Source organism: Nicotiana attenuata, unplaced genomic scaffold (assembly GCF_001879085.1).
Source record: "Nicotiana attenuata strain UT unplaced genomic scaffold, NIATTr2, whole genome shotgun sequence".
NCBI lineage: Eukaryota > Viridiplantae > Streptophyta > Magnoliopsida > Solanales > Solanaceae > Nicotiana > Nicotiana attenuata.
The window spans coordinates 95,285-167,373 of NW_017672780.1; the positions used below are offsets into that span (position 1 = coordinate 95,285).

The 72,089-nt window shown below is 39.1% G+C and overlaps 1 protein-coding gene and 1 pseudogene across 1 annotated transcript; both read left to right on the forward strand.

Moving 5' to 3' along the window:
* Positions 1-9,745: 9,745 nt before the first annotated feature.
* LOC109214481 lies at positions 9,746-32,944 on the forward strand (annotated as a pseudogene).
* Positions 32,945-34,705: 1,761 nt separating this feature from the next.
* LOC109214482 (pentatricopeptide repeat-containing protein At1g22960, mitochondrial-like) lies at positions 34,706-39,450 on the forward strand. The gene is given in 8 exon segments (XM_019378400.1): positions 34,706-34,727; positions 34,814-35,610; positions 35,612-36,968; positions 37,059-37,114; positions 37,450-37,500; positions 37,716-37,787; positions 38,792-38,918; positions 39,066-39,450. Coding segments are annotated over 3 exon segments (2,064 nt in total). The 3' UTR covers positions 36,857-36,968; positions 37,059-37,114; positions 37,450-37,500; positions 37,716-37,787; positions 38,792-38,918; positions 39,066-39,450.
* The last annotated feature ends 32,639 nt before the right edge of the window (positions 39,451-72,089 follow it).

Genomic DNA, 72,089 nt, shown 5'->3' on the forward strand with positions numbered 1-72,089 from the left:
ATATATACATACAAGCCCTAAGAGCCTTCACCACCCCTCCCGTCACGACCCGCCGGGTCGTCGTCCGGTCCGTTGCCGTCTCCAGACTGATATGCCTTGGAAATCCACAAGCTGGAGTCCAAACGGTTGACGTCCTCAGAATTACAGCCCTCCCTACCAGGAGAGTCGGAGCCATAACCGGCCGCTTCACGGGCAACACGGGTCAAGTGCCGTTGCCTTTCAACTTCCGCCTCGGAAGCTCGACCTGCCGCCAAAAACTCCTCAAAAATGACCAACCTGGCGTCATGATACACCCACATCTCGTGCGCCTCACGATGCACGGCATCCTGTGGGGCAGTTCGCCTGAGAACCTCAACTTCGGCCGTCCTAGCATCAAGCTCAGCTGTAAGGGCCGTGACCTGGCCCCGCAGTTCCGCAGCCTCCGCCGCCACCCCACGGCTTATCTCCAAGTCCTCCTCTTTTGACTGAAGGAGGGTTTCCAGCTCGATATTTCGAGCCAAAGCAGCCATCAGCTGCTCATCAATCTCCTTCAGCTCAGCCGTTCTCTTCTTCAAAAGAGCCTCTGATTCCTCAAGGCCCTCACGGAACGTCCGGAACTGGGGGTCCTGCTTAAGCACGTCTGCCAACGCCTGATGCTTGGCACGAACCTCTTTATACTTCTTCGCCATTTTTGTGAAGGTGGCCGCCTTCTTTTGATCACGCCACCTCCTCTCCACCTCCAAGATGAGGGTCTGAAAAGAAGAGAAGAAACGCGTCAGTACGTACCACAGTCGTTTTTTACGACAACAAAAAAAAACTGAAAGCTACCTGCAAAGCTGAGCCGGCTACCCGCCTCGACAGATCCCTGTTGCTTACACTTCTCAGCGTCTCGTGCTCCGCAGCCGCACACAACAAGGTCATATCCGCTGCGGCCTGCTCGCTGTCTTCTAACAAATTATATCCACCAGGGATCACGATACGGCGAGTAGACCTGCCCTCCCTCATCTCCACGCGGGCCGAGCTGCCCGGTGCTTCTCCAAGAGCGGCTTCAGAGCCCGTCCTCTCAATCTCCACGGCCGCTCCACTAACAGCGGAAGACGACCCGCCTCTTGAGGCACGGACCGAACGGGCGGCGGCAGCTGTTCTCTGAGGGGCCATCCTCCCAGAACGAATGGCCTCGGCCATGAAAGTTGGCCTCGGCTCTTGGCGGGGCTCACTAGGCCTCGCGCCTTCGGTTGCAATTCCTTTGCCAGTAATCAGTCGCCGCCTCTTTCTCTCCGGCGGCTCCTCTCCTTCGGAAGCCGCCTCCGCTGGAGCGACTTCAGATACCGGCACAGGAACGGTCTCAGGTGCCGCTATTAGTACGGCCTCAGGTATCTCCACGGAAGCAGCCTCAGGCACCGCCTCCGATGCAGCTACCGATGTAGCCCCTTGCTGAGGAGTCGAAAGGGGGCTATCTCTAGGCGAGCCGCCCACGAATATGTCTCCCCCATCGGAGTCGGACTCTACCATAGACGGGCCAGCGTCGGTTTTCTTCTTCTTCGTCTTTGTAGAAACACCCCGACCTGCCAAACAAAAGCACATCGGGTAAAAAAAAGTCTCCAAGCTAAAACAAAACGAAAAGAAACAGGGAAGGTTGTTACCAGTTGGGCCGTACAATCTGCGGAACTCAGCCCAAGTACGGCATCTCTCCGCATGCGGTATCAACCCCGCCACCCACGACCTAATGTCGTCAACGGGACGGGGTGAGCGAGCCACCACTACAAAAGAAAAGAAAGTCAAAGAGTGATTGGTCAGTCAAAACAAGGCGTCGCAAAATTACATGCAGAAATACTCACATCCTGCATTCCACATATCTGGAAACCCTTCGGGATTGGACACCAGATGGCTCGTCCTAGCGTAAAAGAATTTACGCCAGAACTCGCGGTTAGCTTTGTCGTCAGCCCTCATCACAAAGCTCTTCTTACCACGGCTCCTCAATTGAAGCATGGTACCCCTCATGTAACTGGGGCTGAACATCTGCAGCAGGTGGTGAACGGAAACGGCGGTCCCGGCCTCACTCGCAAGCGTGGTAAGGATTCGACACACCTTCAGGGCGTAAGGTGTGAGCTGAGCCGGGCATACATGATAGAAGCGACAAAGCTCTTCCGCCAGGGGGTTAAGCGGAAAGCTATATCCGATCCTAAGAGCGTACTCATAGAATGTGCAGAACCCGGGCCTATGCACATTGGCATAGTCCGTCCCGGCCGGAGCCATTTCAACATGGCCAGGAATGTTGTATCTAGTTCTAATGGCGTCCAGGTGAGACTGAAGCAACTCGCTATGCTCCCAGGGATAAGAGGGGCATGGCGTATTGAAATCTTTCCGGACACTCAAATCCTTCGGTAAAACATTATTTACCGTTAAAGGAACAAGGGTCTTCTCCACTTCTTCCCCTTCACCATCGGAAGGGGGCGGAACCCTAGAAGAAGCGTCGTCTTTAGTCCTTTTGCTTTCTTGACGGCGTTTCACCACGATACGATTTATAAGAATGAAGTGTTAGTAATGAGAGATACGATCCTCAGAAATGGTATTTCTCTGAAAGCGATACAACTCTTGCAAGAAAAAAGATGAAGAAATAAAGGGAAACTCTCTGAAGGTTCGAAAGATGAATCTCTTTGAACCACTCCTCCATTTATAGGAATGAGGCACACGGAAATCGAAGAGGCACAATTCTGAAACTGGCACGGGAAGCCAAAACGTCACGTCATGTTCTGAACAGTCTCGGGAACCAAAATAATGATGACGCATGTGGCTGGTGACGTCACCTTAAAAAAGGGGGTCGCATGTCAACGGCCCAGTAAATATTATCCACGCTCACGCTCTTCGAAAGAGGCGCCTATGGGCGCGGCCAAATTTCCGTAAAAAGCAAATCGTGCATGTCCGTCCATTGAAGACGATCATCGAGTACGTCTCTAACGAACGGAGGGACTAACTGTATAGGGTTAAATTTAGCTCATAACGCCCCCACGCCAAATGGGCACGTCCCTTATAATAAGGGCGACCCGAGTGAGGGCACGACTCAAGTTGGCGAAGAAGAAGTGACGTCGTTTAGTGCCTGACCTTTTTACTGAGTAGAAGCCACCAACTTTTGTACCTTTTTGATTATTTCGAGGGAGGTCTCCTACTATATAAAGGAGACCTCCACATTGTAATAGCGGGAGGATGATTCTCGCATAATACAATTTCTCTCTCTATCTCTCTCTTATCTCTTTCTTGATTTTCCAACCATTGCTTCCCTCTTAAGCTAAGTCTATTTCTCTATGCACTTACAGATCTACAAACATCCTTGAAGCAATAATCATCTCTTGGGCTTATTATATTTTATTACGATTTACCCCTATATATTTTCGATTGTTTTTAAGCTTATAAAATACGAATATCATTTTTGAGCTAAACAACTATATGAAATATGATAGGATCATAATCTAAAGTTCATATAATATAGATACTAACTCGTAGCTGCCATGAGAAGAACAGTGAAAACAAAACACATCTTTAACAATGCCATAATGAGGACAATACAGCTTTAAGCTCTGGGAAAGTTTTCCAATGGTATTGAGATTGTGTAATTTATAGACCTCGTATATACTTATTATATTCATATAAGTATTTTTCTTTGCACATGATTTGCATCGTGTTAATAAATGAACCTTACACCTCATGTTTAATTAATCTGCAATTTAGATACAAGTTTATAAGAAGTTAAATAGAAGTGCATGTGACTTGTCATAAAAGTGCATGTGCTTCTAATTATTTGCTACAATAAAAAAAAAGGAAATTTTCGTTTCTATACCACATAGGAAACTATATTACCAAATATGTTCATAGTTTGCATATTACCCTTCATGTTAATAGTATTTCTACAAAATATAGACAATTCATTAAATAAGGAATCATTGTAGCTGTAGGCTTCCTTATTTAGGCGCACTAAAATTGGGGGATTAAATATTCTTCCAGATCTTCCACAACGCAAATCACGCACATTAATCTTCTTCGTCAGTTTCCTTTCAAATTTAGCGTCTCTGCTTTTTCGATACACTGTGTTTCAAACTTTTTTCTGATTTCACAAATCAAAAACGACTAAATCTTCTATTATTCTTCTACATCAAACGCAATTATGTCCAAATTTCAATAATACAAAGCAAAGGAAAAGAGATCGGCAAGGTTAATTATACATGCATAAGCTTAGTTACTAAATAAGTAAATGGAGGAGTGGAAAAGCTGATATTCATAAATTTGTAGTTATTGTTAGAAGGTGAAAGAGCTAAGTCTTCAAAGCACATTTTAAAGACTGATATTAATCGTGGGAGCTGAAAGTTAGTCTAAATTTAATAGATCACAATAAATGACATTAACTTTAGAAACATATTGGTCAATCTTTTTAAATCAAAACAATCTGTTCACATTGTACGTTTAATATATGTACTATAGAATTTATTATATATTGAAATGTAAATTTAAATTTTAGTAAATTTGATCGGCATTTTCATATTTCAACTTTAGACTTAGTAGTCCTATTTAATTAATTAGATTTTAATTTAATGTAAAGGTAAAATTGTAATCCAACTTTGAAGGTAGGAGCTTCCCACTTTTAGTATAATATGATGATATGATATGATTCTTCTATTTTCCAAATGTTTCCTGTTGGCCAAAGTAAACATACGTGTCCACACAAGCATTTGTTGAGTTGAATATTCCTGATTATTTAATCCGAATTTAGCATTTAGTTTCAAAGGTACACCGAACTATCGTCGCATTAAACTTGTGAGTCATCCGATGGAACTCTCGAAAATAGTGATAGAGTGTAGATTTAGGGGCACTACAAGTGCAACAGAGAACTAGTTTACATCTTTATGCATAGTAGATCTACGATGGAAGCTATCTTTAATGTGGCAGGATACGTGTCGGATCCTTCAAAAGTAGTGCATTTTTTAAGGATCCGACACGAGTGCGGCTACATTTTGGAGAGTCCGTGCAACATAAACTCTAGTTGTGGATGGACTAGCTCGATGTTCTAGGAGAACCATATGAAAGATGAATGGTGTGAAAGATGGAAATGTTGCACACTGAAATAAAATAAGGTTGTTGAAATATACAAGTGCTACCAGAGTGTTATGTGATAGAATGATACCTATAAAAGTGAATCAAGTTCTATGTAACCGTTATAAGACCAGAAATGTTATATCGGAGTGACTGTTGGGTTCTAAAGTCCATATCTACAAGGTGTGTCTCGTAAATACGCTAATACTAAGATGGATATAAAGTTATACAAGATTAAAAATGACCGCGTTATGTAGAAAGAAAAAATCTATATAGGCAATAACGATTAGGTGAAATTGTAGTTGCATTTCTTCCTCTATCTAAGGTGAGTGTTCTCTCTCTAGTGATTGATATAGGTGATTCCTGGAAATGGCCACCCAACATAGAGAGCCTTCAACCTTACCTAGGAGGGGAAGAACAGATACGTCATCATAAATGAATGCATAAATCATTAAACGAGTGTTGACCACATGTTTATATATAATCTATAGTGAACTGGTATTTCTTTGGTTTATTTAATTGGCAAGTTGAGCACTTTAATTTGTGCATTGTGGATGTTTTATACCTTTCCTGTTTTCTCATAACGCCTCGCGCTTTAAAAGTATTTATTTGCTTGTTGAGAACAGAGGCACTGACATCCATCCACATTGTTTTTGGGTAACAGATATCAGGACAATTATTTTCCATGTGTTCTGCCTGAAACGCAGCAGTAAATGGTCAAATGCAAGTCTTCAGATCACAGAACATCACATCTGCCTAAGCCTTGGTAGAAAGAGTAATTCAATATGTGTTGCGGTGGGAGGTAGCAGGGACAAAGTAAAATAGACGAGGTGCGCGCAAGTTGGCCCGGATACCATTTTTATTAAAGAAGAATGAGGAAAAGAAAAAAAAGAACTCGCAAAGAGCAATATATTTGAGAGTTGAGACTGTGATAAGGGTATCCATGTGGGATTCACTACAAGAATGTGTGCAAAATCTTGAATGGTGGAGGTTGATAAGTTCATTCTTCTACTCAAACTGCATCACCATTTGATCTGCTATTCACTTAAAGGTACAGCCTTATCACCATTTGCAGACATTGATGTATTGCAAAGCAAAATTTGAATCTCAACATAATTCTTGACATTTGCAGCTTTGGCAATTTGGTTGGAGAAAGGCTGCAAGTGTTCTAATGAGAAAGGATGCTTTCATGACATTTGCAGCTTTGGCAATTTGGTTGGAGAAAGGCTGCAAGTGTGCTAATGAGAAAGGATGCATGTTTTTGAAGTTCTTCAAAGTAGAACTTTCTTATACCCCATGGAATTAGTCGAGGTGCGGCCAAGCTGGTCCAGGTAGGGGTAAAGTCTGCGTATACACTATCCTTCCCAGACCCCACATGTGGAATTACACTGGGTTTGTTGTTATTGTTGTTGTTGTTGCGCGCAAGTTGGTCCAGACACCACCATTATTCCTTAACAACCATAAAGATAAGGTAATTTTAACGGACTCTAATTAATTACTTATTCTACTTATAATTTTAATGAACTCTAATTACAATTTATAATAGATATTACATAATTTAAGTTATAGCTAAAACCATAAAAAAGTATTGAATTGAGGAGGAAATTGAAAATTCAAGGGTAAAAAAGGTATTGTGTACGATAAAGGGGAGAGAATGATTATTGTTCAAAGTTGAGGGGGGAGTTTAATTTTTAACGCAAAGATGGGGAAGGTAATTGATTTTCACCCGTATGTGTTTGTTAACTTCTTGTAATTGCGTTTGTTTGTACAGTATTACTTACTCAAAAGAGCTGAAGCTGATTTTCACCCCTCCCCTTGCCTTAAAGAAAAAGTAGTTTTTCTTCCATGTTGTTTATATATATTGTTCAGAGGTGAGTCTTGGCATAACTGGTAAAGTTGTTGCCATGTGACCAGGAGGTCACAGGTTCAAGCCGTGGAAACAGCTTCTTGCAGAAATGCAGGGTAAGGTTGCGTACAATAGATCCTTGTGGTTTGGCCCTTCCCTGGTCCCCGCATATAGCGGGAGCTTAGTGCACCAGGCTACCCTTTGTTGTCTATATTGCTCATTAAAAGTAGATGCACTTTCTTTTAGTTGATTTAGTGTCAGTGAGACTTGTAAATATTTTCCATTATTGAGCAAATAAACATTCGATGAATTAAAATGCATTGTTTTTAATTGCATGAATTACCTTTATTTTATAACTGCAAAATGTTCTCAAAGGCAATAAGTTTAAATAGAGGAGTTAACAAGGTAAATATTAATCTTTAACTATGTCCCAAGTCAAGCCAAATACACCAATTTAGTTTTACTGAATCTTAAGGTCATTACTTGTGAAATACACTTGACAAGGATGCAACATATTCATTATGGGTATCTTTACAGAAATAGCCGGCCGGTCGAATTTATTGTTTACTCTTTTTAGCTAATTTACAGAATATGTATACATATGAATTACATATCAACTGATTATTTTTTTATTTTGAGTAAACGGCTATTTAGATTAATTCTTCTATCTCTTTCTCTCTTACGGCCAAAGCTTGGCATCCAAATAAATGGCTATTCTTTTCTTGTTTTGTGTGAACTACATTGTTCAAATTCTAAGTTAACAAATGGAAGAATATTTAGGAAATTGGAGCAAAGACAGAATTATTTAACTAGGGAAATCAGACCATTTAGGACTAAAATACAGAATGAATATTATAAAACTAAACAATATATTCCACTGGTTATTTCAGTTCTATGAACGATAATCACATAATAATGTACGTCAAGTCAGAGACTAACCGTCAAATACTGCGCAGCCTTTTATTTTTGGGGTTAGGGAGTAAGAAGAAATGAAAATAAAACATTTTCTTCTTTGGATTTTGGAATATAAATTAAATACATATATATTTGTTAAAATGAGTCCTCGTAGATTAGGATAATGTATTTATCCTTCACGTCTTAACATATCATAATTTTTTATTTTTTTTATTTTTTTGTGAATTTGATTACTTTATAATCATAACTTTAATCTTTAAATGTAAAATTATCTTATTGAGAAAATAAAAAGAATACAATTTCCAAGATTTTCAATAATTCAAATAAATTTAATGTGATGTTTTCTTATTGCTTATAAATTTTCTTTTATTATCTGAATTGGAGGAAAATTTCTGTTTTCAAAATTATTGAGATAAGAATTCAACTAAGTATTTTGGTTGGCTTGCCCGACAGCGGTGTCCGGCGCCATCACGACCCTTAGTGGATTTTGGGTCGTGATAGCTTATTTGTGCTAAGCCTAAATGATATACTCCAAATACTTGTCTTTCTCTTGTAAATCAAGGTTTAAATTAGTTCATTTCCTTTTGAAAACATCTTTCTAAGGTTAGACATATAAACAAGCATCAAATTTGCTATAAGTTGATGAACTGTGATCAGTATTTTGCTAATAGATATCAAGTTATCCTTCACTTTTAGTAGAATACGCTGTCAAATGACAAATTTAAAGACATCTTGAGTCTTTGTGCGATTCTGATCCAACTTTGAACCATCTAGTGAGATTTCTGTAAGTCTACACCGATTCTTGAATTACCTAATTTTTACATTACATTCTGTATCAAACATCTAATTTTCTTTTTCTAATGAAAATTCATTGTATGGTAATCTCCACTAGGTTTGCTGCTGTGTGCCATATAGATACAAAGTCTGGATTTTTGTCAGTTGATAACTTTAAAACATCCCTCTCAAGTATTCAACGGCAACCCAAGTTGGAAGCCTTGAAAGGTATGTCATTATGTATTCTGCGTCGACTAGTTTCATCAGGAAATTACAAGTGGTCATTCAAAAATAGCCCAGTTTTAAAAGTAATTGAAATTTAGCCACTTTTCATGTAAAGGTAAATCTGAACTAAAACACTGTTCAAAATTCGAAAAAATACTCCAGTATAATATACTGGAGTTCCAGTATATTTTATTGGAGTTCCAGTATAATATACTAGAATTCCAGTATAATATACCGAATGATCTCCAAGAAGAGAGGGTGGTAGCCACTTTATGGGGCTGCATACAACGAAGAATGGAGAGAATGAACCTAGAGAAAGGAAGTAATCCCCAAGTGAAGATGAAATTCAATGATGATGTCCTTAGGATAAAATATAAAAAAGGAGCTTCGTGTACATAATGAAATTTTGAAACAAGTCTGTGAAAAGGCTGAGAAATAAAATACGAAGAGGGGCACCTAGACCGAGTAGGGGTTCGAATCTTGCCAACATAATATACTGGAGTTTGGAGCACCGGTGCTCCAGTCTCCAGTATATTATACTGGAGCCAGCAAAGTATACCGGTCCAGCATAATATGCTGGAAGTTCATACACATGTGCACCAGACTTCAGTATATTATGCTGGACCGGTCTATGTTGCAGCAAAATAGTGGCTACTTTTCATTGACTTGGTAAATACTGGCTATTTTTGAATGACTTGTCCGAAAACTTGCTAGACCGTGCTATTTTTACAGTTAAATGGGAGCGACCAAATAGACGCCCCGTGCAATTTTTACTTTTTCTTCACAAAAGGCCCAGGCCCAGTCCAGTCCAGTCCAAGGGACAACTCTGCCACAACTTCCTTCACACTCAGTGCCCTCATTCCCGCCAAGTTTACTTCTCCACAAGTTTCTCTCCCAAATTCTCTTTGTAATAATTCCATCAAAATGGGTGTTGAAAATCCAGCAGAGCAAGCTCAGGTTCTACTCAGAACCAGACTCTGCAATCCCAATTTCATCTTCACACTTTTCTCTGATTCCCCAGACAGCAATTACAGGTACATAAAGTTCCCTTTTTTATTCTCATTTTTTTCAAGATTTTTTCCACTATAAATTGGAAAAAAAATAATCATTTTTGTTAATAATCAAAATGGCCAAAGTAGTTTTTAAAGAACTTATTCAATACCCTTTGTATGTAATTGCGTTTAAGTCCTCTTTCTTTCAGCATATTGAAGTATATAATGACAAGTTCTGTAAAAGCTCCCATTTTTATTTTTAATTTTTCTTGATTTTTCTCTCCAAATTCAATAATTGTTTCATTTTTTTGGTTTTCCAAGATTTTATTGAAGACCCCATTTGTAATTGTTTATAGCTCTTATTTCTTTCAGCAAATTAAAGCATATAATGTCAAGTTCAGTAACTGAAGCATGTAACAACTCAGTTCTTCTTCTTGGCCCTCGTGGTTGTGGAAAAGTTCCGGTCAGTAGACATTTTAATTCTTTTGGATGACCTTTTGTACAAAGTGTAGTTTTTGTGCTGTGAAATTTGATAAAAATGTAAACTTGCTTTGATATTAAATTTTCTTGATTATTATTTATGTAAGATTTTGGAGCTGGTTATCAAGGATTTGTGGCAAGAATATCCTGATATGATGTGTGTGGTATTGATTTAGCTTAATTAATTATCTTTATTATATCTTCAATTTTTTGGTTTTGCATTCTTTTATAAAAAATTGGCAGTGACATACTTCTATAGGATATTAAATGTCACTAGACTTATGGCTTTATTGACAGTAATTGCTATTCTGATTACCGATTAAACTGAATGGACTCTTGCACAGCGATGATTATTGTGCTTTAAATGTATGAATACAATTCCGTATTTTAGCTTCTTCTTTTTTGTAAAGGCTGGATTTCTTGGCACTATAAGCCGTATAACAAATTTAAATGGGAAACATGATCAGTGAGATTCATATAGTTGACCCCGACTTGTTTGGGACTGAGGAGTGTAGTAGTAGTAGTTGTTGTATAACAAGGAGTCTTGTTTATGGTGTTGTGTTACGAAGCACAAGCTTGAACAAGAGAAATGGAGGAAGGAACTTGACGATCTATGGCATCTTGAGAAGTGGCCTATGATACAGTACGAAAAGAGTACGTTGAGGTTACGAAGTCACTTAGCTATGTACTATACAAAGGGAAAAGCATCGGTACAGAGTAACGTTGGCTATGGATATAGACTAGGCTATGAGGAACATAGTCAACAACTATGGACTGAGGTTACACTAAGGAACAATAGAAAAAGGCCCTAAAGAAAGAGGCTTAAGTCATTAATGGAAATCCGATTACACTTTTCTTTTTATAGGTGGAATGATGGTCCAACTTAGAGGATAGAACTGTAACTAAGAAAGAAAATGTAGTTCTTCATCCACTGAGCTGATTAGAATATACAAGGCTATTAATGGAAAAATTGGATGTTAATCTTAAGTGATGATGTTTGGGCAAATGCAGCTATAGCTAATCTAACTCTCCATTGACTCGCAGGAGATTGCAAGGCAATTATGTATGGAGCATCACTTGATGTTCTCAAAAATGGTGATGTGTCCATTCAGGTTATGATATCCATTTTACATTTTAAACAGCGACATCAATCAGTCGTCGTGTTTTCCTTAACAGGCATCATTTGACGATAACTCCCAGTTTGTACTATCCATGTTAAGGTGAGTCTATATGGCCTGTAATTTTCTTCTTTGCTTTAACGCCGAAAAGAATAGGCTCTTTTCAAAGTGCCTGAGAATGTTGAAATTAGATTCTTTTCCTTTTGATAACAAATGTGTAAATTTGATAATCTTCAAACAAAACGTGTACTCATTTTTCTCCCTGCCTGGTGGATGTGCTCATTCTACTGTAATTTTTTATCAGGGAGTGCGGGTTGGCACATAAAACTAATATCTTTGTGTTGGATGAGTTTGACCTTTTTACACAGGTAAAGTTCTCATATAGTGAAAAAAGATATATGAGAAAATATGTCAAGTTTTCAGGATTGGATGTCTCTACAATTTGCAGGGTAAACAACGATTACTCTATAGCTTGCTAGATGCAATGCAGTCTGTCACAACCCAAAATTCACTAAGGGTCGTGATGGCGCCTGACACCACTGTAAGGCAAGCCAACCAAATACTTAATTAAATCCTTGTTTTAATACTCTTGAAATCTATGATTTTTCCTTCAAATTTACCATTTTAAAAAGATAATCGTCTCAAATCAAATTAAATAATAAGCAGTTGATACAAAATACTTTATAACCATCCAAGAACCCGGTGTCACAAGTGCATGAGCATTTTCTAAGAAATTAAATAAAGTACAACAGCTGTCCGGAACACAAATTTGACAGAAAGTAAATAAAATTTTGAGAGAGACTACACTAGATGCGGGTCGCCTCGAGGAAATACAGCTCGCTTAGTCTCCGGGTCGCCCGTGCTGCTACGCCCAATAGGCCAGTAGAAGTACCTGTACCTGTGCAACAAAATGCACAGCAAGTGCAATATGAGTACGAAAATAATGTACTCAGTAAGTATCCCGCCTAATCTCGAAGAAGTAGAGACGAGATGACAACTTTGACACTTACTAAAGGTCCAGTAATAATATTATCAATGCGATGACTCACGGATTCATTAAGAACAACAATAAAATTCAAATGAGTCACTAAACAGGTGAAAGTTCCTTTTTATTTAAGATCTCCGGATTCATAATCCATTAATTAACAATTATCTCAAGTCGGGGAATGCAAATATTAGTATCAACAAATATCACGGCAAGCAATACAAGCATGCGCAACTCATGCCGAGGTCGTACGACCCGATCCAACAATATTTAAAATGTGCACTGCCGAGGGTCGAGCGGCCCGAACCATAGATGCATCTATTACCCCGCTCGCGAATCATACATGCGGCGCGGTCAAATTAATATACACAATCACCCTGCTCGCGTACCATACATGCGACGCATATACACATAGAAACACATGCTCAACAGCAAATTAAGAATTTTACGGGGAATATTTATCCCATTAGAAGCCAATTCTCTTTTAATGATTTAAGGAACAAGTTTAATCCTCTTAGAAATTTACTTACCAATTCGATAGGATTTAAGAAATTCAAGTGTCAATAAGATTGCAATTTTTCCAAGTATAGCATGCTTTTTGGCTCCTAGACTACCCGAACATACACATATTAGTGACTACGCACGGACTCTCGTCACCTCGTGTGTACGTAGCCCCCACAAATAGGAGCACGTAACCAATTATTTCACCTATGGGGACAATTCCCTCTCACAAGGTTAGAAAGGAGACTCACCTCGCTTCGAAGATCCATAACCCACATTCCACGCCCTTCCGAAGACTTGAATCGATGTTAAATACTCCCAAAACTAGCCAATGATTATGCAAATTCATTAATATACGATAAACTACTCATATTAATCCAATTTAAAACAATTCCTAACCCCGATCGAAAGGTTAACAAAAATGCCCTCGGGCCCACGTGCCCGGATTCCGAATTTTTTTGAAGACTAAGCTTACCCATGACTCCATGAACTCAAATATATGATTCTCTCTTAATTCCATACCCAAAATCGCGGTCAAATTCCAAGAATATCAATTTTCTAGGTTTTCTCTCAAACCCCAAGTTTTCTACAAATTTCCATGTCCAAATCCGTATATAATCATGTATTTAACTCAAAACTAACATAAATTACTTGCCTCATGCTTGGTGGTGAAAATGTCACCTCAAAGTTGCTCCAAATTGGCTCCAATGGAAGAAAATGGGGTTGAAATGAACCCAACCCCCGATTTAAAAGAACCTCACTGCCTCCAGCATTTCCGCATCTGCGGTCCCGCATCTGCGAGAAATGGGCCGTATCTGCGAAAATGGGCCAAAGAGCTGGGACCGCATCTGCGGTCTCCAGGCCGCATCTGTGGAGCCGTTTCTGCGGCTTCGGAGCCGCATCTACGGTTCCTGGCCTGGCCTGTCCTAGGCCGCTTCTGCGATGTGAGGACCGCATCTGCGGTCTCGCACCCGCGGTCTACCAACCGTAGGTGCGGTTGTGACAGAAGCAGCAGCTTCAGCACTTCTCAAATTCCATTTTCGATCCGTTAACCACCCGGAATCCACCCGAGGCCCCCAGGACCCCAACCAATCACACCAACCAGTCTCAAAACACATTACGGACTTGCTCGAGGCCTCAAATCATATCAAGCAACGCTAAAATCACGAATCGACCTCCAATCCAAGCTTTATGAACTTTAGAATTTCAAACTTCTACTTCCGATGTTTAAACCTATCAAATCACGTCCGATTGACTTCAAATTTTGCGCACAAGTCCTATTCGATATTATGGACCTACTCCAACTTTCGGAATCGGATTCCGATCCCGATATCAAAAAGTCCACTTTCGGTCAAACTTCTCAAATCTTCAAATTTCTATCTTTAGCCAAATGGCTGCAAAATGCTCCACGGACATCCGAATTCACTTCCGATCGCGCTCCCAACTCCAGAATCACCATACGGAGCTACTCCCAGACTTGTTATCCCAAACGGACATTGATAACACTGAAATGCACTTCAACACAAACTTATGAAATTTCTTCTAAAATGCTAACTTCCACAATAGGCACCAAAATGCTCCCGGGTCACCCAAAACCCGATCCGGGCATACGCCCAAGTCCGAAATCATCATACGAACCTGCTGGAACCCTCAGATCCCGATTCTTAGGTAGTTTTCTCTGAAATCCAATCCTAGTCAATTCCCTGAACTTAAAGCTTCCGAAATGAGAATTTCCCCTCCAAGCCAACTCCGAACTTCCCGAAATTTAATTCTGACCATGTGTACAAGTCATAATGCCTGAATTGAAGTTGTTCATGGCCTCGAACTGCTGAACGGTGCGCTAGAGCTCAAAACGACCGGTAGGGTCGTTACATCCTCTCCTACTTATACATATGTTCGTCCTCGAACGTGCTAGGAACTGTGCTGGGGTTGTCTGGAATCGCTGCTTAATACCTCGTGCACCTACCCGCGCTACCACAACTCAGTTGGGCACATCAGCTCGATCAAATCTAAAGATAACCTATTTCATTTAGGCAAATAAGCCTTGGAGCCAGTTTCAACATCCGAAATTCTCTGCCAGGCCTGCTTTTAACATATGAACTCCGTATCAATCACCACACGCTGTACCAGAACATGACTCCACACCCTTGCTGAATTCACACCATGAACCCCATCATTCACCGGACCATAATAACACTCTCCGATCATAATAGTCGATATTTCCCGAATCTGATGCTCACAATGCACCCCATGACATATATAAGTCCTGTTCCAACTCTCGCAATGCTGCCACGATGGAAGGGACGTGTAGAAATTCATAACCAAGTGACGAATCAACGATTCATAGGTTCTATATTCCTGTCAAGAACCATCACCTCTTTCTGAACCAAATAATGGTCTTTGCTCCTTAATATACTTCATATAATCCGATCGCACTGATCCTAGATCCAGTAACCTTATCTTACCCTGTACAAACTGCTCAGGCAACAAGTCACCCCTGACATGACCAAAAGTCTCATATGATGCCACAACGCGCCAATAGGCTACCAACTCGAACGCGATATATAAGGAAAATGAACTCTGGAAGAGACTACTCAAATCACGCAACTAATATGAACTTTCCTCAGAAAATGGAGAAACAAAACACATAGAATAGAATATAAGGGACTGTAATTATCATCTCACTGTTGCGGCGTGCAACCCGATCCGCACATAAAAATCACATAAGGAGATACACATCGAGCTGAATTGCTCATTACAACAAGATACCGAATATCGGTCACAAGCACATTAAGTGCATAATACCATCCCTGAGGGGGCATATAGTGCCATAAGCTACAAACTCGAGCACAACTGAGGTGTGATATACGATCTGAATCTCAAGAGTCATTTTGCTCATACAACATCATCTCTACGCGGAACTTCAACACATAAGCAATTTTCCAAGCCGTCTCACAAATCACAGGGCATAATATATCATTACTTGAAATAACTGAAGACGAAATAACACTCTGACTGCTCTTTCCCAAGGAGCGCCTTACTGAAATGAACACGTCTGGCCTGATATAGAGCCCATATTCACATTTAAATCCCTCCACAGACCTCAAGCTGGTTCTGATCACACTGAACTAGGCTAATAATCTTTTCTGGGTCCATAACAACCCCTTTTTCCCATAACTCACGAGAACAACCATCATAACCGGAGTAATCCTCCACAGTCTACAACCCAATAAATCGAGTGCCCTCCAGGCATCCATTCTCGAATTAGCGATATTACCACAATCTTCCTACTTGGTTTAACTCTTCAACCAATCAAGTGACTATATGCCATACTTATACAACCTTCCCGTGGAACACGCTCCCACGACCTCCCGTAACAGATAACAAGTCTGCATATCCATACCACCGGCCGCACTAATGTTGAAAAGCGATCAAGAATCCATCACCAGGATGCAAAGCCTCTTTCACAAAACACCGGTCTCGGGTGGCACTGAAGACAATGCCAGCTTACTCCAAACATTCAAATCCCTTTCATGCTCATCCGAACTTGTGACATCCATGCCAACATCGAATTGCAATCTTGATCCTCACTTCAATTTCCATGCCCCTCACTGCACCCAGCACGCCAATATACGATAGAACACGATCTTCATCATAACTTCGGAACCACTAATAGTTTAACACTTCATAATATAAAAACCTTTCACTTAATTCACTTCAGGAGAACCATTGCGACACATAGGTGACTTCTTATAACCGTAGAATACGCCAAATCTCTAAGTAGTGGTCTTAAGCCACCATAGCCCTTCCGGGACCCGCCTACACATGACGGTCCATAACAGTAGAATACTTCTGAATAGAATCAATTACGGCGGCCGACAAACCTCACATGTACCGCCACAAATCACTTGCATAACTTGATCGTGCTGAATGAACCGATCGCTGCCACCAATATGCCAATTCAACTATGGCTAATCAATCTACCTTCTTCCAATTTATCCTTGATTGCCTTAGAAATAATATTAACTCCATTCAACACATAGCATACTCCATCCGCACTCATCTCGAGTGACCTTGACTCGCAAGACCATGCTGTCTTACATACCACGAACCATTTCATGCCTCCCAATTGCTACCCTGCAGGTCAAAACATCATAGAGTCTTTTGGGAACCTCCTCATAAGCTGCTACAAGGCTTGATTCTTAACTGTATCTATAGGCTCAAAGCCATTAGGCACCACACTTACCCCTTTTTGAATCCACTAGGACCTTTGTTGAGAGCCACCCGCTTTGGCTTGGCCCGGAATATAATCAACTCCATAAATCTTCTAGCACATGAATACCCTCTCGACGAAGCACCCGGCAGAATACTTCCCTTGAAATTCACATCTATAAAAGGCATAAATCCTGAATCCTTCCCCAAGTCTGAACATGGGCCAGTAAGGCCAACCATAGCACACCTTAAACCATTCCTTTGCTCAATCATCGCTTATGTCCTTTCCGTAGCTGAACTGACCCATCAATATGATAATAACCAGAAACCTCGTGAGTAGTTAACCGTGCAACCCTAATCATAGGCGGTGGGACTCTCCCACTTAGCTCGAAGCCATTATTACACAACTCTGGACTCCACCAGGATCCTTCATTTCTCATTGACATAACCTTGTGCAATCAACCGACAAAATTCTCGGAATCTTTCTGAAAAACCCCGTTTTTATACTCTGAATCATCAACCACGTTCACACGACCGATCTCCTTGCTGTATATCTAATAGAACCCTTTAAAAACTTTACCAACCATGCGACCGCCGTCCTGCTCACTGGAGACATCCCGCCTGTGGGATCTACGTGCCGACGTCTTCCAACACTGCTACACGGGGTGCAAACACCACAACATTAATGACCCATCCTGAGTCCAAGCTCACTCTCTAGCTGCACGAGTCCATTCACCCCTCATGGACATCAATTAAGTGCGGGGAAACATCCTTCCCATTCAAAGTTAGGTTGTATCCTTCTCCATTTCTAGTAGCTCCTTTCCGTTATAGCGGATCTCCTGCCGCGTAATAGCCCACACTTCAATTAAATCCGTAGTCTCAAATCATCGATCACAAAAATTCCCAAATCACCCCAAACTCTCCCACTTTGGCGAAACTTATCTCTTTAGTCGACTACTCGACCTTTGCTTCTTATTCCTGGCCTTCTACAGATTTTAACTACCGCCTGACGCTCCCCACATGTCCTTCCTCATCCTTTGCTGCTCAGTTGTTGCCTTAAATAAAATCTATCTTCGTGGCACTTGAACCCACAATTGCTGCTAACTTTAAACCTTTCCGAAGGTCATCTTCCTCTAACCGTCGACATTAAGAACACCGATTCAATCCTGCACTACCGCACCCCACGATATTTAACAGTCGCATCTTCAATACTACTTCACAATCTCTTACCCCAAAGGCGAATCGTAGAAGATCATAACACCGGCGAACTTAGTACGTCAATTAGGACAATGACACCTCGTCATAGAAGAAAACTCCACCACGCTCGCAATTACCAAGTCTCACTACTCCACCAGCCCACATCTGACCATTCTAAGTTCGATTTCCTTTCCTCTGCCGGGAATAAAATACCGAATTTCTAGATCATGCACTGAGTAACCCTCCTTTCAAGTCATTCACTGCCCCGACACATAGGCAAACATCCTACCATCATATCAATACTGCAGAACAATCATTTATAGCATCATGGCAGCTTGTGCCTAGCCTCAGAGCCTTCAGAAGTACCGCTACTGAGCTGAAACGACAGAATATCCTTCCACAAGGCGACGATAATAGCTCAGACAACTATGTAGGGAGAAACATCCCGCACAACCTCGTTAGTACCATTACAATTCTTCCATTCTCGATTTATAACAATCGGTTCGTGTCGCGTAGGATTGAGTAGAAAGGAAACAGGGGCACAAGCCTCTAGGAATCAAATCGCACGATGAGGAATCAAGAAGGGAAGTACTCCTAACAGTCCTGCAGCCTCCCAAAGATAAGTACAGACGTCTCCGTACCGATCCGTGAGACTCTACTAGACTTGCTCATGACTCGTTAGACCCTAGGAACCTAGTGCTCTGATACCATGTTGTCACAACCCAAAATCCACTAAGGGTCGTGATGGCGCCGGACACCACTGTCAGGCAAGCCAACCAAATACTTAAATAAATCCTTGTTTTAATACTTTTGAAATCAATGATTTTTCCTTCAAATTTACCATTTTAAAAAGATAATCGTCTCAAATCAAATTAAATAATAAACAGTTGATACAAAATACTTTATAACCATTCCAGAACCCGGTGTCACAAGTGCATGAGCAATTTCTAAGAAATTAAATAAAGTACAACAGCTGTCCGGAACACAAATTAGACAGAAAGTAAATAAAACTCTGAGAGAGACTACACTAGCTGCGGGTCGCCTCGAGGAAATAAAGCTCGCTTAGTCTCCGGGTCGCCCGTGCTGCTACGCCCAATAGGCCAGTAGAAGTACCTGTACCTGTGCAACAAAATGCACAGCAAGTGCAGTATGAGTATGAAAACAACGTGTACTCAGTAAGTATCCCGCCTAATCTCGAAGAAGTAGAGATGAGATAGCAACTTCGACACTTACTAAGGCCCGGTAATAATATTATCAATGCGATGACTCACGGATTCATTAAGAACAACAGTAAAATTCAAATGAGTCACTAAACAGGTGAAAGTTCCTTTTTATTTAAAATCTCCGGATTCATAATTCATTAATTAACAATTATCTCAAGTCGGGGAAAGCAGATATTTGTATCAACAAATATCACAGCAAGCAATACAAGCATGCGCAAATCATGCCGAGGTCGTACGACCCGATCCAACAATATTTAAAATGTGCACTACCGAGGGTCGAGCGGCCCGAACCATAGATGCATCTATTACCCCGCTCGCGAATCATACGTGCGACGCGGTCAAATTTAAATACACAATCACCCTGCTCGCATACCATACAAGCGACACAGGTACACATAGAAACATATGCTCAACAACAAATTAAGAATTTTACGGGGAATATTTAAGGAACAAGTTTAATCCTCGTAGAAATTTACTTACCAATTCGATAGGATTTAAGAAATTCAACTGTCAATAAGATTGCAACTATTCCAAGTATAACATGATTTTTGGGTCCTAGACTACCCGGACTTACACATATTAGTGATTACGCACGTACTCTCGTCACCTCGTGCGTACGTAGCCCCCACAAATAGGAGCACATAACCAATTATTTCACCTATGGGGACAATTCCCTCTCACAAGGTTAGAAAGGAGACTCACCTCGCTCCGAAGATCCATAACCGGCATTCCACACCCTTCCGAAGAATTGAATCGATGTTAAATACTCCTTAAACTAGCCAATGATTATGCAAATTCATTAATATACGATAAACTACTCATATTAATCCAGTTTATAACAATTCCTACCCCCAATCGGAAGGTTGAAAAAAATGCCCTCAGGCCCACGTGCCCGGATTCCGAATTTTTTTGAAGATTAAGCTTACCCATGACTCCATGAACTTAAATATACGATTTTCTCTTAATTCCATACCCAAAATCGCGGTCAAATTCCAAGAATATCAATTTTCTAGGTTTTCCCTCAAACCCCAAGTTTTCTACAAATTTCCATGTCCAAATCCGTATATAATCATGTATTTAACTCAAAACTAACATAAATTACTTGCCTCATGCTTGGTGGTGAAAATGGCACCTCAAAGTTGCTCCAAATCGGCTCCAATGGAAGAAAATGGGGTTGAAATGTACCCAACCCCTGATTTAAAAGAACCTCACTGCCTCCAGCATTTCCGCATCTGCGGTCAGGGGACCGCATCTGAGAGAAATGGGCCGCATCTGCGAAAATGGGCCAAAGAGCTGGGACCGCATCTGCGGTCTCCAGGCCGCATTTGCGGTTCCTGGCTTGGCCTGCCCTGGGCCGCTTCTGCGATGTGAGGACCGCATCTGCGGTCTCGCACCTGCTGTCCACCAACCGCAGGTGCGGTTATGACAGAAGCAGCAGCTTCAACACTTCTCAAATTCTATTTTCGATCCGTTAACCACCCGGAGTCCACCCGAGGCCCCCGAGACCCCAACCAATCACACCAACCAGTCCCAAAACACATTACGGACTTGCTCGAGGCCTCAAATCATATCACGCAACGCTAAAACCACGAATTAACCTCCATTCCAAGCTTTATGAACTTTAGAATTTCAAACTTCTACTTCCGATGTTTAAACCTATCAAATCACGTCCGATTGACTTCAAATTTTGCGCATAAGTCATATTTGACATTACGGACCTACTCCAACTTTCGAAATCGGATTCCTACCCCGATATCAAAAAGTCCACTTCCGGTCAAACTTCTCAAAACCTTCAAATTTCTATCTTTAGCCAAATGGCTCCAAAATGCTTCACGGACATCCGAATTCACTTCCAATCGCGCTCCCAACTCCAGAATCACCATACAGAGCTACTCCCAAACTTGGAATCCCAAACAGACATCGATAACACTGAAATGCACTTCAACCCAAACTTATGAAATTTCTCCTAAAATGCTAACTTCTGCAATAGGCGCCAAGATGCTCCCGGGTCACCAAAACCCGATTCGGGCATACACCCAAGTCCGAAATCATCATACGAACCTGCTGGAACCCTCAGATCCCGATTCCGAGGTCGTTTTCTCTGAAATCCAATGCTAGTCAATTCCCTCTACTTAAAGCTTCCGAAATGAGAATTTCCCCTCCAAGCCAACTCCGAACTTCCCGAAATTTAATTCCGACAATGCGTACAAGTCATAATGCCTGAATTGAAGCTGTTCATGGCCACGAACTGCTGAACGGCGTGCTAGGGCTCAAAACGACCGGTCGGGTCGTTACACAGTCTGTAACGTCACAAGATGTTGTGATTGGTGTGAGTTGCAGAATGTATGTTCCTTAGTTTTATCATTATTATTTTTGTCGCACGTTCTATATATGTATCATACATTCCTCAGCACCATTAAGTCCAGATGTTTTTGGTATTTTGGGACTTGAAAATCAAATAAGCATGCTTGTTTTCTTTTTTCCCTAATTTTTTTGAAATTATTGAGTATCTCGTTTTGAGTTGCTTATGAACAAAATCAACTTTGGGAGATTCCCTAATTTCTGAAATAGTTGCCTCGTCATTAATGCAAATTTGAGTCATTTACGACATACAGCTAGCCCATTAAGAGTGGTGAAACTTGTGTTGTGCAGGATGCCGATGAATTCTTAGAGAAGAGATTAAGGTCTCATTTCTCACATAGAAAGCTGTTGTTTCTACCCCCTTCGCAGGAAGACTTGCAAAAGTAACTTCTCGTTGCATACCTTGTTTTCTGATTTTTTGCCTGCAAGAAATTTTATCAATACTGACAATCTGTATATCAGAATTTTGTAGCACGCTTTACTACTGCCAACAGAGTTAGAAACTTCCTCCTCAATATGTTGCTGCTCATAACACAAAGCTTCTTGTATCCTTTTGACTCGTAACACTTTTCGTTGTCAAGGAATGAATTAAACATAAATGATACCAGAAGACCAGGAGAGAGAGATGTAAGTAGAGTGAGGCTCAGAAATGCTCAGCTAAGTATAGGGTATACTTTTGTGACAGTAGTAATCGCTCATTTGTGCTAAGCCCTCATGAGATACTCCAAATACTTGTCTTTCTCTTGTAAATCGAGGTTTAAATTAGTTCATTTCCTTTTGAAAACATCTTTCGAAGGTTAGACATATAAACAAGCATCAAATTTGCTATAAGTTGACGAACTGTGATCAATATTTTGCTAATAGATATCAAGTTATCCTTAACTTTTTAGTAGAATATGTTGACAGATGACAAATTCAAAGACATCGTTGAGTCTTTATGCGATGATCCAACTTTGAACCATCTAGTGAGATTTTTGTAAGTCTACACCTATTCTTGAATTACCTAATTTTTGCATTACATTCTGTATCAAACATCTAATTTTCTTTTTACAATGAAAACTCATTGTATGGTAATCTCCACTAGGTTTGCTGCTGTGTTCCATATGGATACAAAGTCTGGATTTTTGTCAGTTGATAACTTTAAACATCACTCTCTAGTATTCAACGGCAACCCAAGTTGGATGCCTTGAAAGGTATGTCATTATGTATTCTGCGTCGACTAGTTTCATCAGGAAATTACAAGTGGTCGTTCAAAAATAGCCCAGTTTTAAAAGTAATAGAAATTTAGCCACTTTTCATGTAAAGATAAATCTGAACGAAAATACTGTTCAAAATTCGAAAAAATACTCCAGTATAATATACCGGTCCAGCATAATATACTGGAGTTTGGAGCACCGGTGCTCCAGTCTCCTGTATATTATACTGGAGCCAGCAAACGTCCAGCATAATATGCTGAAAGTTCATACACAGGTGCACCGAACTCTAGTATATTATGCTGGACCGGTCTCTGTTGCAGCAAAATAGTTGCTATCTTTCATTGACTTGGTAAATGCTGGCTATTTTTGAATGACTTGTCCGAAAACTTGCTAGACCGTGCTATTTTTACAGTTAAATGGGAGCGACCAAATAGACGTCCCGTGCAATTTTTACTTTTTCTTCACAAAAGTCCCAGGCCCAGTCTAGTCAAAGGGACAACTCTGCCACCACTTCCTTCACACTCAGTGCCCTCATTCCCGCCAAGTTTACTTCTCCACAACTTTCTCTCCCAAATTCTCTTTGTAATAATTCCATCAAAATGGGTGTTGAAAATCCAGCAGAGCAAGCTCAGGTTCTGTTCAGAACCAGACTCTGCAATTCTAATTTCATCTTCACACTTTTCTCTGATTCCCCAGACAGCAATTACAGGTACAAAAAGTTTGCTTTTTTATTCTCATCGTTTTCAAGATTTTCCCCACTATAAATTGGAAAAAAATAATCATTTTTGTTAATAATCAAAATGGCCAAAGTAGTTTTTAAAGAACTTATTCAATTCCCTTTGTGTGTAATTGCGTTTAACTCCTCTTTCTTTCAGCAAATTGAAGTATATAATGACAAGTTCTGTAAAAGCTCCCATTGTTATTTTTAATTTTTCTTGATTTTTCTCTCCAAATTGAATAATTGTTTCATTTTTTTGGTTTTCCAAGATTTTATTGAAGACCCCATTTGTAATTATTTATAGCTCTTATTTCTTTCAGCAAATTAAAGTATATAATATCAAGTTCAGTAACTGAAGCATGTAACAACTCAGTTCTTCTTCTTGGCCCTCGTGGTTGTGGTCCGGTCAGTAGACATTTTAATTCTTTTGGTTGATCTTTTGTACAAAATAGAGTTTTTGTGCTGTGAAATTTGATAAAAATGTAACTTGCTTTGATACTAAATTTTCTTGATTATTATTTATGTCAGATTTTGGAGCTGGTTATCATGGATTTGCTGAAAGAATATCCTGATATGATCTGTGTGGTATTGATTTAGCTTAATTATTTATCTTTATTATATCTTCAATTTTTTGATTTTGCATTCTTTTGTGAAAAATTAGTAGTGACATACTTCTATAGGAAATTAAATGCCACTAGACTTATGGCTTTATTGACAGTAATTGCTATTCTGATTACAGATTAAACTGAATGGACTCTTGCACAACGATGATAATTGTGCTTTAAAGGTATGATCACAATTCCGTATTTTAGCTTTTTTTTTTTGTAAAGGTTGGATTTCTTGGCACTATAAGTCGTAGAGCAAATTTAAATGGGAAACATGATCAGTGAGGATTCATATAGTTGACCCCGACTTGTTTGGGACTGAGGAGTGTATTAGTAGTAATTGTTGTATAACAAAGAGTCTTGTTTATGGTGTGTCGACGCCCCCTTTTCCTCGCAAAATCGGGTTTACGATATTTGGGAAGACAACTCTATTCCCGTTTGGGAATTGGGTTTTTTTTTCGGATTTGAAGAGTCGCCACCCAATGATTAAGTGCATTAGGACACTAAGGATTTTGAATTGGAAAACCAGAGTTCGGGTAAGGGCTAGAAATTATCTCGAGGGGAAGGTGTTAGGCACCCCTCAAGATCCACTAGTGTGGTTTCCAGCCATGCTATGTTGTGACTTTAAATGCAGACAAATAATTCTATACACAAAGGTTGCAAATAGGTACGTGACAAGCATGTTGAGATTAGGACCTAAGTAGTCTCACACTTTGTTTAAGAAAACGTCCAAGTACAGAATTTTAAATAAAAGAAATGAAAATTTAGATGACGAGAATAGTGCAGTAAATTAAAGAAGAGTTTTGGGTGGCTGAAACAAAGACAGAATTTTATTGATAAAAAAGTTACATAAAGGAAAGAGGTCCTAGGTTTGTAAAACACATGGATCATCCACACAACACTGGTAGCCAATCGTACGCATGGTGTTATCGTGTGATCATCATCTCCATGTCTACCCTCCCCACCCCGTTAAGGTATTAAGCGCGGAATGGTATCGTTACCTACTGCGTGCTATTACCCGTCCCACCTATCAGTCTCGGAGGTATTTGAGACTACTAATCCTAAAAGGGAAAGGAGTTAGGCTTTTCATAGTTTAAAAAGGTTAAAAAGCTAGGGCGACAATCAAAACACGTAAACAATTAGAGGGGAACTGGTAGCAATTAAGGGCTCAAATAGGCCTCCTCATTTAAAAAGAAACAACTTATTTAGCACGACTGACAAATACTGGTTAGGTCTTTAATTAAAATTAATGTAGGAAAAGTTAATTTACCACATATTTCCCAGATATGGAGTCCAGATTAGTCCTGCTTAGATGTAGTTGTCGAAAACTGACAGTTGGTTAATTACTTAACTATTTGCCTGTGCGTTAAACGGGACTTATATGCATGATATCTACTAATTCCGGAACGGAGGAATAAACTGATTGCAATCAGAATTGTTGGTCGTAAGCTCTGCAAGTGTTTGAAATTACCACTGATTTTAGATTTCAGAGCGGGTGGGCGATTCAGATTTAGTTGATAGCTCCTATGGGCGTTCAGATTTACCGCTGTTTATTGTCATGCAGAGATCCTATAGGCAGGTCATCTATATGTAATTGGTTATCTTAAATCCTATAAGCAGATTTGCCTAGTGACAGGTGCATATACAAAATGCAGGAAGTCCTATAGGCATATTATCTATATGATATGCAGAATTTCAGCAACGATTTATGGGCATGGTATCTATGTGAGATACAGAATTTGAAAGTAAATATCCTATAAACAAGATTTCTATGTGAGATGTAGAATTAGAAGGTAAATATCCTAAAACATGATTTCTATGTGAGATGCAAAATTAGAAGGTAAATATCCTAAAACATGATTTCTATGTGAGATGCAGAATTAGAAAGTAAACATCCTAAAACATGATTTCTATGTGAGATGCAGAATTAGAAGGTAAATATCCTAAAACATGATTTCTACCCTTTGGCAAGCATACAATCCCATCCCTTTTCACTATACACCCCAGTAGTTATTACAGAATTTATTATAGACCAAATGAATCAGAGGAAGCGATAAAATTACATCAGTGATTACATCTACATCTAATCAGCCTAACCCAGACTCAGAGTCTAATAATATGAGATAAACCAACTTCCAGGATCGGATTTTCAAAGCCTTTCTCTTATTTGGGATGTGTCAAAGTTCCAAGGAACTTCAAGAATTCCAAGCAATGCTTACACCCCAAATATCATTGCAGAATCAGAGTATAGTGCAGTGTGGAAGGGCCAGCCCTCAAATGTCTAAGTTCAGAGGGAATTCAAGGTCCCAAGGCAAGGCTCATAGGAGGGGGGCAGAACTTAGAGACTAGGAGTAAGTGTAAGTGCAATGAAAGGGAATTAGGGGGGAGCCAGGGCAGGCTGATGGTCATGCCTAGCAACTGGGATGCTGGCACACCCCTGATCAGCCTGTCAGCCTTAGAATTAGGGAGTTAAGACCATATTGAAGGCCAGGTTTAGCCTTGGGCAGCAATTGGGATGCTGCCAGGCCATACCTTAACTCAGCAATATAGGGGAATGGGGGTATGGGGGTATGGGAGCAATTGTTTATACTAGCAGCAAGAAACAAAGAAAGAACAGGCAAGGCATATAGATACTTTAAAAATTAACTTTGCAGAGAATTGAAGGCAGGTATGGATACAGGGACTGTAAATAAACACATTAGAGAGATGCTGAGATTAATCTTAGAGCATACCAGTTCAAAGAAGCAAGTAAGGAGAAACAGTAGACTTATGAGAGCGAAAGTGCAGTCAAGAAGCCAGAGTATAGGTTTAGAAGAGAGTTGTGATTTCTGTATGCTTAATCGTGTGTGTGTGTTTAGAATTGTGTCCTGTATTTATAGTGCAGAAAAGAAGCAAAAATAGGTAAGAAAAATAGTTTGAAAATCAATCACACAAGGTTTCCCTTTAATTAAGGGACTCTGATTTCAAACGGCAAGGTAAATAAGGAAAGGGGTTAATTAAACACTTTTTAGAGTAATGCAAGAAGGGTAAATACATAATAGTTATTTAAGGAAAGGGTTTTGACAGTACACGGTCATGCAAATTAAGGAAAGGAAATCAATTGACAGTCAAGCAATCAAGAGTCGAAAATTTTGTATGAATGAACCAAGTCAGAAAAAGGTAAAGAGAGGCTTTACTTAAGAAGAATCAGTAGTAATCAATTAACCCCCTAAAAACGGTTCTTATTTGAGCACAAGTTGGAAAACCTTTCGAAGAAAAATTTTAACACGCATATAAAAGGGATTGTCATGCTAATCAGAAAAGTCTTAGTGTAGAAGAATTCATACACAAAAAGATTCAAACTCAGTACATGGATTCCAAAGTGAGTTTGAGAGAGTCCAGGGCTCAAATAGAACCCTAGTTCAAACACACAAAACCAAACTCGCCAAAAAACCCCAAATCCTAGGGTTTTCGACTTGAATCAAGTGCAAAGAATAGAAAACACGCAGGTATAGTAGAATGTTCAATGCAAACAGAGTAAGGGAATTAATTCGAAACACAATGAGAGTAGAAGAAACAGTAGAGGAAAATATGCTTAAGCAGGCATAGTAAGAACACTTAATGAACATGGTAGGAAAATACAGTAGGTGAAGCATAATCAAGTCATAGTGCAAGGCAAGTAGCAGAACATTGCGTGTGAAAACATAGCATAGAAACATAGTATAGAAACACGGTAGAAGGAAGAACAAAATATGGCAAATTTAGTAAAAAAGGAAACATAAGAACATAGCAGAGAAAAACATACACAAGAAAGGGAGAAGAAAAGTCGGAAAACATTTAAGCATTTTTCAGAAACCCTAAGAAAGAAATGACTTTGAAAGTAAAAATTTTAAGGAAAAGATTGGGAAACCTCTTAAAAACTCAAAGTAAAGCATGAATACACACAGATCTGAAGAGAATCGGAGAAAAACCTCGACATCAAAGGTTTCAGATGAACCCTAGAATGAGAAAGGCTTCGAAAATGTTCGATCTAAGTCGGATAAGACCGGGAACAGGCTCAGGAGGCCAAGATGTGCCGGAGCCAGGCCGGAGGTGGCCGGAAACCTCAAGTCGACGGAGGTCTGGGTGGAGACCTTTGAGGTCTAGCCTCAAACCTTCGAATACCAAGCACACAGGAGCGATAAGGGGTGAGTATGAGGGTTTCATGGCCTGAGAAGCCATGGAAGCCAGCGAGAATTGCAGGGATTAGGGTTAGCTTGGGTGGCGGTGACTAGGGTTTGCAGAGAGAATGGGAGAGGAAGGGGATTCAAGGGTGGCGAGTTAGGAGAAATGAATTAGGGTTGGGGGGTTTGGTAAAGTAAAAATGAAAGGTTGTGTTTGGGCCGTTGATCTTTTAGATCAACGGCTGTGATTTAAAAAGGGGGTCCGGTCGAGCAATTTAATTGGGTCAGGGGTTGCGTTGATTTTAGGAATTGGGCTAGTTGAAATTGGGTTTAAATTAGGGGCTGTAATGTGGCTATAATTCAAATGCAGCTGGGCTATATATTAAATAGCCAATTTCCCCTTTTAATTTAATTAAAATAGTTAAAATAATTTTAAAAACAAATTTAAAAGCACTGAATTAATCAATAATATATAAATATTAATCTAAAAATACTGGGAGCAATTTTATAATTGTAAAATGCTATTAATCGCAATATAGGCTATAATTGCAATTTTAGCTTAGAAATATCAAATAAATTTATAAAAAAATGCAAAAATCACCTTAATTATATTGTGATGTAAATATGAGGATGGAAATAAATTACTCACCAGAATGATAGTTTTGGGAATAATTATTGGATTTTGTACTGCTAAAACAAAAAATAAAATGATTTTAAAAAGCTTTAAAAATTAGAAAAAATGTCAAAATTCTTGGGCATACTTATATATGCATGTACATGCTATTTTGAGAATATTTTGAGTATAAGAAATAGATAGGAACAAATTGGGTATCAACATGGTGTTGTGTTACGAAGCACAAGCTTGAACAAGAGAAATGGAGGAAGGAACTTGACGAGCTATGGTATCTTGAGAAGTGGCCTATGATACAGTACGAAAAGAGTACATTGAGGTTACGAAGTCGCTTAGCTATATACTATACAAAGGAAAAAGCATCGGTACAGAGTAACGTTGGCTATGGATATAGACTGGGCTATGAGGAACATAGTCAACAACTATGGACAGAGGTTACACTAAGGAACAATAGAAAAAGACTTGGGAATCAAAAAATTGAAAGGATAGTGGAGTCACAATCCCCATCAAGGGAGTGGTTACGTTCACAATGTCCCCCTTATTCCCGACATGCTATGGTGCCCCGGGTTGTCTCGCGAAGATCTTCGATTCGAACCTTCGCAACTATTCTCTCTTAGAGGATGAACCACACCTTCGCTATCGCAAGAATATAGAGATAATAAAACATAAGAAGAATCCGATAATTGTCGGACTTTAAAGGCCCTAAAGAAAGAGGCTTAAGTCATTAATGGAAATCCGATTACACTTTTCTTTTTATAGGTGGAATGATGGTCCAACTTAGAGGATATAACTGTAACTAAGAAAGGAAATGTAGTTCTTCATCCATTGAGCTGATTAGAATATACAAGACTATTAATGGAAAAATTGGATGTTAAACTTAAGTGATGATGTTTGTGCAAATGCAGCTATAGCTAATCTAACTCTACATTGACTCGCAGTAGATTGCAAGGCAATTATGTATGGAGCATCACTTGATGTTCTAGAAAATGGTACTGTATCCATTCAGGTTATGATATTCATTTTACATTTTAACCAACGACATCAATCAGTCGTTGTGTTTTCCTTCACAGGCATCATTTGACGACAACTCCCACTTTGTATTTTCCATGTTAAGGTGAGTCTATATGGCCTGTAATTTCCTTCTTTGCTTTACTGCCGAAAAGAATAGGCTCTTTTCAAAGTGCCGGATAATGTTGAAATTAGATTCTTTTCCTTTAGATAACAAATGTGTAAATTTGATAATCTTCAAACAAAACGTGTACTCATTTTTCTCCCCGCCTGGTGGATGTGCTCATTCTATTGTATTAGGGAGTGTGGGTTGGCACATAAAACTATTATCTTTGTGTTGGATGAGTTTGACCTTTTTACACAGGTAAAGTTCTCATATAGTGAAAAAAATATATGAGAAAATATGTTAAGTTTTCAGGATTGGATGTCTCTATAATTTGTAGGGTAAACAACGATTACTCTATAGCTTTCTAGATGCAGTGCAGTCTGTAACGTCACAAGCTGTTGTCATTAGTGTGAGTTGCAGATTGGTATGTTCCTTAGTTTTAGCATTATTATTTTTGTTGCACGTTCTATATATGAATCATACATTCCTCAGCATCATTAAGTCCAGATGTTTTTGGTATTTTGGGACTTGAAAATCAAATGAGCATGCTTATTTTCTTTTTTTCCTATTTTTTTGAAATTATTGAGTATCTCGTTTTGAGTTGCTTATGAACAAAATCGACTTTGGGAGATTCCCTAATTTCTGAAATAGTTTCCTCGTCATTAATGCACATTTGAGTCATTTACGACATACAACTAGCCCATTAAGAGTGGTGAAACTTGTGTTGTGCAGGATGCCGATCAATTCTTAGAGAAGAGAGTAAGGTCTCGTTTCTCTCATAGAAAGCTGTTGTTTCTACTCCCTTCGCAGGAAGACTTGCAAAAGTAACTTCTCGTTGCATACCTTGTTTTCTGATTTTTTGCCTGCAAGAAATTTTATCAATACTGACAATCTGTATATCAGAATTTTGTAGCACGCTTTACTACTGCCAACAGAGTTAGAACTTCCTCCTCAATATGTTGCTGCTCATAACACAAAGCTTCTTGTATCCTTTTGACTCGTAACACTTTTCGTTGTCAAGGAATGAATTAAACATAAATGATACCAGAAGACCAGGAGAGAGAGATGTAAGTAGAGTGAGGCTCAGAAATGCTCAGCTAAGTATAGGGTATACTTTTGTGACAGTAGTAACCTCTCATTTGTGCTAAGCCTAAATGAGATACTCCAAATACTTGTCTTTCTCTTGTAAATTGAGGTTTACATTAGTTCATTTCCTTTTGAAAACATCTTTTTAAGGTTAGACATATAAACAAGCATCAAATTTGCTATAAGTTGACGAACTGTGATCAGTATTTTGCTAGTAGATATCAAGTTATCCTTAACTTTTAGTAGAATACGTTGTCAGATGACAAATTCTAGGACATCGTTGAGTCTTTGTGCGATTCTGATCCAACTTTGAACCATCTAGTGAGATTTCTGTAAGTCTACACCTATTCTTGAATTACCTATTTTTGCATTACATTTTGTATCGAACATCTAATTTTCTTTTCACAATGAAAACTCATTGTATGGTAATCTCCACTAGGTTTGCTGCTGTGTGCCATATGGATACAAAGTCTGGATTTTTGTCAGTTGATAACTTTAAAACATCACTCTCAAGTATTCAACGGCAACCCAAGTTGGAAGCCTTGAAAGGCATGTCATTATGTATTCTGCGTCGACTAGTTTCTTCAGGAAAATTTAGGGTTAGTTCAGACTCTTCACCTTCTTTTCTACAGATCACCTCCTCTTTTTTCCTTTGATTCGGACTCTTCAGCTATTCTCATATCTTGTCTCACTCTTATTCTCTTCTGTGACACAATAGTCTCAGACATTGAGTCGTAAAATTACTTGGAAAATTGATTAAACTCCAATAGAACATACTGTTGGAGATATGGTGCGAGTCACTCACAAAGCATTTTTTAGTTTTTTCATATGATGTCCTCTTATATATATACAGAAAAAAATAGAACAGAGTTCTTTTGTAGACTTCAACCCACCCCTCTTCTCACTAAATATTTTTTTGCGACCATTTTATATATCGTGTGAGTCACTCACAAACCATTTTATAATATGGATACTCTCCACAGCTAGGCCACCACAGAGATGAATCAAACTGAAAACAACGTGATTTTCTATTTGTTGAAGCAGATTGCTTCATATTAGAGCTATATATTCTTGTTTGCTTGAGGAGGTTGGAAGTCAAAGAGCAAGAGACGACCAACTTCAATTCAGTAATGAAAGGTTTGACTATTACATGCTCCCTTCTTATGTTAATAGTGTGAATGTTATGCGACTGACCATGTTATCATGCTTTCCAGAGTACAAAAGCATACATGATTCGTTCCAAACAAGTGATTATTATTCACGGAATGTATGCCTCTGGGTGTGTATAGCAAGGACTTAGATACAAATATTTTTGCTAACGTTCAACTCTGGATCTTTAAAGTTATACTGACAAATATTTACTTTCTTTCCAAGCATTTGAACATCTTTTACAACGCCAATTGATCTCATTGGTTGACAATAGAGGGCATGGCCAATCTGTTGAGTTTCGTCCGGTGAGGCTGTTGATCTCATCATATGAACTACATCAAGGACTAAAATCATACCATTCATGTCCAGTAAGTTACTCTCAAGAACAATTATATTCTTTTAGTCTGAAGTAGTTGTGGCAAAATGGTTAAAAGAAAACAGTTAACCACCCATATTATCCACTACAAATGGGTTGGATAATGAACTTTTTAGAAACGGGTCAAATATTGATAACAACTATATTATCCATTTAGGAAAAGGATAACCAATAGATAACTAATGGGTTTAACTTTTATATTTTGTAAAGCCTCAAATTGGGTGTTCCTCAAGTTTGGGAGACTAAGAATTCTCCCAAAAGTGATCATATTCAAGTAGTCATGGATAATATGGTTACCCATATTATCCGCCGGTTAACCCCTGTTTTATCCGTATTAAACATGGGTCGGGTCGGATAATTTAGCCATTTTTTCATTACCCGCTTTCGACCCGTCCCATATCCGACCTGATCCGCCCATTTGCCACCCCTAGTCTGAAGTATACTGGGGTGGTTGCGGATGTCAAGCTCATTATGGAAACAAACACACTTGTCAGTCAGTCACTATAAGCAACAACAATAACAACAACAGACCTAGTGAAGTCCAACAATAACAACAACACACTTGTCAGTCAGTCATATACATAGATTATATTCTTTTGTCGGTCAGTCTCAAATATATATTATATGTGTTTAATTGTGTATAATCTATGTATATGACTAGAAAAAATAAACAATGAATATAGCTGGCTATTTGTTTAAAGATCCCCATTTTAAACTTTAAAGGCCCTCTAAATGAAGGATTAGGCTAATAACATTTATAGTCCAACATGGTAAGGGTTGGTCTGGGCTAAGGCAGCCCGTTTTGATATATTAAATGGGATCTTTACACAAATAGCCGGATAGTTTCACTGTTTACTTTTTCTAGTTGGTATTATATATTATACACTAATTAAACATGGTTATGCACATATTATTCATGGATTATATATATAACTTTAACTTGGCTTTGAATTTTTTTTAAAAACCTAAATATTGTAAATGAAAATTAATATTTACTTTGATTCCTAGGTGCTTGATTACTTTTCATTGAAGTTGAAAAAATACATATTTGAAGTTGAATTAAAAGAGTATTTGGATACTGAATTTTTATTTGAATACGAATATCACATATTGAAACCAACGCTTCTACGTTTAACTTAAAGTTCAATATTTACAAATTATTCATAATTAAGCAAGTATTGAAATAGTATTTATGCGCAAATAGACACATAAATAGTAACTTTTGAAGAAAAAAAAATACAATAAGAAAAAAAACTTGGCTCAACCTGTTATTTTGCATCAAACCGCATGAATTTTATTATGTTTAAGTAATTAATTAGTGGAAAAATATATACTAATTTAATAATAATTACTAGGTGATAACAACGTATATAAAAGACACTATAAATCTCCTAGTAGGACCTGTTATGTTAAAATAAAAACGGATCCTTCAAGTGCGACCCGCATTTTGGTCCCAAAAAACGGGTCCGGATTCCGAGCTAAAGATCCAACAGTAAACACAACACGCAGCTACCTTCTTCGCCGCTCGCTTCTTTGCTTCTCCTCTTCTTCTTCTTCTTCTGATGTGCGTACAGTTGCCAAAATTCAATACCCATCTCAGGTAACTACGCCGTCAGTTTAAGGTACCATTCATTCTTTTCAATACCCAAAACTCAATGCATTTTTTTCATAAGTTTTCTCTTTTTTTTACAGAATGATCCTTTATTATCTTAAAGATTTCAACTTTCTCTTCTCTTCCCTCAAACGCTTAATCTTATATTCATCTCTTCATCATTTTCAATACCTCTCTGACCTCACAATGACAAATATTAGAGCCAATAGTAATAATATTGATAATATTAAGAGGAGTTATAATAACAATAATGGTGCTATGGCTGATAATCCCATTAAAGATTCAGACTTTAAGAATTTTTCTTAAAGAAAATTGAAGAAAAGAGATGGGATTTTGATGAGGAAATTTGGGTTGTTCCAGATTGTTTTAATTCTTTGGTTTATGATTCTGATTTGTTAGTGAAAACTCTTAGCTCAATTCGTCGTAGGCCGAATGTGGCGTTGAGATTATTCAAGTGGGCTGAAGGGCAAAAAGGGTTTAACTATTCAGAGTTTGTTTTTTGTACTATTCTTGATATTTTAATACAGAATGGTTGGTTTAAATCTGCTTATTGGGTGGTTGAAAGAGTGATTAGTTGTAATGTGCATAGAGTTGTCGATGTTTTGGTTGATGGGTATTTGAATTTGCAAGTTTCTGTTGAGATACTTAATCTTTTGTTGAGGGTTTATGTGAAGAACGCGAATGTGGGGCAGTGCTTGTTAGTTTTTGAAAAGATGTTGAGGAATCAGCTGTTGCCTGATGTGAAGAATTGTAATAGAATTTTAAGGAATTTAAGAGATAGGAATATGGTTGTGAAGGCGAGAGAAGTGTATAGGATGATGGGCGAGGTCGCGATAAAGCCGAGTATAGTTACTTATAATACAATGCTGGATTCGTTTTGTAGAGAAGGTGAAGTGCAACAGGCTTTGGATCTTTTATCAGAAATGCAGAGGAGGGAGTGTTATCCGAATGATGTTACTTACAATATCTTGATTAATGGGTTGTCGAAGAAAGGGGAGTTTAACTTGGCTAGAGGTTTAATTGGAGAGATGTTGAATAAAGGACTAGAGGTTTCGGCTTATTCGTATAACCCTTTAATTTATGGTTACTGGTGAGAAGGGAATGGTTGTTGAAGCATTGGGTCTTGGAGTAGAGATGGAGATAAGAGGAGTTTCACCGACTGTGTCTACTTATAATACATTTATTTATGCTCTTTGTCAGCAGGGGCGAGCAAGTGAAGCAAGGCAGTGGTTTTCCGTCATGTTGAAGAAGAATTTGGTGCCGGACATAAGGTCATACAACACTTTGATTTATGGATATTGTCGATTGGGAAATACTAATGATGCCTTTTCATTGTTACATGATTTAAGAAGTGGTGACATTTTTCCTACGGTAGTCACCTATAATACAATTATGGATGGACTCTGTGGAAAAGGTGAGTTAGAGGATGCTATGCAGCTGAAAGACGAAATGACAAGATGCGGTATCTCTCCTGATGTGTTTACTTACACGATTCTGGTTCATGGTTCCTGCAAGGCGGGAAATTTACTGTTGGCAAAAGAACTATTTGATGAGATGCTACACAAGGGGTTGGAGCCGGACTCCGTTGCCTACACAACTCGAATAGCAGGTGAACTGCGGTTGGGTGACATATTGAAGGCGTGCAAACTACAAGAGGAAATGTCGGTGAAGGGATTCCCACCAGATATAATAATCTACAATGTATTTGTTGATGGCATCGCTAAGCTGGGTAATCTAGAAGAAGCAACTGAGTTATTACATAAGATGGTTGGCGACGGCCTTATGCCTGACCATGTAACATATACCAATGTAATTCATGCCTACCTCGAATTTGGGAACCTAAAGAAAGCCAGAGAGTTGTTTGATGAGATGATAAGCAAAGAGATATCTCCAACAGTTGTAACTTACACAGTGCTAATTCATGCGCATGCTGGTAAGGGGAGGCTTGAGCTTGCACATATGTATTTTTCGGAGATGCAACAGAAGAGCATTCTGCCAAATGTGATTACCTACAATGCGCTGATAAATGGCCTTTGCACATATAGAAGAATAAATGAGGCTTACAGTTACTTTGCTGAGATGAAAGAAAGAGGAATTGGCCCTAATAAATATACATACACCATTTTGATAAATGAGAACTGTGATTTGGGTAATTGGCAAGAGGATTCGAGACTGTTCAAAGAGATGTTGGATAAAAGGATCCAACCTGATTCTTTAACGTACAGTGTGATGTTGAAAAATCTCGGCAAAGATTGTAAATCACATGCCATAGAATACCTTGACTTTATAATTTTAGGTGATGAAGATGATGAAGGCACTGCTGAAGCAAAGAGTTGAGCAATCCGTGAACAACCACTGGAATTCTTGAATGACTACCTTCAGTTGTTGAACTCTGATCCGAAGGTATAACACTGTGAGCTTCATGCAGAAACCTCTGTAATAGCTGCTGGTATGCGTCTGGTATATGTGATTCTGACCTTTAATTATTTTTATCATTGTTCTCCACCATGCATTTACAACTTTTATATCCTTTTATTAGGTGAAGCAGATAGAGCTGTCATGGTTCATTTTGGATTTGGGCCTGCTTAATATTTGGTATAAGATTGCTGGAGCTGCTTCGCCTTTCTCTTCAAATTAATGCATGGACCTTTGAATAAAATTTTCATTCATATCTCTCTCTCTCTCATCTAATAACTGGCTCTTGATTTGCCCTTTCCTCGTTTTTGTTCCCTCTGTTTCCTTTCTAAAAGTTTTATCGCCCTTTCACTTGCATACAGGCCTAATAAGTAATAATCTGTTCCAACATCATGGCTGAGTATCTGCTCTAAACCGTCTTCTTTCAAAGAAAATTTAACATGATGCTAGATATTGGAGGCAAAAATTTTCAGTTTTTCTTGTTGAATGTCACCTCCTTTTTTTTTTCTTTGCAGGGCAAACACAAAAGTCTATGAGCATTTCCAGATAACACAACTCTATTGCAGGTTAGTGGTATTTAATTTCAGTTGAGGGTCTCAAATGTTATCAAGATCCATTTTTGGGCTTTCCTTGCATTTGTTTTTAGTTATTGGTCTGTCTTCCTGTTTAACACTTCTAATTTTTGGAAACGCTAAAGATATCTGGTAGGACTTGCAAAAGTACTTCAGTCTGCTGAGGTAGCATCTATTCGTCTTCTGCTTACCACTGTCTTGTTAAATAGGACTAGGACGGGCTTATTAGCTTCAAACTACGTTGTTGCTGTCTGTACAGTGCAGAAAGCCGGGATTGACATGTAAGATCTTGGTGCAGTTGAGAAACTTATAATTTTTCGGTGAAATGCAACATCTTTTGATTTTTTTCAAGAGCATCTTTCTATAATCTGTACTCATAGGGGCTTTTTATGCCTATTTCCAATATAAGCTGGTGGCAAGTATATGTGCTCCAAAAAGCTACCGTAAGGAATGGAATGTATTTTCTTTGTTACAGAAGATAGTAGTCCAATAAGAGGTTGTGATATTCAGAGGGTTGTGGAACTTCAGCTGTGAATCTGAACGAAAATATGTCGGCTACCCCTTTTACCTTTTCGGTCTGACCTTAAAGATCCTCTGGCTAGGAAAAACAATCCAATGGATATAAATATAACTAATTTGCAATTATATAATGATCTAATGAATTGTTTTGATTGGTGTTGCCTTTTAAAGTGAATAAAACTCTGGTTAGTCTACCCTCTACCAAAGTGGTTGTGGACTTTATGACTTTATTATCCCAGTTTTCATCTTGGCAGTCTGTTTAAGCATGTGCTTGTATTGTTCCTTTCACGAACATGTAGTTTACCTTTGTTCGTTCTTTTACTGTTTGATGGTTGGATATTGGGTTAAAGCATTAAGTATCATGTTTGAAGTGAGACTTACAAGTACTTCTTCCTGCATTTCGCTCTTGGTTTAAGGCCTTTCTTCCTTCCAACTGCCCCCGTCCCATCCCAACCAACATGGACTCTCTGTCTTTGGAACATGCATATGTACAAAAACAAAAGTATACGATTAAGTAGAAATCATACCATTTTATATTAGTCGATGCAGAAATATCGAACAAATGTGACGTAGTTTAGGTAATTAGGATATAGATTGGATGTGAACTATATATCCAATCAGAAGTAGATCATTGTTCTATATCTAGAGATGAGAAGTGTCTCTTTTGATGTCTATCACACTGCTTCTAATCCTGTATTTGCCGCTTTATGTAAAACCTAGCTATCTTATTTGATATGATCTGCTTGATCATTGTTTTTCCTTACAGCAAGTATGGTTTTATCCAAGCTGTTTAGAGGTATCAGGGAGTGATTTATGCCTTCTTCTGTGTCCTCTGAACCTGTGGACATTCTTATGAATGTGGTGGTGTGCAGATTCTTGAAAAATTTGCGCTGGTACTTATATAATTTTTTTCTTCATTTAATGAAATCTGAGAAACTTATCCTGTATGCTTCTGTATTTAAGTTTATATACCTGCTTAGTTCCGCTACTAGGATATACATATTTGTGGCCTATCTGACCAGATATCAAATAATTGTCAGGTCAGTGGCACGTGTTGCTCCGATCCCTGAATATTTCTACCCAAACGTCAAAGCAGTAAAGCAAATAATGCAACATACTCTGGAAGTCGTGAGCAGTGGATAAATGATCGTTGAGGATGGGGCTATTCTGCTGGAATCTGCCATATCAAATTCAATCATTTAAAGCGTGGTAATAGTTACTTACCTGAGGCCTTTTAAAGTCTAAGTTCTGTCATAAAGTTTCACCCTTTTCATGCGGCATGTTTGTTGGTTTACATGCTTCCCACTGGTTGGTGCTATGCCTGTTTTTATTTTACTAGTCTCTCGCCACATGCGTTGCACGTGTATCCCGCGAAGGGACAGATCAAGTGTTATAATCAAAAATAGGGAACGTTCATGACGAAAAGATGAGTATTATTCATTAGGTCATTTATGATGGAACCGCAAAATTTTAGGCGATTCGGAGTTGGTCGCTCGAGTTCATGTAGATGGCATGGACTACAACACACAAAAATTCGAAAATCATGCTGAATTCATTTATTATGGCTGCCAAAAAATGAGGAACGATCGTGGAAAATCGATGAGTATTGTTCGTTAGGTCGTTTCTGATTGGCCCGCAAGATTTAGGTGATTCGGAGCCAGTCACCCGAGTTCATGCAGATGGTGTGGACTTAGCACACGAAAATTCAGAAATCATGTTGAATTCATACCTTATGGCCCAAAAATTCCAAACAAATGAGGAATGGTCACGTCGAAGCGATGACTATTGTTCATTAGTTCATTTGTGATGGGCTCGCTAAATTTTATGCACTTCAGAGCTAGTCGTCTGAGTTCATGCAGATGGCACGGACTATTGCACACGAAAATTTGGAAATCGTCTTGAATTCCTAATTTATGGCCCTAAAATGCTAAAAAATAGGGAACAGTCATGGCAGAGCGATAGACATTGTTCAAGAGGTCATTTCTGATGGACCAGCATAAATAATCATGTGATTAATATTTATGGAATAACTTATGTAGAAAAGTGACGTGGATTGTAGTTAAACGTAGTCGCACTTGATGATGTGATCGTATTCATATTCCATAAATATTAATCACATGATTATTTACACCTTTCTCTGTCTGCTAGCAAATGCATGTATGTTAATTCTTAAAATGAAAGGTATAGAGATCATACTAATCATAAGATCCAGTGTCCATTAGCAATTTGCAACACATTCACCAGCTAATTAAAACACCATATACTCGAATTTTAAGGGTGAAAAATTAAATCTGAGTTTTTCACTTACATATCAATGAATTCCTTTACCAAATTCAAGTTTTAAAAACTAGAAGAATTAACTCAATTTGCCGCTCCCTCAATAGTTTAAATTAAAAATAGCCAGCGGAGATATAATACATGTATAATTTATATTTAATATGTGTATAATCGTACATAATTAGTGTATAATCTATGTATATGGCTAGAAAAAGTAAACAATAAATATGATTGGCTACCTGATAAAGATCCCCGGTAGATAGAGGTGGATTTAGGATTAATTTGAAGTTTATGCGCCCGCACATAAACTTAAATGAAATACAATGATAAATGAGTTCACAATCAAATATATATTTATTGATATTTTAAGAATTTCTTATACAGGTTATCAAATATGGTAAATTCAGCAGGCTTGACATTACTCCCATGATCCAAATCCAACGTGGATTGAAAGAGTTTGTGCATTCAGTAAAGGAATCGTGTATTACAGATTAGAGAGGCTTTCCTCTTTTATGCAACTACATGTATAGAGTTTTCCACACAACAAATTCTCAAGGTGATAAAGATAAATCCAATACAACTAATATTGTGGATACATTTTATAAATTCAAACCTTTAGTTAAAACTACTTCAAACCTCAGTGTAACGATTTCACCGGTCGTTTTGAAAATTTGTACTTCGCTCGGTAGGGTGAGGGCATGAGTAGCTCCGTATGATGTACTGTGACTTGTGTGAATCGTCGATTTTAGTTTTTAGGTTATTCGGAAGTGATTTGGAAAAATGAATTTCATGTTTGAAGCTTCAAGTTGGAAGAGTTGACCATGTTTGACCTCGGAACGGTGTTTTGATGGTTCCGTTATGTCCGGATGGTGATTATTTGGACTCGGGCGTATGCCCGGATTTGCATTTGGATATTTCTAGAAGGATTCGGCACTAATTGGTAAAAGTTTGAAATTTGAAGGTTTGGAAATGTTCATAGGTTTGACTTAATTGATATCATGGTTGGATTTTAATTTCGGAAGTTATAGTAGGTGTGTTATGTCATTTATGACTTGTGTACCAAATTTGAGATCAATCCGAGGTGTTTAGGTTTGTTCGCCGTTAGATTTGAATTTTGAAAGTTTATTAACTTCATTAAGTCGATTTGAGGTGCGATTTGTGATTTTGATGTTGTTAAGTTTGATTTGAAATATCGAGTAGGTCTGCAATATGAGTTGGAACTTGCCTGCAAAATTCGGGGTCATTTGGAGTTGGTTTGATAGCATTCAGATGCTTGGTTGCAATTCTAGAAGTTCTTGAGTTCTCCCTTCAAATTTCATGCGCGTTGATGTCCGATTCATGGTTTCAGGTGTTATTTTGGGTGATTTGATTGCGCGAGTAAGTTCGTATAATGTTTCTAGACTTGTGTGGATGTTTGGTGTGGAGCCCCGAGGGCTCGGGTAAGTTTCGGGGTGGTTTCAGACCATTTTTAGGCCATTTTCAGTTACTAGTTTTTGGCTACAGGGGTATGTATCGTGATTACGAACATTTGGACGCATTCGCGAAGAGCAAACTGCAGTTTGTGGTCTTGTGAATCGCGATAATGAAAGCCTTTCCGCGATCGCATAGGAGAAATTTCTGCTGCACAGGGCTGACTTTGGAAGCTTATATCTTGCAATCTATAAGGAATTTGGAGATGATTGAAAAATGAAAGTTGCAGCCGTTGATGTGTAGTTTTTAGAAAATTAAACCATTTGTCATTTGGAGTTTAGTACAAAACTTTATGACAATTATACTAGAGGCTATCTGGGAGGAGTTTGGAAATCGCTGTTGAAGAATTTGTTCATCGCGATCGCAAAGCGATGTTCGTAATCGTGAAGAAGGAAGCTTGGGCAGTGGATTTAATATCCAATTTCGGATCTTTGAGACATTTATCCATATTTTGATTTGGGGACCTCGGGATTTAGCGATTTTTAGGCGATTTTCATTACACTGATTGTGGTAAGTATTCTCTACTCAATTTTAATTTTATTTCATGAATCTATTTTCGGTTTTGGCATTTAATTGAGGATTTCAAGAGAGAAATTGGGGGATTTTGTCTAAAGTTTCATAGAGCGAATTTTTGAGATTTGAACATCAATTCGAGGTCGGATTTGACTGATACTAGTATGGTTGAACTCGTAATTGAATAGGTTATCAGATTTTGTGAGTTTCGTCGGATTCTGAGGCGCGAGCCCAGGTTTGACTTTTTGGTCGACTTTGGGCTTTTGATTAAAGATTCAGCCTTTATCTTTTGGAATTGTTTTCTTAGGCATTATTTGATGTATATGAGTTGCTTTTGGCTAGTTTCGAGCCGTTCAAAGATCGTTACGCGTGGGAGGGTATTTTTGGAGTATCGTTTGGCCTTCTCGGTATTGGATTTGGCCTGTTCGAGGTAACTAACACTCTAAACTTAGTGCTGAGGGTAAGAAACCCGGAATTACGTGTTATGTTATTGATGTTGAGGTGACGCGCATGCTAGGTGACGGGCATGTGGGCTTGCATCGTGTGAATTGTGATTTAGTCGATTCTATGAAACTGTGTAGCTATCTTATCCGAACATTTTTACTGTACTCTATGTGTTAGAGCACTTGAGCTGTGATTTATGCTAGAAATCATGTTTAGGCTATATGCTGGTACTATTGAGACCCACAGTGGTCGTTCTTTGCTGTTGAGTTATTTGCTTTATTGCAGTTATGTTACGTATCATATCTCAGTCTCTGTTATCGTATATTGTCACGTCTCATATTATTGATTAGGGATGCTTAGCATAAGTGTTGTGAGCCCGAGAGACTAGAGAGATTGATGACTGAGTGAGGCTGAGGGCTCGTTGTGAGTGATATTTATGGGATCGGGCTGCACGCCGCAGCAGGCTTTATTAATTCATGCTAGGATTTGGCTTATTATAGTGCTTGGGCTAGATCGACCCCTCCGGGTCTGCACATCCACCATTGGCGCAATGCTAGCAGTTATTTACATTGGGCTGGATCTACACTGGATTTATTTATATTTGGGCTTGATCTGCTCTCGATTTATTTATGTTTGGGCTTGATCTGCCCTGTACAGTACTGAGTGACTGAGTGTGCTGAGTATTGAGCATGATGAGTGAGGATACGAGACAGTGAGATTGAGTACTCAGAGAGTGTAAGTACATGAGTTCATCACTTAGATGCATTGCACTTGACATGCGTACTTGAGATACAGGCATAAAGATGCATTTCCTCATGCTATCCAATTTTGGTGACATTCTGCACTTGCATATCGAGATGTAGGTATAAAGATGTACTTTCCTCATGCTATCTGATAATGAAATATCTTAATTATTGTTGAAAGGTTTTTGGAAAAAATAATAGTTTTCGGACTTACTCATATCTTTGGTGATTTGGTGAAAGGAATTGAGTTTTACTGACATCTTTGAAAAACATGTCTATTTTCAGCAACTGTGAATGAGTTGAGCATCATACCTCTGAGTTATTTTTCTTGCACTATTTTTATTATGTTGTTATGAATTGTTGCTGGATATTGGAGTTAGACTCTAACCCTTATCCCAGCTATCGCGCCCCGTTTTTCCTCGCGGAGTCCGGGTTTCGACATTCATTGGGAACAACTCATTTCCTTTCTTGAATTGGGTATTTGAATTTGAAGAGTCGTCACCTAACGGATTTAAGGTGCGTTATGGCACCTAAAGCAAATAACTCATGAAACCGGTTTGCATTAACAGAGACTAGGGTAAGGGCTCGAAATAACCTTGAGGGGAAGGTGTTAGGCACCCCTCGAGGTCCACAACGGTGGGTCCCGGCCAAACTCATTTTTTGTGAATTAGTCATTTGACAGATAGGCAGTCGAAGCACACATATAAGATAAAGGAGATTTAATAGATAAACAGTCTAAGCACACATATAAGATAAAAGAGATTTAACAGATAAGCAGTCTAAGCACACATATGAGCTAAGATGAGGGAAGTCCTAGGTTTGTTAGCCTATAGGATCACATCTGTACAATACCCGGTAAACCTTCCTCAACTAGAGGGGTTACACGTGGCATTAGCGCACAGGTCATCATATCCTTTACTACCCAATTACCCTCCCCTTGTTCATAGACGAAAGCGTTCTAGCAACCTTAAGATGTATCCTATGCGTGCACTACCCGTCCCTTTACTTATATAGTCCTGGAGGTATTTAGGACTTTAGTTAAGGTGGATCTAGACTCTCCTAAAGTAATTAAAAGGAGAAAACTCTAGGCGACAAACAAAACACGTAGGACTGGATCGAGGGTAGAACAGTTAAAAGGCTCACATTTTACCTCCACAAATAGAGTGAGCAAGTGCACGTCTCAAACAGCAGTGTTTCAGACACTTTTAAAAAGAATCCTAATAACATGATATCTAGGTGAGCACAAATCAGAACATATGCAAAGTTTTATTAAAGCGGGGAACCAATACCTAATAGGTTGCCTACTGATTTTGGAGGGGTTTGATGAATCTGGATAGTTAACAAAAGCACAGTTTTACAGTATACAGGATTTTAATCGCCCTACATGCTTGACTAGGCGTGTATCAGTGATGTCTTATGAGCATGGTGTCTACTTAATCGAAAGTACAATAAATCAGTAAACAATTTTGAACAGACAGTTTGGTTCGTTGGACCCTATAGGCTTGCTGTCTAGATGTGAGGATTGATTTTAGACAATGGTAACTAAATGCAGCAATTAGTTTTAAAACCTCGTTGGCATGCAAAGACTGATTCTAAATTACAGGCAAAGTGTCCAGAATGCAAGATTGAATTTACCCTATAAGCATGGTTTCTAAATGCTGGATATGATGAAATCCTATTTAGCATGACTCCCAAATGCAGGATAGGCATGATATCTAAAAGTGCAAGATTGATTTTTAACCTATAGGCATGGTATCTAGAATGCATGCAAACAGACAAACATCACAATGATATGATTTCTGATTGCAAAAGTTGATTTGAAACCTATAGACATGATATCTAGAATGCACACAAGTGAAGAACATTACAATGTCCTATAGGCATGGTTCTAGGATGCAAACACTGATTTTAAAACCTATAGGCATGATATCTACCCATTTCCAACAAAAATATGTATAATAATCCCTCCCAGTTTTAATAACTTCCCCAATATATGATTACAAAGAAATTAATGTTACAACCCCAGCGTAAATGAATTACAGGAATAAAAACACTATACTATAGGGAGCCTGGATAGGCCCAAAGCAAAACCTGGGAAGCCGGGCCTTCAAATAGTCCCAAGTGCCATATCTCATAGTACAAGAGAGGGTACCCTGGTGTGTCAAAGTTCCCAAGGGCCTCAGGGACCCAGTGCTCACACCAAGGTCCTCTTTAAAGATCAACAGCTTGTGCAGTGTGGAGTAGCCAGCCCCAGTGTGTCAAAGTTCAGAGGGGTCTCATGGACTCCAAAGCAATGCTCATACTGGAGGGGCAGGACCCTAGATGTTCTAAGAATTTTGAAGTGGATAGTGATTTATAAGAGTAGTTTTGAGAAAAGCAGTTTTAGACTTTCAGGAAACAAGAAGCAAACAGAGTCATTCAATTCCTGGAACTGAGGCAAAGGTTCGAGCAGACAAACGACATTGAGAAGTAGGATTATTTAAGTTAGCTATTACTAAGTGACCAAACACAAAGACAAGGCATGTTGGGGATCAAACAATCACATACAAAGGGGCAGTAGGGATTGAGGAGCAAAGTTGTGAAAGGTGAACATCAAGATAGGGAGAACACTAGTAGGGAAGTAGACAAAACACAGATCTAATTTAGACATGAGTAAACATGCAAATTTTCTGAAAGTAGAAAAACATAGTTCTAATTAAAAACAGAAGTAAGTATGCTATTATAGTAAATGCATGTATTGGGCAGCAGTAGGCACGCTAGTGCAGTAGACACATAGATTGAACATTAATAGACATGCTAGGAAACACATAGTTAGACATGCTATTGGACATACAGATTGAATAGAATTAACCACGTAGATTAGACAGAAGCGATCATGTTAGTAAACACATGGATTAAACAGAAGTAAACATGCTAGTAAACATATGGATTTAAACAGAAGTAAACAAGCTGATAAACACATAGATTTAAACAGAAGTAAACATTCTAATAAACACACAGATTAATTGAATGACAGTAGTAGAGGCATACCAGTTGGAAATTTACAATAAATAAGTGAAGTAAAGAGGATCCAAGATCTAGTCTTGGCTTCCGGCCGACTAGATAAAGAAATAGACAAGTAGCAGTAGTTTGCAATAGAGAGAGAGAGAGAGAGAGAGAGCAAGAATTTTTAAGTGTTTTTCCTTAGGTCTGTGTGTGTATGTGCTTGAAACAGAGTCTTGTACTTATAGGAGTTGAGTAGTGTAAAGTAAATAAGGCAAGGCAGTTTAATATAGTAACTGAGGTAAGGAAAGCAATCAAATAATCAATTAAGCTTGACAGAGCAGACAATCAGGGAATTATTCCCATAAATAACTCGATTTGATTTTCAAATAAGGCAAGGCAGCTTAATATTTTAAATAAGGTAAGGAGAGCAATCAAATAATCAATTAAGCTTGACAGGGCAGACAATCAAGGAATTATTCCCATAAATAACTCGGATTGAGTTTCAAATAGGGCAAGAAGTGAGTCTAACAGCCAATTAAGATTAGAACCCATAAATCAAGCAATCAATCACACAAATAAGGTAACTTGAGCAATTAGAGACCATTCTGGGATCAAGCAACCCCCTAAATAGGCAAGAGATGTTAATTAGGAATCTCAGGATTAAGGAGAGCAAGCAGAAATTCAGTAAATCATTTCAGCAAAAATGAAACCCTAGATAATTGAGTCAGTCAGTCAATTATTCAAAATAACGGACAAAATATTGAAGAGAACAACGAACAGTCAAACAATCAAGCCTGGAACATAGTCATTACCGAAAGATTAAACAAAACATAAGAAATTTCGAAAAACCCTCTTGGAAGAATAGACGAAGTAGGAACCCTAATTTTGAAAATACTTAGAGTCGATTAACCGTAGGGGAATCAGAAGACTCTTAAAGAAAACGATCATAGAAGCTTGAAACCACTTCAAAGACAGAGATTTGACCAATCAATAATCAAGGAAACCAAAACCCTAAAATAACAAAGTACAAAAATCGATTGACAGTAAGAAATAAGAGATCTTTAAAGAAAAGTCATTGACGAACTCAGAATCATTCCAGATCTACAAAAGATCTGGACGGATTCATGTCCAAAGATTAGGGTTTTGAGGAAAAAAAAAGGGGAGGGGTAAAGAGAATCTGGTTTTGAACCAGGGATTTGAACCATAAACATCGAGAAGGTAGCACCCATAAATGGAGGTGACCGTAGGCGGACTCTTAAAGAGTCTTGAACAAGGTATGGGCTAGATCCGTTGGGATTTCCTTTATGGAATAGCAAAATCGAACAACCAGAAGATGTAGGAGACCAATGGAGGTCTGAAACAATCGTGGAACCTCATAGAACAGATAGGAATCGCAGGGATTAGGGCTAGGTTTAGGTGAAGGCGAGTAGGGTTAGGGTTGGGTCTCAGAGAGAACGTAGAGGAGAGGATTTTAGGGCGGCTGAACGGGAGAAGTGATTAGGGTTTAGGTGTCTTTTGGACTAAAAGGGAAAGGGGGGAACGGTGGCCGTTGATCTCTATGATCAACGGCCAAGATCAAAGGGGTTTGGGCTGGGGTGGATTTGGGCTTCTAATTGGATTGGGATTGGGGAATTAAAATTGGGCTGGTTTAATAGGCTAGGTCCGAAAAAATAAAAGGGTTATTTGTTAAATACCCATTTAATTGATAAAAATAATTTAAAAATAATTAACAGATTATAAAAAATAATTTTAATGCGAGTAATATTCTAAAATAATTACTTAGTATTTAAAAAAATACGAAAAGCTATTTTCTAGTAAAATAATGTAATAATGCATGCATGGGCTATAATTGCAAAGTTATTGCAATTATAACCCCAAAAATGCAAATATGGCTATTTGTGAAATGATTAAAACTTAGTATAAATGCAAATGATAAAATTAAGTTATAAAACTATTTGTGATGCAATTAGTAATTGTTTATATAAATAAAAATACTGGGATAAATTAATTAAAACCCTTAAAAATGCAGAAATTATTGGAAAAAATAAATTGTTGTTAATGTATAGTTTTGGAGGTATATATGCATTATGAAAAAATATTATAGGGAAAAATTGGGTATTAACACCAGCTCGTAACTACTTTCAACCTAAGGTTACGTTTGTTACTTATTGAGTAATGGGTTCAGTTATACTCATACTACACTTCTGTACCTTGCGTGTAGATGTTGGATGCTGGTGTTGCTGCATACGGCGGGAGCTGGATCTGAAGATGTACATACATTCCAGTTATGGCTATCAACATTATATTCAAATTCTGTTCATTTACATTTAAAATAGATAGTGTATTTTATTTTAAACCAGCTTTGTAAACTCTATATCTTAGAAGCTCATGATTTGTACTACCAGTCCGTGGGAAATTCATGTATAAAAGCACTTGTCACATGTGTTAGACTTCAGCACAATTCAATTAGATGAGAGCTTGGGTTATGAGGAGGAGCCTGTTGCCATTCTTGCTAGACAAGTTCGCCAGTTGAGATCCAAGAGGATTTCTGCGGTAAAGGTTTAGTGGATGGGCCAACTAGTCGAGGAGGCGACCTGGGAGTCCGAGGAGGACATGCGGAGCAGATATCCACACTTATTCAGCACTCAAGGTATGATTCTAAAACCGTTCGAGGAAGAACGTTTGTTTAAGAGGTGGAAAATGTAAAGATCCGACTGGTTGTTTTGCTTTCTAGAACCCCGTTCCCCTAAATAAGACTTCCCGTACGTGCTTTTACTGTTTAATGACTTGCATGGATGGTTAGTTTGGGATTTGGAAGGATTCGGGTTGAAATCGCAACACTTGATTCCTTAAGTTGGCCTTAAAAGGCTAAGTTTGACTTCGGTCAACATTTTGAGCAAATGCCCTTAGAATTAGGATTTGACGGTTCCAATAGGTTTGTATGACGATTTCGGACTTGGGTGTATGTTTGGATCGAGTTTTGAATGACCCGAGAGTATTTTGGTGCCTAATAGTGAAAGTTGGTTCTTTGAAGGTTTTAGGAGTTCTTAAAATTTGGTTTGGAGTAGGTTTTGGTGATATCGAGGTCCAAACGGGATTCCGAGACCGGAAATAGTTTCGTAATGTCATTTAAGACTTGCATGCAAAATTTGGTATCATTCTGAATAGTTTAAGTACGTTTCGGTGCATTGAGAGTAAATTGAAGAAATTGAAGTTCATATTTTTGATTCAATTGGTTTGGGGTGTGATTCTTAGTTTTGGTGTTGTTTGGTGCGTTCCTAGAGTTCGAACGAGTCCGTTTGACGATTCTACACTTGTTGGTATGTTCGGGCGAGGCCTCGGGGGCCCCAGGTACTAATCAGACTGTGACGATCCGGCCCGTCGTCACGTGAGTTACCGCCCCGTTTTCCCCATATTATGTTTCTCTATGCTTCATTATCGGTATTTGAGGTGATCGAGTTGAATTGGATTGGTTTTAGATGGAAATGAGACACTTAGTCTCTTTAAGGAAAGCTTGTTTTGGAAAAGTCAACCAGAAGTTGACTATTGAGTTAGAGGGCTCGGATGTGATTTCCGGTGATTCGATTAGCTTCGGGGGATGATTTGTGACTTGAGAGCGTGATCGGAAGTGATTTTGGAGGTCCGGTGTAGAGTTAGGCTTGAATTGGCGGAGTTAGTATTTTGGCGGANAAGGGAAGCTGAGTCCGCGGTTCATTGGGCCTTTTGAGGTACTTAGGAGGATTGGGGAGGTGGCCTATATGCTTGCTTTGCCACCCAGCTTGTCGGGGGTTCATCCGGTATTCCATGTTTCTATGCTTCGGAAGTATGTTGGGGACCCGTCTCATGTGTTAGACTTCAGCACGGTTCAGTTGGATGATGATTTGACCTATGATGTGGGGCCAGTGGCTATTTTGGGTCGTCAGTTTTGAAAGTTGAGATCAAAGGATATAGCTTCGGTGAAGGTGCAGTGGAGAGGTCGGCCCGTGGAAGAGGCTACCTGGGAGACCGAGCAGGAGATGCGGAGCAGATATCCTCACCTATTTGAGACTTCGGGTATGTTTCTTGACCCGCTCGAGGACGAGCGTTTGTTTAAGTTGGGGAGGATGTGACGACCCGACCCGTCGTCTCATGTGTTACCGCCCCGTTTTCCCCATTTATTGCTTCTTCATGTTTCGTTATCGGCATTTGGTGAGTTAGAGTTGAATTGGTTTGGTTTTGGTGGAGAATGAGACTCTCCTTAAGGAAGGCTTGTGTTGGAAAGGGCAACCGGATGTTGACTTATGAGTTAGAGGGCTCGGATTGGAGTTCCGGTGATTCGGGTAGCTTCGGGAGGTGATTTGTGACTTAGGAGTGCAATCGGAATTGATTTTGGAGGTCCGGTGTAGAATTAGGCTTGGTGGCGAAGTTACTATTTTGGCGAATTCCGGTTGATAGGTGAGATTTTGATCCGAGGGTCGGAATAGAATTCCGAGAGTTGCAGTAGTTCCGTTAGGTGATTTTGGACGTGTGTGCAAAATTTCAGGTCATTCGGAGGTGTTTTGGTCGGGGTTTTGATCGAATGCGTAATTCGGAAGTTTTTAAGAAACTTAGGCTTGAATCCGATGTGATTTAATGGTTTTAGCGTTGTTAGATGTGTTTTGAGGATTGGAACAAGTTTGAATGAGGTGTTAGGATGTGTTGGTGTTTTTGGTTGAGGTCCCGGGGGCCTCGGGGTGAATTCGAGTGGTTAAACGAGAGTTTTTGGAAGTTGCTTCAGGTTTGAGATTTCTGTCATTTGGTATTTTCGCTTCTGCGGAAATGGACCGCAGAAGCGGTTCCGCAGAAGCGGGTGGAAAAGCGCAGAAGCGATCTTGTGTTGAATTGATGAGTTCCGCATAAGCGGACCCCTTTTCGCATCAGCGGGTCCGCAGGTGCGAGTGAATAACCGCAGAATCGGTCTTGGGTAATCCGCAGAAGCGGAGAATATATCGCAAAGGCGGAAGTGGTAAGTTAAGTGAGAAACCGCATAAGCGGGGAAATGGCCGCAGAAACGGCCCCGCATATGCGGAAGCGGGACCGCATAAGCGAAAATCATTGTAGGCAGAAGGGATTTTATAATATCATTTTCTTCCGCGAGGGTTAAGTTATTTCCACCATTTTTACACGAGCTTGAGAGCTATTGGACGGATTTGAAGGAGGATTTCAATTAGGTGTGATTGGAGGTAAGTCCCTTGACCCAAATACATGAAATTATGCTAAATTTAACATGGAAATTGGTTGAAATTCATCAAAAGGGGGTAAAGCTAGGGCTTGAGAATTTGTAATTTTAAAACGGAATTTGGAGGGTCAAATGGACTCCGATTTTGGTAAAATTGATATGTATGGACTCGTGGTGAGACGAGGAATCCGGTGATGTGAATTTCGTAATTTTTCGAGAAGTGGGCCCGGGGCTCGGGTTTTGCCAACTTCGTGATTTTTGATATTTTTCGAGTCTTTTCGATTGGGTTATGATCCATTAGCCTATTGTGATGTATTCCTTGTGGTTTTGATCAGATTTGACGAGCGAGGAGGTCGATTCGAGGGGAAAAGGCATAGCGAGCTAGACTTTTGGCCGGCTAGAGGTGAGTAATGATTTTAAATGATGTTCTGAGGGCTTGAGACCCCGGATTTGCACAACTTGGTGCTGTGATGAGATGAGACGCGTTCAACGACGAGCGCGGGGTCATTTACTATTGGGGACTGTGACTTGGTCCAGCCCGGATAATATTTTACTGTGTGTCAGCTATGACTTGTTGTTTTCACTATGTTTTGGGCTCATTGCCATACTTGGGCTTGTTGCCGACTGTTTGAACTCTTTGTGAGCTGTTATCACTGTTTTCCCTCACTATTTGAAAAACTATTTGAACCCCGTCCATATGATTTACACTGTTTCATGAACTTAGCTATATTTCTACACAAGTGGAGTTTTAACTGATATTTGAACTATTGTTGAGCTGGGTATTATTGTTTACTGATGCCCGAGGGGCTTTGACTATTTTTGGACTGATTGAGGCCAAGGGCCTTATGTGAGGGCATGATGAGTGAGGTGAGGAGACTTTCAGGCCTCAAGTGCATTGTGAGCAGGCTTTCAGGCCTCGTATTGATATTGTTCAGGCTTTCAGGCCTTGTTGATAGCGCTTGGGCTGTAGGAGCCCCTCCGGAGTCTGCACACCCACAGTGAGCGCGGGTACCCATCTAGAGCGATTAAATATTGAACAGTGGTAACAATGACACTGTTATACGCGTTTGGTCAGGTAACAATGACTGACCAGTCAGGTAACAATGACTGACCACTGGTAACAATGGCACTGTAATACGCGTTTGGTCAGGTAACAATGGCTGACCGGTCAGGTAACAATGGCTGACTTACTGGTTGAGTATGATTGATTTTTAACTGTTTTCAAAAAGATTTTCTTCCTATATTTCACTGGTTTCTACTGTTTATCTGATGTTGCTGCTTGAGATAACATTATTTGTGCCCTTGTGGGATTTTATGTTCTCAGTCGTTATTTATTTTTATTACTCACTGGGTCGGAGTACTCACATTACTTCCTGCACCATGTGTGCAGAGACAGGCACTGAGTTCGTACCTGAGCGCTGATTTCCTTCCAGACCAGGCGGACTAGGAGAGACGAGGTAGCTGTCGACGTCCACAGCCCCATTTCTTCCTTATCTTCTGCATACTTTATTCATCTTCAGACTATGTTTCCAGACTTGTAGTATTTTCATCAACTCTGTAGTAGCTCGTGACTTATGACACCCCGATCATCGGGCTGAGTTTGGGATGGTTTTTCACCGTCATGTTATGTTTATTTCCGCACTTATGATTAATCAGTATCTATGGTTTAAACATGTTTATGCTAAGAAATTGTTAAAAGCAGTGTTGATTGTTCTGTTGGCTGGCCTTGTCTTCACGAGAGGCGCCATCACGACCGGGTGGGAATTGGATCGTGACACAGACAAGGCTCAGACCAAGTTAGAACTTGGGAGCAATAGCTGAAGCTCCCAGCTGCTGTCATAATCGCACCAGCGCTTGGCCTGCCGCAGGTGCGAGCCACGAGCCGCAAAAGCGAACCAGTGAGGGCAGCCCAGCCATCCGCATCTGCGAAAGTTTTAGTGCACATGTGTGAGCGTAGGTGCAAGAACAACGGTCGCAGGGGTGGAAGGCGCGCAAAAGTGGTCCCTTTTTGTCCGTAGATGCGGAGCTTGGCCAGGTAAGGGAAATGCGCACCTGCGAGGATTTTTCCGCAGGTGCGGGACCGCGCGTACAAAAATCGCTGGGCAAAAAGGTTCATTTAATACGGGACTTAAGCCGTTTCTAACCCATTTCTCTCAATCTTTGGGCGATTTTTGGAGCTTCTTGAGAGGGGTTTTTACCTAGCACTTTGAGGTAAGTGATTTCTACCAATTGTGAGTTAAATATATAGTTTAAGGGTAATTTATAATACGTAAATTAGTGAAAATTATGGATTTGGGTGAAAACCTAGGTTTTTGATAAAAATAAGATTTAACCACAAAATTTGATATGGAATTTAGTAAAAATCATATATTTGAGTTAATGATGTCATGGGTAACAACTTCCTTCGAAAATTTGCGGAATCCGGGCACGTGAGCCCGGGGGTGAATTTTAGGGATTCTTCAAATAGGCTTGGAAAATCACTTTGATAGTTAGGATATGAACTTTTAAACGCATATTAATCATTTTTATATATTATTTGACTTGTTTCGGGTCGTTTGGCGCCGAATTGAGGGTTTGAGCATAATCTTGGACCGGAAAGTGGACTTTGAGGCGAGGTAAGTCTCTTTTCTAACCTTGTAAGAGGGAATTAACCCCATAGGTGAACTTAATTAATATGTACTGCTAATTGTGGGGGCTACGTACGCACGAAGTGACGAGAGTCTATACGTAGCTACTATTCATGCTTATTTTCGGGTAGTTTTAGGCCTACACCATGCTTTGTGGACCCCCTTACTTGATTATGTTTGTTAATTGTCTTGAATAGAGCGGAGGTGGAGGATTTACAGATTTTAAAAGTTTCAAGTTGAATTTCTTTATTTTGAAAAGAATTGAGAGATGTTATGATTAACTTGAGAAATTAATATTTAACCGCGTCACAAGTATTTTTCCGCGAGCAGAGTGACTTTTCGACTACTCTCATGGGAGCGGGTCGTTCACCTCGGCAGGTAAATAGATGCATCTATGGTTCGTGCGGTTCGACCCTCGGCAGTGCACACAGTTTTGTATATGTATATTAAGATCGGGCCGTACGTTCTCGGCATAATTCGTGCGTGATGCTAATATTTGGAAGTCTCTTTGTATTTGATATTTTTTTACTAGCTTGAGAACTTACATGTTTAAATGAGGGGAATGATGATTCGGTTCTTACTAGTAGTGAAAGGATTGTTTGTTTATTTCTTGCTCTGAGTTCTATTGTCTTTTGTATCTATCATGTTTAATTAGAATTTCATATTATTATATTGTTGGCCCATAGTAAGTGTCGAAGTTGACCCCTCGTCACTATTTCTTCGAGGTTAGGCTAGATACTTACTGGATACATGTTGTTTATCTATTCACGCTACACTTTTGCACTTAAATGTGCAGGATCTTAGGCAGGTGCATCTGGATATTAGTCCGGCACGCACGCTTGTCTACTACTTGAGGCTTCACGGTTAGTTGCCTTCTGATCCCGATCTGCAGCAGCCGGAGTCTCTCTTTTGATTGTATTTTCTGTCTATTTCTTTCGGACAGTAGACTAGTATTCTTTTGTATATTCTACTAGATGCTCATACACTTGTGACACCAGGTCTTGGCACACAGTAGTCGACTTGTGGTTTTGGGTTTTATTTTATGATTTTTTATTGCACTCGGTTGATATCGTGTTATTTATTTTAAATCCATCATTTCACAAATCTTTAAATTCAAGGAAGGTTTAATTACTTGGAAAAATTTGTTAAAAAGAGGAAATTACGTAGCTAGTTCACAATTAGCTTGCCTAGTGGCGGTGTTACCTTCACGGCCTATTATAAAATTGGGTCGTGATAAATTAGACGATATATCATACTCGTTCTCTTTCAATTTACGTGGAATATAGCATATAAAAATTTAAAAATCAGCCCGAATTCCAGTTGTTTGGCCCTAAAAAGCCAAAAACTAAGGAACAGTCATGCCAAAGCCATGACTATAGTTTAATAGGTCATTTTCTATGGCCCCGCAAAATTTTAGGCACTTTGGATCTAATAGCCCGGATTCATATAGACTGCGTGGATAATACCACACGAAAATTTGGAAATGAGCTAGAATTTTAGTTTTTTTTGCCTTAAAATGCCAAAAAATAAGGAACGGTCATGCCGAAGCCATGAATATTGCTCATTAGGTCATTTTTATTGCCCCGCAAAATTTTAAGCTATTCGGATTCGGCTGCCCGAATTCATACAGGCGGCGTGGACTATAGCACATGAAAATTTTAAATCGGCCCGAATTCCAGTTTTTTGGCCTTAAAAAGCCAAAAAAACAAGGAATGGTCATGCCGAAGCCATGTCTATTCTTTATTAGTTCATTTTTGTGGGTGTGTTGGAGGCAGCTTAGCTACTCTATTGCAAGCATAAATGGCTAATTCCACGGCTCGTACATGTGACCTGTAGATGACACGGGGATAACTTTATCATTGCTCCAAGTCTCCCTTTCTTAACATTTTCAAGGTTTACTGAAATACCCACCTAAAAGCTAGAGAGAGATAGAAGATAAATTAGAGAGAGTTCTATTTGCACCAACTTGGAGAATATATGTCACGGTTAACAGTTGATACATGACATGTAAAGTGAAAAGTAGCTTAAATGCAGCCAAGCTTATGGCTCTACACATTCTTCAACTAACATAACACACTTTCTAACGTGTCAAACTCCATCAAAACGGGTACTCCAGACTTGGCTCTTACCTTTATATAAGCTAAGCAACTGATTTCTTCACCTACACCACAAAAACCATACTTCACATCTTATCAAAGAGATACAACGCCGATATCTCATATTTCCATATTCCTATAGTCCAATTAAGAAGAAAGACATAATGTCTAGTATTTTCAAGATTATTGGATTCGAGAAGAGAAGGTCGTGTTTAGATGGAGACGATGATGGAGATGACGAGTATGACTATGCTCCAGCAGCATGCTTAGAGGGAGGTAGTGATGACGATGATGGAGACTATGATTGTGCTCCTGCAGCATCCTTAGAAGGTGATGCCGACGACGATGATGGAGATTATGATTATGCTCCAGCTGCATAAATTCAACGGAGATTCTTGGTAGTGGCAAATCTAGAGTAGATACAGCGTATTTGATCAAACTCACAACAACTAATTTATACACGGTGAAGAAGTAGGAGCCGTGGTTTTAATTATTCATAATCTTTTTCTTAGAAATATAATAGGTTTATATACTAGTTGAAACTTTTTGCGGCTGAGGTCTGCATTACTCTGAGATCATTAGCTTATTAGATGTACCTTCTTTTTTGACATATTAATTTGGACTTACGTTAAGCGGGAAAAGAAAAGTTAATTGTTATTTTAATTATGTGTATTCATAAGTGAAATATAATCAACTGTTGGCTTGTGACGCACAGATCTTATCATATAGAGTTGGCTGTCGAATTGTAGCTCAACGATACCTTTGTTTCACCATAACTCAAGATTAAGTTTGTGTGTTGTGTCTTAATCTTTCCTAGTAGATTAGGTGTATTCTTGTTTATCATTTATTAGCAGCAGAATAGTTTAGCTAAATAATTCAATCCTTCATCTTCTTAATAACCACTACAAGAAATATGATTTTCTGCGACGACCTTTCACTACTAAAAATTCGGCCAAAATTGATCGGCCGACCGATTTTGGTCGGTCAAAAATCAATGATCGGTTTTTTAAAATATTTTTTTTATTTCTTTTACGAAAACGATTGAATTCGGTTGTTTTTTTTTATGCCAAAATACGGGAAATTATTTTTGCATCCCAGAAAATTTGGTTTTCAAGAAACCCACCAACTTCGATCAATTTTTTATTAAAATAAATTAAAATTAATATTAAAAAAATCGACTGACATTTAGTGAACGCGTGACACTAAATAAACCAATATTATAAGATGCTATTATGTGTCAACGATGTGCAGAGTCAACCAACATTATAAGATGCTGTAAGAATAAATAGTTTGATTTTTCTTTTACCCAAAAGGTCTGCCTCTTTGGAATAAATCTAAAGAATGTTCAGTATTGGATCCAATTTCAAACGAATGTAAAGATGTCTTGACTGATCATTAAGCTGCACTCAAATACTATCATGCCCACAATCATATGCTTGAGAATGTATTCTTGCAAAGGAATAATGTCGACATGTCTACAAATATTTCTCGTCAAGGATATGCCGACATGGTTGTCCACATATACGCTCTGAAGTGTAACATGTCTAGGTGGTATGTCAGTAAAGCCGGATTCAAAATTTGAAATTTATGAATTTCTATAGTAATATTAAGATAATATACAATAATAATCGAATTTATAGGCAAATATTCATAGACGGTGAATTTCTTGATGCATTTACGGAGTTTGAGATAGAAACTACTGGTTTCACGTGAACTATAATAACACTATAGCTCCGTCCTTGCATGATAACTAAGCATCCACGTAGATAATACACAGTTCCACGTGCTATGCACACGTTTCCACGAGCTAAGATTTGTTGAGGCTCATTCAATTTGCATCCACAAAAGTTGTTGGACTTTAAAGGCATTGAGCTTCAAAGACTTTAAGCATTGGGCTTTAAAGTATAAGAGTGTGAATTGGAAATGGTGGGAAATAAAATGGAAGGAAATGAAAATTTGAAAATGAAATTAGCTTTTGACTTGCACTTTGTCCCTCATTGGTGAGGGACAACTACATTTGTGTGCTTATATATAGAATCACTTCTTAAAGCTCTTAAAAGGAGTTGAAGAGAATGAACCGTCGCGCCGTCGTCGCTCGCTCGCTCGGCTTTGGCTTTGGCTTTGGATTTGGATTTGGATTTGTCAAATGATCGATAAGATTATTTTTTAGACAAAATTTATTTAATTAATTATTTAATAATTAATTAAATGCCAGATCACACCTCTTCCAATAATTGCCTATAAATTCTGAGGCATGACTTCGTTTTTAACACACCAAAAATATTACAGAACTTCCTTCTTTCTGAAAATACTGCATTCTAATTCGTAGTCTCTCTCTCTCAAATTCGTAAGTATGATTTTGCTCCGTTCTTTAAGTTCGTGGGTATCCTGCAGTTTGTATTGCCACTGTTATAGGAAGGTTTATTCCGTTTTATCCTGGGAGGATTTAATCCATTACCTTGGCAATGTGTGAGGGGGTTAAAATTCCTTAAGGACGCACAAGCAAATTGTGGACTCGAAATATTTCTTAATCTTTACTGTTTTTCCAGTTTCTTTTATTCTTCTAACAATTTTCTGATTTTGTGTTTTAACACAGTAGCAACAACAAGCTTAAGGAATTTTATATCTAACGTTTCTGTGTTGAAATATATATTAAATTGTTATTTATATTTTGTATACTGGTTTGGAGACTAAAGACTTCGTGCTTTCTACTCCAATAATTGTTCTGTCCGGTTTAAAGTATATCAAAACTTTACCGGAATAATAAACGTACGGGTTTGAAGTATATAAAAACTTCACCATTGTTACGTGTTGTATGTTTGGTTTGGTATTCAGTTTGAAGATATCAAAACTTCACTGATTTAGCAAAGTTCTTTTTTGGTTCCAACTCTACAGAAAAATGACGAATGAAAACCAAACTAATGAAAATGTTGCGGGAACGGGTGCTACTGTTACGAATGTGGCTGCCTCGTCAAGCCGTTCAACTCCTGCTCATGCTACGGCACCAGCAGAAAAACCCGGAAAGTTTTCCGGTATCGACTTCAAACGTTGGCAAATGAAGATGCTCTTCTATCTTACTACGTTGAGTTTGCAGCGATTTATCAAGGAGGATCCTCCGGTGCTGGCTGAAAACACTCCAGATGACGAATAATTTGTTGTAACTGAAGCATGGAAACATTCTGATTTCTTATGCAAAAACTACATTTTGAGTTGTTTGGAAGATAGCTTGTACAATGTCTATAGTGTCATGGAAACTTCAAAAGCGTTATGGAATGCGCTTGAGAAAAAGTACAAGACTAAGGATGCCGGACTTAAGAAGTTCGTGGCTGCAAGGTTTTTGGATTTCAAGATGATTGACACTAGGTCGGTCATAACTCAAGTCCAAGAATTACAAGTTATTGTGCATGACCTCCTTGCTGAAGGTATGGTCATTAATGAGGCCTTTCAAGTCGCCGCTTTCATTGAGAAATTACCTCCGTTGTGGAAAGACTTTAAGAACTATCTTAAACACAAGCGGAAGGAAATGACACTAGAAGACTTGATTGTTCGTTTGAGGATAGAAGAAGACAACAAAAATGCTGAAAAGAAGTCACGTGGCAACTCGACAATAATAAGGGCTAACATTGTTGAGGAGGCGCCACAAAATAAGAAGAGAGAAAAGGCTTCTGGACCAAAGAATTACCCATGCAAGAAAAAGTTCAAGGGTAATTGCCACAACTGTGGAAAATCTGGGCATAAGGCCGTGGATTGTCGTGCACCAAAGAATTATAAGAAGAAGAAGAATCAAGCTAACATGGTTGAAAATGCTAAAGAAATGGAGGACTTGTGTGCCATGTTGTCTGAATGCAACTTGGTAGGAAATCCTAAAGAATGGTGGATTGATTCTGGAGCCACCCGCCATGTTTGTGCTAACAAGGAGTTATTTTCTTCTTATGCCCCCGCAGGACCCGACGAGACATTTTTCATGGGAAATTCGTCTACGGCCAAAATTGAAGGAGTTGGCAAGATTGCGTTGAAGATGACGTCAGGAAAAATAGTGACTCTAAACCAAGTTCTCCATGTTCCAGAAATTCGCAAGAATCTGGTGTCTACCTTACTTCTTGTCAAGAATGGATTCAAATGTATTTTTATTTCTAATAGTGTTGTACTAAGTAAGAATGATATGTATGTAGGAAAAGGTTACCTGAATGAGGGCCTTTTTAAGCTAAATGTAATAGCAGTTCCTATCAATAAAGCTAATGCTTCGTCTTACTTACTTGAGTCAAATACTTTATGTCATTCACGCTTAGGTCACGTCAACTTCAAAACATTGCGAAAAATGATAAATTGGAAGTATTGCCAAAATTTGATTGCATTAATTCCAAATGTCAAATATGTGTGGAATCAAAGTATGCTAAGCATCCTTATAAGTCCGTTGAAAGGAATTCAAGTCCTTTAGACTTAATTCACAACAGATATTTGTGACATGAAGTCAACACCATCTCGCGGTGGGAAAAAGTATTTTATTACTTTTATTGACGATAGCACAAGATATTGCTATGTTTATTTACTTAATAGTAAAGATGAGGCAATTGATGCTTTCAAGCAATACAAGAGTGAAGTTGAAACACAACTAAACAAAAAGATCAAAATGATAAGAAGTGATAGGGGTGGCGAATATGAATCTCCTTTTGAAGAAATATGTTTGGAAAATGGCATTATTCACCAAACAACTGCCCCTTACTCTCCACAATCTAATGGAATTGCGGAGAGAAAGAATCGAACGTTGAAAGAGATGATGAATGCGTTGTTGATAAGTTCTGGTTTACCACAGAACTTGTGGGAGAAGCTATACTTACAGCTAACCGAATAATCAACCGTGTACCTCATAGTAAAATACAGTCCATTCCCTATGAAAAATGGAAAGGAAGGAAGCCCAGCTTGAAATACTTCAAAGTGTGGGGGTGTTTAGCTAAGGTACAAGTTCCTAAACCTAAAAGGGTTAAGATAGGTCCAAAAACGGTTGATTGTGTATTTATGGGATATGTAACCAATAGCAAGGCATATCGTTTTCTGGTTCATAAGTCAGAAAATCCTGAGATTCACGTTAATACGATAATAGAATCAGATAATGCTGAGTTCTTTGAAACTATTTATTCGTATAAAAAGGAAAGTGAAGTGACCTACCAAAAGTCAAAACGACCTCGGGAGGAAATAACAGATGGTATGCCTAATGAGGAAAATCCAAGAAGAAGTAAACGTCAACGGACATCTACTTCATTCGGTCCAGATTTTCTGACTTTCCTGCTAGAAAATGAGCCTTGTACCTTCAAGGAAGCAATGTCTTCCTCAGAAGCACAATATTGGAAAGAAGCTGTCAATAGTGAAATAGAATCCATATTGAGCAACCATACATGGGAATTGGTTGATCTTCCTCCAGGTAACAAAACATTGGGTTCTAAATGGATTTTCAAGAAGAAAATGAAAGACGATAGTACTATTGACAAATACAAAGCAAGACTTGTTGTCAAAGGATTTAGACAGCGAGAAGGTCTTGACTATTTTGACACATACTCGCCGGTAACAAGAACTACATCCATTCGGATGCTAATAGCGTTAGCCGCCTTGTATGATCTTCAAATCCATCAAATGGATGTAAAAACAACCTTCTTAAATGGTGATTTAGAGGAAGAAATTTACATGGACCAACCTGAAGGGTTTGTGGTTCCGGGAAAAGAAAAGAAGGTGTGTCGACTTGTTAAGTCTCTTTATGGACTAAAACAAGCACCCAAACAATGGCATGCGAAATTTGACCAAACAATGTTGTCAAATGGCTTTAAGATTAATGAATGTGATAAATGTGTTTACATTAAGTGGAATTTAGAAGTGCAAGAACTCCAATTGACTTAAATCATCATCTTATAAAGAATAAAGGTGAAAGTACATCTTCAATTGGAGTATGCTCGTGTGTTGGGAAGCTTAATGTACATCATGAACTGTACACGACCTGATATAGCTTGTGCNGCGAAAAATGATAAATTTAGACGTATTGCCAAAATTTGATTGCATTAATTCCAAATGTCAAATATGTGTGGAATCAAAGTATGCTAAGCATCATTATAAGTCCGTTGAAAGAAATTCAAGTCCTTTAAACTTAATTCACACAGATATTTGCGACATGAAGTCAACACCATCTCGCGGTGGGAAAAAGTATTTTATTACTTTTATTGACGATAGCACGAGATATTGCTATGTTTATTTACTTAATAGTAAAGATGAGGCAATTGATGCTTTCAAGCAATACAAGAGTGAAGTTGAAACACAACTAAACAAAAAGATCAAAATGATAAGAAGTGATAGGGGTGGAGAATATGAATCTCCTTTTGAAGAAATATGTTTGGATGGCATTATTCATCAAACAACTGCCCCTTACTCTCCACAATCTAATGGAATTGCGGAGAGAAAGAATTGAATGTTGAAAGAGATGATGAATGCGTTGTTGATAAGTTCTGGTTTACCATAGAACTTGTGGGGGGAAGCTATACTTACAGCTAACCGAATAATCAACCGTGTACCTCATAGTAAAACACAGTCCATTCCCTATGAAAAATGGAAAGGAAGAAAGCCCAGCTTGAAATACTTCAAAGTGTGGGGTGTTTAGCTAAGGTACAAGTTCCTAAACCTAAAGGGTTAAGATAGGTCCAAAAACGGTGGATTGTGTATTTATTGGATATGTAACCAATAGAAAGGCATATCGTTTTCTGGTTCATAAGTCAGAAAATCCTGAGATTCACGTTAATACGATAACAGAATCAGATAATGCTGAATTCTTTGAAACTATTTATCCATATAAAAAGGAAAGTGAAGTGACCTACCAAAGGTCAAAACGACCTCGGGAGGAAATAACAGATGGTATGCCTAATGAGGAAAATCCAAGAAGAAGTAAACGTCAACGGACATCTACTTCATTCGGTCCAGATTTTCTGACTTTCCTGCTAGAAAATGAGCCTCGTACCTTCAAGGAAGCAATGTCTTCCTCAGAAGCACAATATTGGAAAGAAGCTGTCAATAGTGAAATAGAATCCATATTGAGCAACCATACCTGGGAATTGGTTGATCTTCCTCTAGGTAACAAAACATTGGGTTCTAAATGGATTTTCAAGAAGAAAATAAAAGAGGATGGTACTATTGACAAATACAAGGCAAGACTTGTTGTCAAAGGATTTAGACAGCGAGAAGGTCTTGACTATTTTGACACATACTCGCCGGTAACAAGAATTACATCCATTCGGATGCTAATAGCGTTAGGCCGCCTTGTATGATCTTCAAATCCATCAAATGGATGTAAAAACAACCTTCTTAAATGATGATTTAGAGGAAGAAATTTACATGGACCAACCTGAAGGGTTTGTGGTTCCGGGAAAAGAAAAGAAGGTGTGTCGACTTGTTAAGTCCCTTTATGGACTAAAACAAGCACCCAAGCAATGGCATGCGAAATTTGACCAAACAATGTTGTCAAATGGCTTTAAGATTAATGAATGTGATAAATGTGTTTACATTAAGAACGTTCCAAATCATATAGTCATTGTTTGCTTATATGTTGATGATATGCTAATAATGAGCAAAGATATTGCCGACATTCAAGCTACTAAGCGTATGCTTGCTAGTAAGTTTGATATGAAAGACTTAGGAGTTGCCGATGTAATTCTAGGAATTAAAATCCAGAGGACTCCTCAGGGTCTTGCTTTGTCTCAATCACATTACGTGAAAATGGTACTTGAAAAATTCAAACACTTGGAATTTAGAAGTGCAAGAACTCCAATTGACTTAAATCATCATCTTATAAAGAATAAAGGTGAAAGTACGTCTCAATTAGAGTATGCTCGTGTGTTGGGAAGCTTAATGTACATCATGAACTGTACACGACCTGATATAGCTTGTGCAATAAGTAAACTTAGTCGATTCACAAGTAATCCAAACAAACATCACTGGGTGGCAATGAAACGAGTTCTGGGATATTTGGAATATACCCAAGACTACGCTTTGCACTACAATAAATATCCTGCGGTTATCGAAGGATATAGTAATGCAAATTGGATAACCGGCTCAACAGAAACAAAGTCCACAAGTGGATATGTTTTTACTGTTGGTGAGGAGCAGTATCTTGGAAGTCTTCCAAACAAACGCGCATCGCTCGCTTTACAATGGAATCAGAGTTTATAGCTTTGGATAAAGCCGGTGAAGAAGCTGAATGGCTTCGAAATTTCTTAGAAGACATTCCGTTCTGGCCAAAACCTTTGGCTCCTATTTGCATACATTGTGATAGTGAGGCTGCAATAGCACGGGCAGGGAGCGTTATGTATAACGGAAAGTCTCGTCATATACGACGAAGACATAACACCGTTAGACAACTACTTTCTAGTGGAATTATCACTATTGATTATGTAAGATCAAAGGATAATGTGGCGGATCCGCTTACAAAAGGCTTTACTAGAGAGGGAGTTGAGGAATCATTTAAGGGAATAGGACTATGGCCGAGGACAAGTCAACATGGCGGTAACTCTACCTAGAATTTTGGATGTTCCGAGATCTAGGTTCAAGGAGCTCAAACAAAGTTGTGATTGACCGGTTCAACATTGTCAAAGTAAAATCTTTGGTCCCTTCTCGTGATGAAGACAATGTTCAGTAACAAGGATAGAACTTTACACGTTCTTTAATGATTACCTAAGTTTGATGTGATATTTATCAAATAGTGTCAATCTAAAGGATTACACGTTTAGGAATCACCTATGTATGTGTAAAGTGGAAGCCGCTTCAATGAGAATTCTGTAAGGCCAATTCTCTACGCACTTATGAAACCAGGCGGTGTTCATGGCTGAAACGAACAGAACAATGAGAACCAAAAGACGGTTAAGGGTTGGTTGTGTGACATATGGTTGTCTAGGTATACACTAAAGTTCGACGGTTCAAAGATATCAAATCTACCGATTGACCGAGTATATCCGACATATGTTCACTACGGAAAGTTCAAAGGGAAACCTGCTTATCCAGATGCAATTAATCCTTACTTGCAAATCACACAGCTTTCATCTATGATCATTCTTGTTATATCCATTCCCATTCATGTGGGGGATTGTTGGACTTTAAAGGCATTGAGCTTCAAAGACTTTAAGCATTGGGCTTTAAAGTATAAGAGTGTGAATTGGAAATGATGGGAAATAAAATGGAGGGAAATGAAAATTTGAATGAAGTGAGCTTTTGACTTGCACTTTGTCCCTCATTGGTGAGGGACAGCTACATTTGTGTGCTTATATATAGAATCACTTCTTAAAGCTCTTAAAAGGAGTTGAGAGAATGAACCCTCGCGCCGTCGTCGTCACTCGCTCGGCTCGGCTTCGGCTTCGGCTTCGGCTTCGGCTTCGGCTTTGGATTTGGATTTGGATTTGGATTTGTCAAATGATCGATAAGATAATTTTTTGGACAAAATTTATTTAATTAATGAACCCTGTTGCAGATTCAGAGGGCCACTCTGGCCGTGGTCCTGGCGTAACCGCGGTAGGACCGCGGCAGGCCGCGTAAACTTCTGAAAGGGCACCTTTTTCAGAACAAACATCACACCTCTTCCAATAATTGCCTATAAATTCTGAGGCATGGCTTCGTTTTTAACACACCAAAAACATTACAGAACTTCCTTCTTTCTGAAAATACCGCATTCTAATTCGTAGTCTCTCTCTCTCAAATTCGTAAGTGTGATTTTGCTCCGTTCTTTAAGTTCGTGGGTATCCTGCAGTTTGTATTGCCACTGTTGTAGGAAGGTTTATTCCGTTTTATCCTGGGAGGATTTAATCCATTACCTTGGCAACGTGTGAGGGGGTTAAAATTCCTTAAGGACGCACAAGCAAATTGTGGACTCGGAATATTTCTTAATCTTTACTGTTTTTCCAGTTTCTTTTATTCTTCTAACAGTTTTCTGATTTTGTGTTTTAACACAGTAGCAACAACAAGTTGCACCTTAAAATCCTACTACCCTTTCAAGACTTGATATCCCATTTGGAAAATTTTGTACAATTTTTTCATGTGGTGAAGAGACAGCGTTATGAAAGCGAAGGCATCAAGAATGATTCTGATGACTTTTAATTGATTTTGATGTTTTACTAAAATCCCAGCCATCTTTCCCCTCAAAGTGAGAGGGAGACTACATTAATTCTCAACTAATTAATTCTACAAGACAAACTCCACGTAGGAGACATTGGTTACTTTAAAAGTGGAGCTTGGTGCTCATAGGACTCCTTAGTCCTTAGCTGAAATAAGTATGCAGTTATGCACCATAAAAGAGGGGTGTTGCAAATCAGCTAGTCATTGATATATATATATATATATATATATATATATATATATATATATATATATATATATATATATATATATACACCATCCATTGCGAGAGAGATCCAAATTCCGAATATGCTGGTATTAGTCTTTACAATAATGATTGAATCTAGAAATAAAAGTGAAAGTGCAAATGTTGGATAAGAGGTGAACGATATATTGAGAGTATAAGGGCTTGGTTAATTATACATGCATAAGCTTAGTTAAAGATAAAATTGTCCCTTGAAATTTTATGCTTGATTAAGCTTCTTTTTACCCGTTTTTCATTAATGTAAATATATTTTGGATCAACAAGTGCATAAACTCGGTATAACTAATGCATGCATATATATTATAACTAATACGAGCATACTAATATCAGCATTATTAATACACTCTATTCAAACACAAACTATGCATAAGCAGACCTCAAATGCAGGATTGTGTCTTTATACCCCGAGAAGACAACTTAAGATCCAAACACTTAAATTTTCTACTACGAACTATTTAATTGGTAACAAGTAACAACAACGAGAAAGAAGCATATCAATACTGTATTTTCCTATTGATGCATGCAAAAAGGTTGAACCGCACTAGATGGTAAAGAAATTTAAGTAAAACTGGCCAAGCAAAGAAAAAATCGACCATATATCTAAATACTCTACTCCTCTTCGATTTATAAGACCTCATTTTTCTAAATTGTTCCAAATTTAAATATTGGTAGAGAAAAAGAAAAGACTGCTATGGGATATGAGATGTAACGATTCAACCGGTCGTTTTAAGTCCTAGCGCTCCGTTCAGCAGTCGGAGGCCATTAACAGCTTCATTTCAGGCATTATGACTTGTATGCGTGGACGGAATTGAATTTCGGTAAGTCCAGAGTTGATTTGGAAAGAGAATTCTCATTTCGGAAGCTTAAAGTTGAAAGAATGAACTAGGATAGGATTCTTGAGTAAACGACCTCGGAATCGGGATCTGAAGGTTCCAGCAGGTTCGTATGATGATTTTGGACTTGGGCGTATGCCCGGTGCGGGTTTTGGATAACCCAGGAGCGTTTTGGTGCCTATTGTGGAAGTTAGCATTTTTGAAGAAATTTCTTAAGTTTGGCTAGAAGTGCATTTCAGTGTTATCGATGTTCATTTGGGATTCCGAGACTATGAATAGCTCCGTATGGTGATTCTGGAGTTGGGGGCGCGATCGGAAGTGAATTCGGAGGTCCGTGGGTCATTTTGGAACCATTTGGCTAAAGATAGAAATTTGAAGGTTTTTGAGAAATTTGACCGGAGGTGGACTTTTTGATATCGGGGTCGAAATCCAATTCCGAAAGTTGGAGTAGGTCCGTAATATCGAATATGACTTGTACGCAAAATTTGAGGTCAATCGGACGTGATTTGGTAGGTTTAAACATCGGAAATAGAAGTTTGAATTTTTGAAGTTCATTGAGTTTGGATTGGAGGTCGATTCATGATTTTAGCGTTGTTTGATGTGATTTGAGGCCTCGAGCGAGTCCGTAATGTATTTTGGAATTGGTTGGTATGTTTGGTTGGGGTCCCGGGGGCCTCTGGTGGATTCCGGGTGGTTAACGGATCGGAAATGAGATTTTTGGAAGGCTGAGGTTTGCTGCTTCTGTCATAACCGCATCTGCGGTTCTAGGACCGCAGAAGCGGGATCGCAGATGCGGTCAATTCTCCGCAGAAGCGGATTTTGGTCAAAGGCTCGAGGACCACAGATGCGGTCAAAGTTCCGCAGAAGCGGGACCGCATCTGCGGGAGGCACGTCGCAGAAGCGAAAATTGGGCTGGACCCAGTGTCCGCAGAAGCGGCTTTTGTCCGCAAAAGCGGGACCGCGGAAGCAGAAATATTTCCGCAGAAGCGAAAATAGCTGGGGCAGAATGGTTGTTTAAAATCGGGGTTGAGTTCATTTCTCTCATATTTTTCATGGCTTGGGCGATTTTTGGGAGCTTCAAGAGAGGGATTTCCGTCATCAATATCAAGGTAATATATCCCCATCCATTTTAAGTTAAATACATCAATTATGTAAGGATTTGAGCATGAAATTGGTTGAAATTTGGGGGTTTTGGTAGGAAGACCTAGAAATTATATTCTTGGAATTTAACCACGATTTTGAGTATGGAATTTAGTGAAAATTATATATTTGAGTTCCTAAGGTCATGGGTAATCTTTATCTTCGAAAAATTTAGGTCCGGGCACGTGGTCTCGAGGGCGTTTTGGTCAACTTTTCGATCGGAGTTAGGAATTGCTATAAATTAGATTGTAACGAATATTTGAGCATATATTAATGGATTTGCGTAACCGTTGGCTAGTTTTGGAGCGTGGTGCATCAATTAGAGTCTTCGGAAGGGTGTGGAATGCCGGTTATGGATCTTCGGAGCGAGGTGAGTCTCCTTTCTAACCTTGTAAGAGGGAAATGTCCCCATAGAATTAATTGGATATTTGCTCCTATTTGCGGGGACTACGTACGCACGAGGTGACGAGAGTCCGTGCGTAGCTACTATTATGCTATTGTCCGGGTAGTCTAGGACCTAAAAGCATGCTATACTTGGATTAATTGTAAACTTATTGACGGCTTGAATTGCTTAGATCACCTTGGGATAGTAAATGAATTTAAAAAGGGATTAAACGTCATTTTCTCGAATTGTTAAAAGGGAATTTGTTTTATTTGGACCACGTCCCCCGATAAATCTTGATTGATTGTTTGAGCATGTATCTCTATGTGTGCCTGCGTCGCATGCATGATTCGCGAGCAGGGTGTGTGTTTATTTTATGTTGACCGCGTCGCAGGTTAGTTCGCGAGCGGGGTAATAGATGCATCTATAGGCGCGCCGTCGACCCTAGGCAAGTGCACAGTTTACATTTCTGTTGGATCGGGCCGTCGCCTCGGCATGATATACGCATGCTTGTATTGCTGCCTTGAACTTAATCAAGTTATTATTGCCTCTTCATGGCTTGGAATTATTTGGATAATTACAAAAAAGGAATTTTGGAAATTTTCTGTAAAAGAATTGATTGTTTATTTGTTTCCTCCTATTTGGATAAAAATCATGCTTATAGAAATCCATAATTTTGTGTATTACTGACCTCACTATTGGACCATTAGTAAGTGTCGAAGTCGACCATCTCGTCTCTACTTCTTCGAGGTTAGGCGGGATACTCATTGAGTATACGTTGTTTTCGTTCTCATACTACACTTCTGTGCATTTTTGTTGCACAGGTATATGTAACCCTTGTGGCCTACTGGGCGTAGCAGCGCGGATGATTCTGGGACTAGGTGAGTGGCATTATTCGAGGCGACCCGCAGCTAGTACAGTCCCTTCCAGTGTATTGTATTTATTTCTTGTCCACTGTATTTCGTACGGATGTTGTATTTTATTTCCTTATCTGTAGAAGCTCATGCACTTGTGACACCGGGTTCTGGGATGGTTTGAAGTATTTTGTATTAACTGCTTATCATTTAAATTTGATTTGAGACAATTATCTTTTAAATTGCTAAATTTGAAGGAAAATCCTAGATTTCAAAAGTATTAAAACGAGAATTTGATTAAGTAATTTGGTTGGCTTGCCTGACAGCAGTGTCCGGCGCCATCACGACCCTTAGTGGATTTTGGGTCGTGACAACATGGTATCAGAGCACTAGGTTCCTAGGGTCTCACGAGTCATGAGCAAGTCTAGTAGAGTCTCCTGGATCGGTACGGAGACGTCTGTACTTATCCTCGGGAGGCTGCAGGACTGTTAGGAGTACTTCCCTTCTTGATTCCTTATCGTGCGATTTGATCCCTGGAGGCGTATGCCTTTAGTTCATTCCTACTCAATCCTACGCGACGCAAAGCGCTTGTTATAAAATCGAGAATTGAAGAGCCATGATGGTACTACGGATGTGGTGCGGGATGTTTCTCCCGGTATAGTTGATTGGATTGTTATCGTCGCCTTATGGAAGGATATTTTAATGTTTCAGCTCAGTAACGGTACTTCTGAGGGCTTTGGGGCTAGGCACATGTTGCCATGATACCTATGAATGACTGTTCCGTAGTAGTGATATGATGGTAGGATGTTGCCCACGTGTCGGGGCAGTGAATGACTTGAAGGGAGGTTTACTCAGTGGTTAATCAAGGGATTCAATATTTTTCTCCCGGCAGGGGAAAGGCAAGCGGACTAAGGATGGTCAGATGTGGGCTGGTGGAAGTAATGAGACTTGGTATTTGCAAGCGTGGTGGAGCTTTCTCCTATGATGGGGTGTCGTTGTCCTAATTGAACGTATTAAGTGTGTCGGTGTTATAATCTTCTACAATTCGCCTTTGGGGCAAGAGATTGTGAAATAGTATCGGAGATGCAACTGTCAGATATCGCAGGGTGCGGAGGTTCAGGATTGAATCAGTATTTCTAATATTGGCGGTTCGAGAAAGATGACCTTCGGAAAGGTTTTAAAGTTAGTAGCGATTTGTGGACTCAAGTGCTATGAAGATAGATTTTATTAAGGTAGCAACCGAGCAGCAAAAGATGAGAAATGCGTGCGGGAAGTGTCAGGCGGAGTTTTAAACTTCTAAAAGGCCAGGTGTATGAAGCAAAGGTCAGGTAGCTGATTAAAGAAGTGAGTTTGCCCAAAGTGGGAGAGCGGCGGATGTTGCATATGGGCTTGGTGGTAGGGTGGTTACGCACCTTAAGGAAAGTTTGGAGTGATTTGGGGATTATAGTGGCTGGCGATTGAAGCCTACGGATCTAATTTGAAGTAGGGGTTCTTGTGCGGCAGGAGATTTAATATAACGGAAAGGAGCCGCTTAAATGAAGAAGGATGCAGCATAGCTTTGAATTGGAAGGACGTTGCCGCGCATTTAAATGATGTCCACGAGGGGCAAATGGACCTGTGCAGCGGGAAAGTGAGCTCAGACTCAGGATGGGGTATTGATGTTGTAATGATTGTACCCCGTGTAGTAGCACTGGAAGATGTCGAGAGTGATTTCTACGGGTAGTTCATCCCTCTGAGCAGGTTAGCGATCGCGTGGTTGGCGAGCTTCTGCGAAGCATTCTATTGGTTATACAGCAAAGGGATCGGTCGTGCGAAATGTTGTTGATGATTCTGAGTATGAAAAGGGGGGTTTCTGCAGTGAGATGTCGAGCATGTTGGCAGTGGATTGCGCAGGGATTATGTCAATGGGAGATTAAGAATCCTGGTAAGTTCCAGAGTTGTGTAATAGTGGCTTCGAGCTAAGAGGGAGAGTCCCACCGCCTATGATGGGGTTGCATGGTTAATTACTTGCGAGGTTTCTGGTGATTAGCATATTAATGGGTTATTTCAGCTACGGGAAAGGAACATAAGTGGTAATTCGAGCTAATGAATTGTCGAAATGCAT